Below are 72,089 nucleotides of genomic sequence, written 5' to 3' on the forward strand. Positions count from 1 at the left end.
GACCATTTTTTGTTTTGTTTTTTTAGATTCCATATATATGTGTTAGCATACGGTATTTGTTTTTCTCTTTCTGACTTACTTCACACTGTATGACAGACTCTAGGTCCATCCACCTCACTACAAATGACTCAATTTCGTTTCTTTTTATGGCTGAGTAATATTCCATTGTATACATGTGCCACATCTTCTTTATCCATTCACCTCTCGATGGACACTTAGGTTGCTTCCATGTCCTGGCTATTGTAAATAGAGCTGCAATGAGCATTGGGGTGCATGTGTCTTTTTGAATTATGGTTTTCTCAGGGTTTATGTCCAGTAGTGGGATTGCTGGGTCATATGGAAGTTCTATTTCTACTTCTCTAAGGAACCACCATACTGCTCTCCGTAGTGGCTGTATCAATTTATATTCCCACCAACAGTGCAAAGGGGTTCCCTTTTCTCCACACCCTCTCCAGCATTTATTGTTTGTAGATTTTTTGATGATAGCCATTCTAACTGGTGGGAGGTGATACCTCATTGTAGTTTTGATTTGCATTTCTCTAATGATTAATGATGTTGAGCATTCTTTCATGTGTCTGTAGGCCATCTGTATATCTTCTTTGGAGAAATGTCTATTTAGGTCTTCTGCCCATTTTTGGATTGGGTTGTTCGTTTTTTTGTTATTGAGCTGCATGAGCTTCTTGTAAATTTTGGAGATTAATCCTTTGTCAGTTGCTTTATTTGCAAATATTTTCTTCCATTCTGAGGGTTGTCTTTTTGTCTTGTTTATGGTTTCCTTTGCTGTGTAAAAGCTTTTAAGTTTCATTAGGTCCCATTTGTTTATTTTTATTTCCATTTCTCTAGGAGGTGGGTCAAAAAGGATCTTGCTGTGATTTATGTCATAGAGTGTTCTGCCTATGTTTTCCTCTAAGAGTTTGATAGTACCTGGCCTTATATTTAGGTCTTTAATCCATTTTGAGTTTATTTTTGTGTATGGTGTTAGGGAGTGTTCTAATTTCATTCTTTTACATGTAGCTGCCCAGTTTTCCCAGCACCACTTATTGAAGAGGCTGTCTTTTCTCCACTGTATATTCTTGCCTCCTTTATCAAAGATAAGCTGACCATATGTGCGTGGGTTTATCTCTGGGCTTTCTATCCTGTTCCATTGATCTATATTTCTGTTTTTGTGCCAGTACCATACTGTCTTGATTACTGTAGCTTTGTAGTATAGTCTGAAGTCAGGGAGTCTGATTCCTCCAGCTCCGTTTTTCTTTCTCAAGATTGCTTTGGCTATTCGGGGTCTTTTGTGTTTCCATACAAATTTTAAAATGTTTTGTTGTAGTTCTGTGAAAAATGCCCTTGGTAGTTTTTGGTAGGGATTGCATTGAATCTGTAGATTGCTTTGGGTATTATAGTCATTTTCACAATGTTGATTCTTCCAATCCAAGAACATGGTATATCTCTCCATCTACTGGTATCATGTTTAATTTCTTTCATCAGTGTCTTATAATTTTCTGCATACAGGTCTTTTGTCTCCTTAGGTACGTTTATTCCTAGGTATTTTATTCTTTTTGTTGCAATGGTGAATGGGATTGTTTCCTTAATTTCTCTTTCTGATCTTTCGTTGTTACTGTATAGGAATGCAAGAGATTTCTGTGCATTCATTTTGTATCCTGCTACTTTACCAAATTCATTGATTAACTCTAGTAGTTTTCTGGCAGCACCTTTAGGATTCTCTATGTATAGTATCATGTCATCTGAAAACAGTGACAGTTTTACTACTTCCTTTCCGATTTAGATTCCTTTAATTTTTTTTTCTTCTCTGATTGCTGTGGCTAAAACTTCCAAAACTATGTTGAATAATAGTGGTGAGAGTGGGCAACCTTGTCTTCTTCCTGATCTTAGTAGAAATGGTTTCAGTTTTTCACCACTGAGAACGATGTTTGCTGTGTGTTGTCATATATGGCCTTTATTATGTTGAGGTAAGTTCCCTCTATGCCTACTTTCTGGAGGGTTTTTATCATAAATGGATGTTGAATTTTGTCAAAAGCTTTCTCTGCATCTATTGAGATGATCATATGGTTTTTCTCCTTCAATTTGTTAATATGGGGTATCACATTGATTGATTTGCATATATTGAAGAATCCTTGCATTCTTGGGATAAACCCCACTTGATCATGGTGTATGATCCTTCTAACGTGCTGTTGGATTCTGTTTGCTAGTATTTTGTTGAGGATTTTTGCATCTATGTTCATCAGTGATACTGGCCTGTAGTTTTCTTTCTTTGTGACATCTTTGTCTGGTTTTGGTATCAGGGTGATGGTGGCCTCGTAGAATGAGTTTGGGAGTGCTCCTCCCTCTGCAATTTTTTGGAAGAATTTGAGAAGGATAGGTGTTAGCTCTTCTCTAAATGTTTCACAGAATTCGCCCGTGAAGCCAACTGGTCCTGGGCTTTTGTTTGTTGGGAGTTTTTTGATTACTGATTCAATTTCATTACTAGTAATTAATCTAATCAGATATTCTAGTTTTTCCTGATTCAGTCTTGAAAGATTGTATATTTCTAGGAATTATAAATAATTTGCCTTTATAATTTTTTAAAAAGACATTTTACCTGAATTTTTAATGGTTCTCTTAAAGGTTTATTTAATAATACACAACTTTCTCAAACAATACACAGAAACGACTGGTTCAATGAATTGCAGGTCTGCAATCTGTTATCCACAATCCAAAATTTAAAAAAGCTCTGAAAACTGAAAATTTTACTCATAAATCATTTGGTGGCAAAACCTGATATTACATAAACTCATCTGACCAAAAAACCTGACCTGAGCTGATGTGAGTGTGTCTAACTATGCTTTTTATGTACACCATCTGGTATAAATATTCATAAGTTTTGTTTCAGAAATATTTATGTATTTGATTATGTGGTGCTATCTCACAGCCAATGGGTGATGCTATATAAGATACATTATATGCACCTATTACTTTTCTAAAATTCACAAAATTCTAAACTATGAGAAGCATTTGTCCCCAAGAGGGATAAGCAACGGAGGACTTAAATTAAGGTTATCTTAATAAGTCCACTTGAACTCTCTACCTCTTATTTGAGTTAGAAGACACAAGTCACAGTGTGCTAGGATCTGTAAATTAACTGTGTGTCAGCCTAACTAAATTAGGCGATTCATAATGCTTTTGATATTTTATTGCATTGGACAATAAAGGGAAGGTGAGATGTGAGATAAAGGGCCAGTCTCACAACATAAAATTGAGGAAACCACCAAAAACTCAATTAAAAGATGGAATGGACAAAGGGCATGAACAGACAGTTCATAAAAAGATGTACCAATTAGCCTTAAACATACAAAAACATGGTAAACTCCACTCATAATAAGAGAAGTGCAAATCAAAGCTCTAGTGAATAACAATTCTCACTTCTTAGTTTGGCAAAAATTCAAAACATTGACAGGGTTATAGGGAAATGTTCACTCTCATATATTGCCACGGGGAATGCAAAATTGTATTAATCCTATGGTGGAAAATTCAGCACTATCTAACAAAACTGAATATGTATTTGCCCTTTGAATCAACAATCCCACTCCTAGGCATTTCTCCACTGATTAGGGGGAAAAGACATATGCACAAGTTTATTCACTGTGGCATTATTTATTATCACAACGTATTGGAAACAACTTAAATGTCCACATTTGGGAGATTATTTGAATAAAATTTGGTACATCTAAGCTATAAAATAAAGAAACTATCAATTAACTAATACTGAGTACTTTCCAGAATGTCGTTAAGTGAATAAAACAAGTTGCAAAAGATCATATAGTGTGTATTACATTTTGTGTAAGAAAGAAGGGATAATATGAAGTGTGTGTCTGCCTGTCCTTATTTTTATAAAAAGAGACACAGGAAAGATAAACCAGAAACTAATTAAATTGGCACCTACAGCCTGTGGGTAGTGATAATGTAAGAGAAAAAGAGAAGAGAATGAGACTTCTTCAAGTATCCTATTAATATGTAGTATTGGTTTCCAAGCTATGTGAATATTTTACATATTCAAAAAATAAAATTTAATTAGCAAGAGTAGAAAAAAGTTAAAATTGAATACTAAGATAAATACATGGATGTAATTATTAATCAAATTAATTACAAAACCACATAGAATTAAAACCAAGTAACATTTGAATATATTACTCTGACTATATATCTTCATTGGGATATATTCTAAAGACACAAAGAACTGAAAAGACATCACGAACTTTACTTAGTAGGTTTTTTGTTGGCAGTTGTATGCAGTAATAATTATAAAACTATTTTGTGCAAACTATAGAATTGAGCAAATGAGTGAATATATTGATATTTAGGTGGAAACAGTGTTCTAAAGGTGGAAAAGGAAAATGCAAATATGGAATACGTTATGAAGAAGAAAGATCCTCTGGTATGGGATTGGAATTAGAGTATGAACTCATGAATTAAAAGCCTTGCCCAATGAAAAGTCCTAGAAGCAATGATATCCCAGGAACAATAAGAACACCTATTGCCCAGATGTTGGTTTCTAAATGTTATTGTCCACTAAAAAGAACCATGACTCCTTAGAGAAATAGCTGATTTAAGGTCTGGGGAGGGAAAGTATGAGTTGAGGTAGTAGTATCTTTTTAAGCTACAAAAGGAGAGATATCAAAAGGATATGAGGACCAATTTGAAGAGGAATCCACCAGATCATTTTTGAAACAATTTGTCCATTAAAAATAATAATAATAGCAATGGGTTGAAACACATTGAATAAAAACAACTCATGAATATATAGTGACATTAAAAAGGGTGAGTTGGGAGAAAATTTCTTCTTTATAGAAAATTCTAATATAAAAAGATAGAATTCGAAAACCAACATTTTACAAACACCATAGTAATAATTGCTTCAGTCAGGAATATCACATCATCAATGGACAAATGCTTGAGGAACAAGACATTCACATAGTCTAAAAGTATTGCCTGAGAGATCACTTAAAATTACAAAGGAAAAAGCTACCTCTACAAGAGATATCTGTTGGACATCATGTTAACCAAGTGATCAAACTTGACATTTCCAATAATGGGACAAAATTACTTCCTGATGTGATGTAATAAGGAGGATGAAACATCGTCTATGTGGTATTTCTGTCAAAAATGTTCATACTAAATCCAATCATGAAGAAACAATCAGCAAGAGGGAAGAAATATGGGAACATATGTATATGTATAACTGATTCACTTTGTTATAAAGCAGAAACTAACACACCATTGTAAAGCAATTATACTCCAATAAAGATGTTAAAAAAATCAGACTAGTCCAAATTGATAGACAATATGCAAAACAACTGGCCTGGACTCCTCAAAAATGTCAGTCCCATGAAAAACAAATAATAAAAGAAAATGGCTAGGTTTAACTATTCTAGATTGAAGAAGCTAAAGAGGCATGTCAAAACTTCTTTGATTAGATTCTGAATCCAGAAATAAACATCTATAAAGGACAACTGAGGAGACATAGGTATGGATTGTATATTAGACAATAGTATTATATTAAAGTTTTTGAGCATTATTATTATACTCTGGTTATGTATGTCCTTGTTTTTAGAAGATACATGGTGAAGAATTTAGGAGTGAATTGTTATGAAACAGACACCATACTCTCAAAGTAAGCACCAAATACATATGGGTTTGGGGAGACACACACATATAAAGAAAGAGGGAAAAAGAGAGAAATTGCACAAATGTGAAATCATTTTATGTTAATAACTGGTAAATCTAGGTGAGGGGTATGCAGTAGTTCATTATATTATTCTTGCAACTTTTGTGTAGGTTCAATATTTTTCAAGATAAAAAGTTGTGAGGAAAATGTAGGTAGGAGTTATATGTATTCTGCTGATGATCTCACTATCAAGTGGTATATTAAAATGAAAGCAAGTATCAGGCTGAATTCTGCCACACATTAATAATCAGACAAAAAAGAGTCATACAATCTGTTCTTCTGTGCTCTTTGAAGTCCTCATCGTTTATCTCCTTACAAACTTAGACAATACTTTGCACGAAAGATGTAAGTTTTACTTTAGAAATGGATGCACCAATGTTCTGATGGCAGGATCAGCAAGTCTTCTAATTGCATCAGACAAAAGATCCCCATATTAAGTATGGAGGCTGGAGGCAGAGGATTGGTGTCGGTCCAGTGTCTTGGATCTAGTGAGTTTCACTGAAGTTGTTAGCTGGCTGAGCTGGCCAGATCCTTGTTCACAAGGGTTGGAGCTTCCTGTACAACTTTCTAGCCAACTAAAATTTTGAACTATTCTAATATCATCAATAAAAGCTTATTTCTTGTGCTAATTAAAAAACCCTATGTTGTACATTTAGATAGAAATACTTGCAAAACTTGGAGCATATCCTTCGAATGATAACTGTCTACCACAGGAATGTGGATCCCTGAAAAAGAGTACTCCAAATGTTAACTAACTCCATCTGGGTTATACATTAATGTTGACCCACACCCATATTTTTATTACATAATTTACATCAAAGTGTTTTAAATTATGGTCAAAATAATGTAAGCCCAATGCTTTACTTTGGGCAAATAATTATATTCTCTTTTTTAAGTATACTTGTTATCCTTAGTTGTTCATTTATTCATGAATTGATTTGTTGATTTATTTATGAACTTATGAATTCATGAATTCAATATTTAACACACAAAACTGATTTTTTTGTATTTGGTTTTTATGTATTAGATATTGGTTTTTATGTATTAGATATTGTGCTATGTGCTATGTGTTAGATATTAGATATACATATGGTTTTTATGCATTAGATATTGTGCTATGTGTTAAAGACACAAATAGAGATCAGACATAGTACTTGTCATCAAGCTGATGGTAGAAACTGAGATGTATAATGAGCTAAGTTCTATAAAGAAAGAGTTAGGGAATGTTTCACAGAGAAGTTGACCTTTGTTCTGGTTTTTCAAGGACAGGAAGACAGGCAACAGGTGGATAAGGTGATGAAAAGCATTGGGAATAGGAAATTGGATATGCAAAGGTATATCAACCAAAAAGTGTTGTGGAAAATTCACAGAATTGTGAATAGTAGGATGTGATTGGAACAAATGCTGCATAAAAGAAAGTAGGTTAGAAAAATAAATCGAGGTCCAATTGTGATATCCCATTTTCTGTCATTTTAAATCATTTAGATTTGATTTCTAACTCAACCAGTATTTTGCAAACTTGCTTGTTTGTAAAAATCACCTGGCACTTGCAAACAACACGGATTCCTATGCCCCGACCATGGAAATGATGCCTGAGTAAGACTGGAGTGAGTCTTTGATAAGTGTTACTTTTAACAGGCTCCCCACACACGGGGAGATTCATAATATGGTAAGTTTGGTAAATAAAATGCTGAACAAATTTTATCCCATTTTTTTTTCTGTTTGATATATTGAGCTTCCACAAGATATCTCACTTGATAAACAAACAGGAGTCTGCTGATTTATATTTTATTTCTGAAAATCACTGCTTTAGGCAGCAGAAGGGGAATACCATATTTGAATTCATGTTTTAGAAATATAATTGGCAATGGTGTGAAGGATATTATGAATCTGGAAGGACTGAGGCAGAAAGCCAACTTAAGAGCCCTCTACAATAGATCAGGTAGAACGTAATGAGGGCTTCAGTCAGGTCTCAGCAGTGGGGATGAATATGATGGAATGCACTTAGGCTGTACTTAGAAGGTACAATGCACAGAGCTAGTTTTGATTGTAAGTGAGGTGTGAGCAAGGAGATTCTGAGATGACTCCTAGGTTTTAGTTTTGGTGACTAAGTGGATGGTGAATACATTAACTGAGAAAAGAAAAACGGGGTAAAGTGGCAAGTTTGGTATGACAGTTCAATTTGAGGTGACACTAGTATACATAAACAGAATAGGCAGAGTTTTCCCATAGATAATTGAAAATAAAAGTCTGGAGCTCAAGAGAGAGGGGCTGAAAATACGAATTTACTCATCATTCATTTCTAGGGCAAGGGTTTTTAATCCAGGCTTTAGCAGTATATGAAACCTCTGAAATTGTATGTAAATAATATATATATATATACATATCTATATACATTTTTCTGGGGAGATGGACCTAGGTTTCATCTGACTTTTAAAAAGGTCCCTGACCCCCAAACAGATAAAAACTGATCTAGGTAGTAGTTCAAAGTAAGCTTGCATAAAGTCAGTGTCTTTGAGCATTGTTTGCATTTGGGTTATTTTGTCTTCATTTAGGGGGTGTGAGAGCTCCCTTGAATTTTCTCCAAGAATATAATTCCTATTTATAATACACAAATGAGAAATTTAGGTTTTGAATAATGATCTTGTGTATAAAACTCACATTATTAGTATTACAGCTACCAGTAGAATTTCACTAAGGATTTCTCTGTATGTTCCAATTGTATGTAAATAATATATATATATATACATATCTATATACATTTTTCTGGGGAGATGGACCTAGGTTTCATCTGACTTTTAAAAAGGTCCCTGACCCCCAAACAGATAAAAACTGATCTAGGTAGTAGTTCAAAGTAAGCTTGCATAAAGTCAGTGTCTTTGAGCATTGTTTGCATTTGGGTTATTTTGTCTTCATTTAGGGGGTGTGAGAGCTCCCTTGAATTTTCTCCAAGAATATAATTCCTATTTATAATACACAAATGAGAAATTTAGGTTTTGAATAATGATCTTGTGTATAAAACTCACATTATTAGTATTACAGCTACCAGTAGAATTTCACTAAGGATTTCTCTGTATGTTCCAATTGTATGTAAATAATATATATATATATACATATCTATATACATTTTTCTGGGGAGATGGACCTAGGTTTCATCTGACTTTTAAAAAGGTCCCTGACCCCCAAACAGATAAAAACTGATCTAGGTAGTAGTTCAAAGTAAGCTTGCATAAAGTCAGTGTCTTTGAGCATTGTTTGCATTTGGGTTATTTTGTCTTCATTTAGGGGGTGTGAGAGCTCCCTTGAATTTTCTCCAAGAATATAATTCCTATTTATAATACACAAATGAGAAATTTAGGTTTTGAATAATGATCTTGTGTATAAAACTCACATTATTAGTATTACAGCTACCAGTAGAATTTCACTAAGGATTTCTCTGTATGTTCCTTGAATGTCTGAGCTTACTTGGGAGAAGATTTAATGATAAGTCTTATTTGACCCATTCCTCAAGTCACAACAAACTCACTGTTCTAACGTAGTAATTACTCTGAATTTCTAAGAAGAGGTCTGTTGTGGGTAGGCTAACTCATAACTTCAAAGAGAGAATAGAAGAACTTATTACATTCCATATTTTAACATATGAATAAAAATTTGTCCCTGAAAATAAGTTTTCAATCCTCCTTTATGGAAATGGTTTTCTTTTTGGGAGATTTTTATTTTTTTAACCAGCTTTTTTTTTAATCAAGGATGCTATTTATACCATCATCGTATTATAAGTTCATCACAATTTTTTATATGATAGGCTTGAATGAACTTAAAGAATATTTATATCCAATAATAGAAATGGGAATATAATATGATTTCCAATGTTTCAATAAATAACGGAGTGTCAGTTCCTGTTAAGATGGAGTAAACACACTCCACTCTGGCTCCGCCTACTGAAAGCAACTAAAATCCCTGTACAGATTGAATGGAGCAGCTAGCTATCTGGGGCATCTGAAAAGTAAATGTTAGCAAGAAGGAGCTGGGGGAAAAAATCAGAACTAGAAGAATGAGCAATCTGGCTCTGAGTTGCCAATTTTCTTTTCACTTCTGTAGGTCCTGACTTAGACTCAAATATGGCCTTTTCCTGGAATTGCAACAAGTACAGGTAGAAGTTCAAGAGAAGTCTTCTCTTTCTGGTCTGAGTCAGGGGAAGGAGGATGCCTAATGGGCAGAAAGAGGGGCAAATAGCCTCTGTATTTTTCCCCCTCTGGCCTGGCCTGGCCTGCAAACAAGCCCCATTCCTGGTGGTACAACCTTGTGATCGTGGTGCAGCAATAGGCAAATAGGCACCTAAAACTCTGAGGACATAAAATCCTTTTCTATTATTGGAAGAACTGTGGCCCAAAGATTTTGTGGGGAAAGTCTGTTGCTTATTCTCTCTCTCTCTCTACCCTCCTGCCACTTGACCCTAGAAACACAGCCAGATACAGAAGTTTGTGACTAAGCAGAAAGAAAAAACACTCTGGCTTTCTAGTGAGATAACCAAGAGACAGGACCTTTGTGAGATGGACAATATGAGGGAGATCAGGGAGAAGAAGGAACCTGAAAATGGGATTCCATAAAGTTGCCAATGAATTCTGGACTCATATCCAAATTGTTTATGCATCAAATATGACCCTATAGAGCATACCAAAGGTCTCAGACTAGCCCCTGGGTGGTGCACACAGTGGGCAGATCCAAATAATACTGCTAAAGCTTTGGAAACTTAACTTACATTAGAACCACAGCCAAATGAAGGCAAGTTGAAACATGTGGCCTAAATCTAATTGGCTCAATTGACAAGTTAAAAAAATCTCAATAGGATTTTTTAAAGACCCAGAATCGTATAATATTAAAAATGCCCAAAAGACAATTAAAATATGTTCAATATACAAAGACCAGGAAATTCTGACAAATTCTCAAGGGCAAACACAATCAACAGACATTAACCCTGAGATGACCCAAATGTTGTAATTATCCAAAGGAAAAAAACCCAAAACACCTTATAGTAGCTATTATAACCCTGCCTTGTGAAGTAAGGGGAAGTAGTGTTGAAAGGGATAGAAAGAAAGTCTTAGAAGAGAAATATAAGAAAAATACTTACAAATCAAATGTGACTTTTAGAACTGAAAATTATAAGAGAAATTAAAATTTCACCAAACAGAATCACCAAAAATAACTACCCATGGCCCCCCAGAATGGAGAAATAGAGACTTCTGAGAAACTGCTCCTCCATAAAAGCAATGAAGATACTGGCAAAAACTGTCAAAAATCAACATTTTCAGAACCCTGAAAACTAAAGTTTTCCATCAATCCAAGGTGTGTTTATACATGAGAAATGGCTGGATCTTGACTAAAAACAGTGAATTTTGTGGTATTTTAAAATGCCCTTTTTCAACCTTCCCTGTCCTGTGGTAGCTTTGAAAACCAAAATCTTGAAATCATGGTATTTGTGAAAATTAGCAACCTAGAAGTCACCAGAGGGAGAATATCAGGTTTGGAGCTCCCCAGTAGGCCCCATTCCTAGAGAACTGTCACTACTTGACCTGTGTGTCAGCTTGCTGAGACTCCCATTCACAGGAGTCATATTTATCTTACCTGACTCAAAGATTTCTCAGTGCAAACAGCCCTTTCCCTGAGCGCGTGTGTTAAAAAATATCAAAGACAATTGTTTAACATCACAGCTGCCTGAAATGGTGACAAAATTATGTCAAATAAGAGCAGGTAAAAAAGAATTAAAAGAAAACATGGGGGAGTGAGATGACCATTGGGAGCTTTGAAAAAGTCCAAAATATTCTTGGGACTCTAGAAGGCCATGCACATATGCGGGGCTGTGCACATGCCCAAGGAAAACCTCAAAAGGCCCTAATCTCACAACTCTGGCTATGTTGAAGTTCTTCACAAGCAATTAAGTGATGGCTAAGAGAGAGGAGTAAAATGCATGCCTGGTAATTGAAAACATACCCCAACACATGCACACAGAGAGCCACAAAGCAAATGGTGAGATAGTTGTTGTTTCAAACCTTTCAAGGACATGTCTGTCCAATTATTAGATAACCATGGAGCTAAGCAGAGATTTCAGTAGCCACACATGACAAAAATACTAATTTACAGAATTAGTCTAGGAAAGTCACCCAAACTATAAATAAGTAAACAAACACAAACTGCAACAACACTGTATAAGTTTAAGGTATATAATGTGTTGATTTGATACATTTATATATCATATATATGATTGCCACTGTAACATAAGCTAACACTTCCATCACATCATATAATTATCATTTCTTATTTTGTGGTGGGAAAAATTAAGATCTAACCTCTTAGAAACTTTGAAGTTTAGAATACAGTATTGTTGACTCTAAGCACTATGCTGTGCATTGGCTTTCCAGAAATTTATCTTCTAGTTCCAAGTTTGTTCCCTTAAACAACATATTCCCAATGCCTCTACCACACCACACCCCAGCCTCTGGTAACCACCATTCTACTCTGTTTTTAGGAGTTTAGCTTATTTAGATACCACACATGGGTGAAATCATACAGTATTTGTCTTTCTCTGTCTGACTTATCTCACTTAGCTAATGTCCCCAAGGTCCATTCATGTTGTCACAGATGATACAATTTCCTTCTTACTTGTGACTGAATAATATTCCATTGTATATATACCACAACTTCTTTATCCATTCATCCGTTGGGAGACGCAGGCTGTTTTCATAGCTTGGCTATTGTGAATAATGCTGCAATAAACATGGGGATGCATATATCTCTTTAATATCCTGTCTTCACTTACTTTGGATATACACCCAGAATAGAATTACTGGATCATATGATAACTCTATTTTTAGTTTCTTAAGGAAACTCCGTACTGTCCTCCTCCTGTCTTTTTTGATAATAGCCATTTCTAACAGGTATGAAATGATGTCACATTGTAGTTTAGATTTGCATTTCCCTGCTGATTAGTGATGTTGAGCACCTTTTCATGTACATGATCACCATTTGAATACATACTTTGGAAAAATGTCTATTCAGTTATTCTGCCAATTTTTAAATCAGTTTGGTTTTTTTGTTGTTGTTATTGAGTTGTATGAGTTTTTTTTTAATATTTTGGATATCAATCCCTTATGTGACACATGGTTTGCGGATATGTTCTCCTATTCCATAGGTTGACTTTCATTTTGTTGGTTGTTCTTTTGCTGCACATAAACTTTTTAGTCTGATGTAGTCCCACTTGTTGATTTTTGCTTTTGTACTTTTGGTATCAAGTCTAAAAGATCATTGTCCAATCCCATGTCAAGGAGTTTACTCCCTACATTTACTTCAAGCAGTTTGCCAGTATCAGGCCTTACATTTATGTCTTTAATCCATTTTGAGTTAATTTTTGTGAGTAGTGTAAGATAGGGGTCCAGTTTCATTTCTCTGAATGTAGTTATCCCATATTCCCAACAACATTTGTTGAAGAGAGTATCATTTCTCCATTGGCTGTTCTTGGTTCCCTCGTCAAATGGCAGCTGGGTTTATTTCTGGGCTCTATTCTGTTCCCTTGGTCTGTGGGTCTATTTTTATGCCAGTACAGTGTTGTTTTAATTACCATTGCTTTGCAGTATAGTTTAAAATCAGGAAGCATGATGCCTCCAGCTTTCTTCTTCTTTCTTATGATTCTTTGGCTATTTAGGGCCTTTGAAGTTCCATACAAATATTAGGGTTGTTTTTTCTATTTCTGTGGGGGAAAATGCTTTTAGAATTTTGAAAGGGATTGCATTCATTGGATCTATAGATGGCTTTAGGTAGTATGAGCATCTTAACAATATTAATATGCCCAATCCATAAATCCTGGATATCTTTCCATTTGTTATGTCTTCTTCAGTTTCTTTCATCAAGGACTTTTAGATTTCTCTTTTTCTTTTCTTTTTTTAATTGAAGTATAGTTGATTTACAATACTGTGTTAGTTTCAGGTGTACATCAAAGTGATTCAGTTATTTGTCTTCAGATTATATTCTATTATAGTTTATTACAAGATAATGAATATAACTCCCTGTGCTGTACAATTATACTGAATATAACTCCCTGTGCTGTACACTCCTTGTGCTGATACTGAATATAACTCCCTCTGCTGTATAGGTTATTACAAGATACTGAATATAACTCCCTGTGTTGTTCAGATTATATTCTATTATAGGTTATTACAAGATACTGAATATAACTCCCTGTGCTTTCTTTTTTTAATTGAGGTATAGTTGATTTACAATACTGTGTTAGTTTCAGGTGTACATCAAAGTGATTCAGTTATTTGTCTTCAGATTATATTCTATTATATGTTCTTACAAGATACTGAATATAACTCCCTGTGCTGTACAGTAAATCCTTGTTGCTTATCTATTTTATATACAGTAGTTTGTGTCTGTTAATCCAATACTCCTAATTTGTCCCTCCTTCCCTCTCTCTCCCCTTTGGTAACCATAGGTTTTTCCTCTATATCTGTGAGTCTGTTTCTTTTTTGTTATATTCACTAGCTCATTGTAGTTTTTAGATTCCACATATAGTGATATCATACAGTATTTGTCTTTCTCTGACTTATTTCACTTAGCATAATACCTTCCAAGTCCATTTATGTTGTTGAAAATGACAAAATTTCATTCATTTTTATGGATGAGTAGTATTCCATTGTGTGTGTGTGTGTGTGTTACATATACCATTTACATTCCCAACAACAGTGCACTAGGGTTCCCTTTTTTCCACACCCTTTCTAGCATTTACTGTTTATAGACTTTCTGATGATAGCCATTCTGACCAGTGTGATGTGATACCTCCTTGTGGTTTTGATTTGCATTTCTCTAACAATTAGCAATGTTGAACATCTTTTCATGAGTCTCTTAGCCATCTGTATGCCTTCTTTGGGAAAAAATGTGTATTTAGGTCTTCTGCTCATTTTTTGATTGTTTTTTTTTTTATATTGAGTTGTATGAGCTGTTTGTATATTTTGGATATTAACCCCTTGTTGGTCGCATCAAAGGCAGATATTTTCTCCCATTACATAAGTTGTCTTTTCATTTTATTGATGGTTTCCTTTGCTGTGCAAAAGCTTTTAATTTTGATTAGGTCCCATTTTTTCATTTTTGCTTTTATTTCTTTTGCCTTGGGAGAATGATTTAAGAAAATATTGCCATGATTTATGTCAGAGAATGTTTTGTCTATGTTCTCTTCTAGGAGTTTTATTGTATCATGTTTATATTTAGGCCTTTAATCCATTTTGAGTTTATTTTTGTATATGGTGTGAGGGAGTGTTCTAATTTCATTGATTTACATGTAGCTGTCCAGCTTTCCCAACACAACTTGTTGAAGAGACTGTCTTTTCTCCACTGTATATACTTGCCTCCTTTGTCAGAGATTGACTGTAGGTGCATGGGTTTATTTTTGGGCTCTCTATTCTGTTCCATTGATCTCTATGTCTGTTTTTGTCTCAGTACCACACTGTTTTGATTACTGTACCTTTGTAGTATAGTCTGAAGTCTGGAAGGGTCATGCTTCCAGCTTTGCTCTTTTTCCTCAGGTGCTTTGCCAATTCTGGGCCTTTTGTGGCTCCATGTAAATTTTAGGTTTATTTGTTATAGTTCTGTGAAAAATTTCATGGGTATTTTGATAGGGATTGCATTAAATCTGCAGATTGCTTTGGGTAGTGTGGCCATTTTAAAAATATTAATTCTTCCAATCCAAGAGCATGGGATATCTCTCCATTTCGTGAATCATCTTCAATTTCCTTTATCAATGTTTTATAGTTTTCAGTGACTAGGTCTTTCACCTCCTTGGTTAATTTTATTCCCAGTTATTTTTTGATGTGATTTTTTTTTTTTTACTTTCTGATATTTCATTAACAGTGTAAAGAAATGCAACAGATTTCTGTATATTAATCTTGTATCCTGCTACCATGCTGAATTCATTTATTAGTTCTAATAGTTTTTGTATGGAGAATTTAGGGTTCTCTATGTAGAGTATCATGTCATCTGCAAATAGTTTTACCTCTTCCCTTCCAACTTGGATACATTTTATTTCTTTTTCTTGTCTGATTGCTGTGGCTAGGACTTCCAAGGACTTGTAGATTTCATTGTACAGATTTTCTACTTCCTTGGTTAAATTTATTTCTAAGTATTTTATTGTTTTTGATTCTGTTGTTTATGGCATAGTTTTCTTTCTATTTAGATGTTTTGTTGTTGTAGTATAGAAACAACTGATTCCTGTATGTCAGTTTTATATTCTGCAACTTTACTGAATTTGTTGATTTTTTTCTAACAGTTTTTTGGCTGAGTCTAGGATTTTCTATATGTAAGACTGCATCATCGGGAAATAATGACAATTTTACTTCTTCTTTTCTGATTTCAATGCTTTTTATTTCTTTGTCTTGCCTAACTGCTCTAGCTGGAACTTCCAGTATTATGTTGAATAGGAGTGTTGAGAGCGAACACCACTGTTGTGTACCTAATCTTGGTGCAAAAGCTTTCAATTTTTCTCCACTCAGTATAATGTTAGCTGTAGGTTTGTCTTATATTGCCTTTATTATATTGAGGTGTGTTCCTTCTATATCCAATTTGTTGATGGTTTTAATCATGAAAGGATGTTGTATCAAATGATTTTCTGCTTCTATTGAGATGATCATGTGATTTTTATCTTTCATTCTATTAATCTGTTTCACATTTGTTAATTTGTGTGAACATACACAAATCTTGCATCCTAGGGATAAATCTCACTTAGACATGATGTATAATCCTTTTAACATGTTGAATTTAGTTTTCTAGTATTTTGTTGAGGATTTTTGCATTGATATTCATCAGGGATATTCACCTGTAGTTTTCTTTTCTTGTAGTATCCTTATCTGGCTTTGGTATCAGGGTAATGCTGGCCCTCATAAAATAGGTTTGAAAGTGTTCCCTCCTTTCAATTTTTTGGAAGAGTTTGAGAAGGATTGACATTAATTGTTCTTTGAATGTTTGGTATAATTCACCAGTGAAACCATCTGGTCCTGGACTTTTCTGCATTGGGAAGTTTCTAATTACTGATTCGACTTCCTTACTCATTATTGGTCTTTCAGATTTTCTATTTCTTCCTGATTCAGTCTTGGTAGGTTGTATGTTTCTAGGAATTTATTCATTTCTTCTAGGTTATCCAATTTGTTGGCATATAATTATTCATGGTAGTCTCTTATGATCCTATGTATTTCTGTAGTATCAGTTGTAATGTCTCCTTCATTTCTGATTTTATTTGAGTCTTCTCTCTTTTTCTTAGTCTAGCTTAAAGTTTGTCAATTTTATTTGTATTTTGGAAAAACCAGATCTTTGAAAAACCAATTTCATTGATTTGTTCAATTGTTTATCTGGTCTCTATTTCATTTACTCTGAACTTTGTTATTTCCTTCCTTCTTCTAACTTTGGCCTTAGTTCTTCTTTATCTAGTTCCTTGAGTATAAAGTTTGGTTATTTATTTGAAATCTTTTTTTTTTTAATATATGCATTAATATCCTCTAACTAGGCTATTTCAAAATTCCTATCTTCTAACTCACTTATTCTTTCTTCCATTTGTTCTACTCTACTGCAGATGCTCTCTATTGCATATTTTATTTTATTCATTGACATGTTCAGCTCCAGAATTTCTGTTTGGTTCTTTTTTATGATTTCTATTTCTTTGTTAAAAATCTCATTTTGATCATTTTTTTGAGATTTCATTGAATTATTTTTTTTGAGTTTCCTTGTAGGTCATTGAGTGTCTTCAAAACAGCTATTTTTAATTCTTTATCAGCTGAATCACAAAATTCCATGCCTTTAAATTCAATTACTGGAGAATAATTATTTCTTCTTGTGATGGTATGTTCCCTTGATTTGTTCATGTCCCTTTTAGATTTGCCTTACTGCCTTCACATTTGAAGTAGCAGACACCTCCTTAAGTCTTTCCTATTGCCTTCAGATGAGATATTCTGTTCAACGGTGCTGTTATTATCTGGGGTTTTCTCCAACTTTGTATGGATACACTTGCTCCACTTTTCTTGCTCCCTTTTGTGGCAGAATTCTTAAGCTTTTATGTCCTCTCTGATTCTTACAATTCACCAGGCTGGCTACTGAAAACTTCTCTTTTTCCAGAAGCTTGCCCAATAGCTAAAGTTTGTGGTTTCTCCCTTGCCCACAGACCATGCCTGATTTGAGTATGCTACCTGTTCTGGAGCTGGAGTTCTCTTTCACCATGGCACACAGAGTATGTACAAGAAGCCATCCACAAAGTTGAGGGAGGTGTGGGTTTAGCACTCAGAGCTTCAGAGGTGCCCTAGTAGGGAAATCCCTGGATGTGGTACTCCCAGAGGCTCCTGGGTGGACATCCTGCTGAATGAAATCCCTTTAATGCCCTTTGAAATTCTTATCTGTTTTTTTCTCAACTCCTCTCTCCCTCCAGTCATGGAGGTCCCACCTCAGTTCTCTGGGTACTGTTGGAGAGAAAGGGTTTCTCCAGCCATGACCTACACAACTGGAGTAGCCAGGCACTTACTCACTGTTATCATTTTCCCTGTGGGATAGGTCACTGCTTCTGGATAGACTGGCCCCATGCAGTTTTCTTGGAGACAGATGTTGAGAAAGTTTCTCTTATTGTTGTCTCCACTGTGACCATATTCATATATATATTTGTTCCAGTCACATGCTGGAACCTCTCGTTGGGAAGACAGGGCTTCTGCAACTTATTTCTCCTGTGTGGGTATCTGCTCCATGATCTGGAGCACTCTCCAGATTTTTTCCCATCCATGATGAGAGGTGTCTGGGTAGATTCATTAGCTCTGCTACCTATACTGAGGTCTGCCTATTCCTGAATGCACAGATGAGCAAGACTCCTCCAGGGTCCCTTGGCATATGGTGCTAGATCCTACAACACCCACAAAGGTGCTTTTCTTCATGGATGGTTGTCTATTTAGTTGTTTAGAAAGAGGGATTAAAAAAAGAACATCTTACGTCACAATGATGCTGACATCACCTCATTCACTTTTTAATATGAATGTGAATGTTTCTTAAACTAATTTAGCAACCTTCAAATAATATACTGCAAGAGAATCAAGGTGGTGAGGGGTGTGTGTGGTGACCATATAATGCAATCCCAGGCCCTATCCCCATAGATTCTGATTTTGCAGTTCTGAGATGGGGCCCAAGATGAGGATCTAGGAAACTAGTTGTCTAAAAAAGAATCCTCATTGATTCTAATGCAAATGGTCAGCAAACCACACTTTAATAGATACATATGTAGAGTGTGGTTGCTCATTTTATAAGACCTATTTAATTGTTATTTACAGTATTTTATGAGATTTATTTAAAGAACAAACCTCCTTCTAAAATTTCAAAATAAATTGTATTTATTGCCCCTACATATAAATGCTTGTCCTCCTCAATAAAAGACCAATTTCAGTACAGTTCTTCAAAGTATATGAGTATTGTTTGTGTCCACTGAAGTTCTTAACAAGATATAAACTTCTCTACCTCATTATAAAATTTTTTTTGTTATAATTATCCCTCCTGGTCATTTTAAGTTGTGTTGTAGCATACTTCCCTCCATGTCAATTCTGTCATTGTTGTTTTCTAATTATAAATATTTTCTTATTATAATAAACCAATTTGATTAGTAATGTTGTTTGATAAAAACAATAAATTGAGAGTCAGCACGCAAGTTTAATCTTGACACTTGTCCAGCTGTGCGACATCAGGTAAGTCACATATAACTTCTGGTCCTGCTTCCATATGTTTATGAATTGGGATAGATAATTTCTGAAATATTTTCCATGTCTAAAATGCTGATTCTTTGATTTGTTTTGGAAAAAGTTAAATTGTCGCTTAAAACCTTTTATTTATAGTATTGCTGCAAAACTTTTTAAAAAGTATATTATTTAGGAAACGATTATTTTGGAATTCTCTGAAATGATAATCTACATTCTGAAATAGCCAAAGTAAAATGAGGATTCAAATCTTATAATATCTTATAAATTTTTATACACAAATTTATATAAAATTTCCATTTCCCTCATCTTGTAAAACTGACTTCTTGCTCTTAATAAATCTTTTTAAGAACTGACCAAGTGAGAAATAATACTGTATTGGTATAAGTCTGCCCCAAGGCTGAACCATTTATTAATTATCATTAAAATAAATAACAAAAAATCCTTCTGTTGTCAGCAAAACTCTTATTCAAGCACAGGATTTGAGATGTGGGTTTAGAGCTATCAATTATGCCTCCAGGAAATTATTATGATCTTGATGTTCTGATATACTGTTCCCTGAAGATATTACTCCAAAGTGTTGATATGGTTACCTAGACAAACAAAGTATTGCATATTATCAGGAAATTCTATAGAAACTAAACATATTTTTCCTTTGAGTATATCAACTCATCAAGGATATTGTTTAAAATTCTGCTCATCACAACTAACAATCTCAGCTAGGGAAGATCCAGAGAAGAACCTCTAAAATGACAGAGGGTATGGAGAGACATACATTATAGATAGACTAAAACAAATATGACTCTTCCAAGATGATAACTGAGAGCAGAAGAAAAAATCGAAATGGATAAAATGATGACTTATCTTAGAGGTGGGGAATAAATCTTGAAGCATGAAAGAAGTAAAAATTGTAGCTAACATTTATTGACTACCTTCTGTGTGCTTGGCACTTTCTAACAACTTTATATGTACTTGCTCATTGAGTCTTCATGAAAATCTTAGGGGATAGATCCTATTATTATAACTACTTTAAAGATTAGTGACCTAACACACAGAGAAATTTAAGTAAATTTTTTGAGGCCAAATAAGTAGCAAAGCCAGAGTTTAATTGAGAGAATGTTTCCAGAGCCCACGTCTTTAAATGCTATATTATATATTATTAATAGATATAAATAGATACTGTTATTCATTATTTATATATTCAATCAAGAAGAATTTTTGAGCTGACACTATGTACTAGGAACTGTGCTTGGCACTGGGGATAGAGAGGTGAACAATTTACATCTAGAGGAGGAAACAAATAAATAAATGGAAATTTTTATAATGACTTGATACATGCTATGGAGGAAAGAAACAGTATAACTTATTCCTAAAACTGAAAATTGTTAGTTCTGTAAAACTGGAACAAAATGTGCCAATGGGGAGAAGGAGGAATGGTAAAGTAAGTGGAAAGATAAAGATTAATCCTATCATGAAGATGACATGTATTATGAGAATTTAGTAAATGTGGACTTCTATCTTGATGCTTATAGGGGACCAGTGAGGTGGGTTTTAAGCAGGGAAGTTACATGATCATATTTGTACTTTACAAGGATTACTATCGCTGTTGCTTGGAGAAAATTTTGGAGAGGGACCAAAAAGAACTAGGGAAATCAGTGAAAAAGATGTGTTATCCAACAAGAGAGAAGTGGATATGAAAAGATAGAATTGAAGGACTTGGTGATTAAGTCATTGTGGTTGACATAATGCTGTGGTGGTTGGTTGGCATTAGACTTCAAAAGAAGGAGCACAGATCAAGGGGGAAGGAGTGTGTATGTCTGTGTGTTTGTGTGTGTGTGTGTGTATGTTGTGAGTCAGGTGGAGAGATAAAGAGATCCCTTTGTGACACTGCGTCTCAGTTATATGAGATAACTAGGGGTAAATATAGGTCTGGCTCTCAGAAGAGATTTTTGCTACAGATACAGCTTTTGGAGCCATTAGCATGCAAATGGGTGTTCACAACCTTTACTGAGTCTCAGAATCACCCTGGGAAATGGAAAATTCATATTCCCAGGCCCACATCTAGAGATTCTGACTTAGCCCACCTGAGACAGAATGCAGAAGTCTTCATTTTAACTGTTACCTTATGTGATTCTAACACAAGTGAATCACAAAACAATTTGAGAAACACTAAATAAAAGGCTAAACTTGTCAAAGAAATAAGGAATTATTAGGAACAATAAGTGAGAAATACTTCGCTTATTTATATTCATATTGCTCTATGTCCATTCTTTGGAAAAACAATGGAAATGCTATTATTAATGACTTCCAGTTAGTATTCTAGCTAACCCTTAAAAAGAAAAGGTAATTGATATTGATGTTGCAGACTTAATTCCTATGATCATTCTTTGATACAAGGTAATTAAATTCAGAAGTAATCTCTGTCATGACAAATAAGCTGTAGATGAGTCTGTGTGAATTTAAATTACTCTTTTTTTACACTGAAAATGTTAACAACAGCAAGAAAACTATCTTCCGCTCTACTGATAAAAATACCATATAAATCTGCTTCTAGGTAGCTCTGAATTTTTTCAAACTAAAGTCAAATTTAAACAAGGCCACCTTACAAGAATGTTTTTCAACTTTGATGCACATTGCCATTAACCAAACAAACATTATGTTACTGCTACTTTATTAACAAAATCAACTACAATATAAGAAGGTATCAAAAATATTACTGATTCAATCTAGTTTACTATCTCTTGACAGTCTTGGAAAACATGAGAAACAAGGAACATTAATTGTTATCTACACAGTAATTTATTATTGGTGTTGTAATTGAAGTTCTAAATGCATACCATGGAAAAATAGCAAGAACAAAAAAAAGTCCTAAAATTTATTTTAAGTCCAAATAATTACCTGATTGGATTATGGTATTATAGCATACACTGCAGGTAGAATTAAAAGCTCATGAAAGATATATTTTTAATGCATTTTTCCTTTTTTTCTTTATGAAGTTTTTTTTTTCTTTTGCTTTACAAATGTGAAATTGATCTAAATTAACACTTTTGGGTTTACTTCTAAATTATATTTTGTGACTAATAATTTATAATTGGAACTCTTAAAAAGAACAGAAAGCACTACTTTGAATTAAGAATATACATAGATATTTATAGATATCACATTGAAACTTCTTCTTTTTGAATGATTTGCCACACTAATAATCATTTACTGTGCTAGGTGGGGTACATAAAACATCATTAAAGTGGACATTTAGGAAAAAACATCTAGGGTAAGAAACAGCAACACGTATGTTGTAATATGCTACAAGTCATGATGCTTAGTCATTTTCCTTATAAAATTAAACAAATTATAAGCAAACTTACTTAAGAACACTTAAGAAATTCACTGAGCAAACTAAAATGTAGATAATCATGGTGCTTGAACAAGACTTAGAAAGCTAACTGAATCATTTAATTACTTTATCTCAATTAACTTACTATAAAAGAATAAATGAGCTAACGACTGGGGATCTGACTGACAGATCAGAGTGAGACAGAGTTGAAAAGGAATTGAGTCAATGGTAAATGACAGTCTTATGTTCCCACAGAAACAACCATTGTGTTCAATACAGTAGCTTCTATTGGTTTTCAGATTCTCTTACTTTCTAAGACTAAGAAAAAGAAGTACAAACAGCCATTCAACAAGATAAATAGAGACATATAACTTAGGAAACCCTAAAAAGTTTCAGTGGGGCTAGGAATCAGTTGGACAGCAATGTTGATAGGCTGGAGGAGGAAAGAACATTTATGTTCTAAGACAAAAAATACTGTATACATAGTATGCACATAGATAGGCATAGACAGACAAAAATGCATACAAATTCCTAAGACCACTTATACAACAACATCTAAATGAGTTAAGTACTTTAACAGAGCACTTCTTTAGAGGTAAAGAAGTAAAGACAAGTAGGGGTAGAAATGGCAATATATTCCAGCTTTTCTCTTGTCTTTTACAGATCAACGTCACCCAGCAAATATCCTGATTATGCATTTCCATAAAATATAAATGCAATCATATTTGCATATCTGTTGTTCCACAATATGTTTTTAAGTCAAGGTTATCCCTTTGAATCCTTTAAAATGTATGACTAATTTAAAAGACAAGAAAAAAACTCTTTAAGACTCCTTAGAAAATAATAGCATGAATGGAAAAATACTAGGAAGCTGGATTTACTGTGATTAATTACATTAGCATATCACAGAAGAAAAACCATATGATGATGTTGACAGATACTAAAAACCTACCTGATAAATTCCAAATGCATTCTTAGTTGAAAAAAATTAAATTTTTGACAAATTAGGAACGGAAGGAATAATTCTTGACATTACAAAAATATATATTCTAAACATAAAATGAACAATATCTTATTTATAAAATACTACAGTCACTCCCATTAAGTCAAAGAAAAAAAGATAATGGGATATAATAGTACCTTGATTATTATATGAAAATATATGTTGGAGATTTTTATCAATGAAGTTAAATAAATACATAAATACATAAATAAAAGGTATAACTATCAGTTAACATTAATTGCAGATAATATGACTGCCTAAAAGGAAAACACAAAAAATTCAAATAAAAGAACTTTTAAAATTAATTCAAGTACTTTATATGAATAAAATATGAAAAATCAAAAACTTTTCTTTACATCAGAAATAATTATAAAATAAAACAAATAAAACAAACTACAAACAAGACGAAAAGACAACCCTCAGAATGGGAGAAAATATTTGCAAATGAATCAGTGGAGAAAGGATTAATCTCCAAAATATATAAACAGCTCATGCAGCTCAATATTAAAGAAACAAACAACCCAATCCACAAATGGGCAGAAGACCTAAATAGACATTTCTCCAAAGAAGACATACAGATGGCCAAGAAGCACATGAAAAGATGCTCAACATCACTAATTATTAGAGAAATGCAAATCAAAACTACAGTGAGGTATCACCTCACACCAGCTAGAACGGGCATCATCAGAAAATCTACAAACAAATGCTGGAGAGGGTGTGGAGAAAAGGGAACCCTCTTGCACTGTTGGTGGGAATGTAAATTGATACAGCCACTATGGAGAACAGTATGGAGGTTTCCTAAAAAACTAAAAAGAGAATTACCATATGACCCAGCAATCCCACTACTGGGCATATACCCTGAGAAAACCATAATTCAAAAAGACACATGCACCCCAATGTTCGTTGCAGCACTATTTACAATAGCCAGGTCATGGAAGCAACCTAAATGCCCATCGACAGATGAATGTATAAAGAAGATGTGGTACATATATACAATGGAATATTACTCAGCCATAAAAAGGAACGAAACTGAGTCATTTGTTGAGACGTGTATGGATCTAGAGACTGTCATACAGAGTGAAGTAAGTCAGAAAGAGAAAAACAAATATCGTATATTAACACATGTATGTGGAACCTAGAAAAATGGTACAGATGAACCGGTTTGCAGGGCAGAAGTTGAGACACAGATGTAGAGAACAAACGTATGGACACCAAGGGGGGAAAACCTCGGTGGGGTGGGGATGGTGGTGGGCTGAATTGGGCGATTGGAATTGACATGTATACACTGATGTGTATAAAATTGATGACTAATAAGAACCTGCAGTATAAAAAAACAAACAAACAAAAAAACAACTAATACTAAACTTTCTTTGGGTTATTTGTATGGAAATATGTTAACATAAATGTTTCAGACATTACATGAAATTTCTAAAAATCTTATATGCTCTGGTATAATGTTGTAAGTCATAATTCTAGTTATTACTTTAAAATGTATATCTCAGAAATAACTAAATTTCCTTGTCAATTGCATTATTATGAACTTTCATCAAATCTTTAACCGTGGTCATTTTTAAGTCTTTTGTCATTTACAGACAGTTCTGGGTGTACTCTGATGCTTTTGCAAAAATGTTCCTATAAAAGGGTTTCATTTTCAAGGAATTCATGGAAAAGACTCTGACAAGTACAGGTTTCTGGTAACTGACTATACTGCTGAACTGAATGAATAAGCATTTTCAGAACTCTAATGGAAAACTGATGAATTCATAAAAGTGCTAACAAAAGATCAAGATGAAAAAAAAATTAATTACATGGGACTGAGTGAACTGATGAGGATTATTATAATTTTTGTGACTTTCTGTTTGAATAAAAAAAAAATCCCACAAGGACTCAGAGGCAAAAAATATACAAATCAATTATCACTGCAAAGTAAAGGAGTTGTTACAGTGGAGGATTACTGGACTGAATGTCAATATTATGACACAGTATGAGTGTGTTTCGTGTTTGGAATCATTGACAATGATTGCAATCATTGTCGTTTTTGTTGTGGTCATCCATTTACAATGCTTGGTGTCAGTGTATTTATCTCTTGTAAAAATAAAATACAGTGTGTGTGTGTGAAAAAAAAAAGAAAAAAGAAATCTCCTTCACATTAAACATACACAAACAAAGGAAAGTACCTAGACATAAAACTAAGTAAACAATGTACAAGACTCATGATAAAGATCTAACAATTTTACTAAAGGTCATAAATATTTAAAATGATTAAGTTTATTTGAAATGAAAAATGACAAGTGTGTTGAAATATTTTTAAGAATAACAAAAATTAGTGACAGACTTCCAAAACATATTATAAAAGAAAAAAAAAAAAAAACTTAAAACAAAATCTCATTGCTGCAAGAACAAAATTCTAGAATAGCATAGAAAGGCCAGGAACAGATACAATTACATGCAAGTTTTTAGTATATGCTAAAGGTAGCTTAAAATCAGTGGGGAAAACATGAATCATTTAGTAGGTGGAAAAACTAGTTAATAATTTGACAAAAACTTAAATTCCTTTTTCATATAGTGTATACAAATAAATTCCAGATATAATAAAAATATGAAGGTCTAAAATGAAAAAATTTAAAGAACCAGAAAATATTGGTGAATATTTAAATATAAAGAAGAGGACAATTGCCATTCTAAGTATGACATTAAAGGCAGAGACCATTAAGAAAAAGACTGATAGTCAGATTCACCACATTAACAAAGAAAAGAATAAAAATCTTATGATCATCTCAATAGATGCAGAAAAAGCTTTTACAAAAATTCAACATCTATTTATGATAAAAACTCTCAACAAAATGGATATAGAGGGAACATACCTCAATATAATAAAGGCCATAAAAAAACAGCCCACAGCTAACATCATACTCAATAGTGAAAAGCTGAAAGTATTTCCTCTAAGATCAGGATTAAGACAAGGATGCCCACTCTCACCACTTTTATTCAACATAGTATTGAAAGTCCTAGCCACAGCAATCAGACAAGAAAAAGAAATAGAAGGAATCCAAATTGGAAAGGAAAAAGTAAAACTGCCACTGTTTGCAGATGATATGATACTATATATAGAAAATCCTAAAGATGCCACCAAAAACCCATAGAACTAATAAATGAATTCAGAAAAGTTGCAGGATACAAAATTAATATACAGAAGTCTATTGCATTTCTATACTCTAACAACAAGCTATCAAAAAAGAAATTAGGGAAACAATTCCAATTACAATTGCATCAAAAAGAATAAAATACCTAGGAATAAATCTAACTAAGGAAGTAAAAGAAGACTCTGATGAAAGAATTTGAAGATGACACAGACAAATGGAAAGATATACCCTGTTTATGGATTTGGATGAATTAATATTGTTAAAATGACCATACTAACCAAGGAAATCTACAAATTCAATGCAATTTCTATAAAAAAACCAATAGCATTTTTCACAGAACTAGAACAAATGATTCTAAAACATGTGTGAAAACACAAAATATCCCAAATAGCCAAAGCAATCTTGAGAAAGAACAACAAATCTGGAGGTATTATGCTCACTGATTTCTACTATATTACAAAGCTACAGTAATCAAAACAGTATAGTACTGGCACAAAAACAGACATGTAGATATCAATGGAACAGAATAACAAGCCCAGAAAAAAATCCCATATTTATATGGTCAACTAATCTACAACAAAGGAGGTAAGAATATACAATGGGGAAAAGACAGCCTCTTCAATAAATGATGGTGAGAAAACTGGATAGCTACAGGCAAAAGAATCAAACTGGATTACTTTCTTATACCATATACAAAAACAAAGTGAAAATGGATTAAAGACTTAAATGTAAGACCTGAAATCATAAAGTTCCTAGAAGAAAACATAGGTAGTACCCTCCTTGGCATCGATCTTAACAATATATTTTTTTTGATCTATCTCTTCAGGCAAGGGCAGCAAAAGCAAAAATAAACAAATGGCACTATATCAAACGAAAAGGATTTTGCACAGAAAAGGAAACTATCAACAAAACTAAAAGGCCACCTACTGAATGGGAGAAGATATTTGCAAACAATATATCGGATAAAGGTTAATATCCAACACATACAAATAGTCCTAGAATACAATATCAAAAAAAATCTGACTAAAAATAAGCAGAGGACCTGAATAGACATTTTTCCAAAGAAGACTGACAAATGACCAACAGACGCATGAAAACATGCTCAACATCACTAATTATCAGGGAAATGCAAATCAAAACCACAGTGAGCTACGACCTCACACTTGTCAGAATGGCTATTACCAAAAAGACAACCAATAACAAGTGTTGGTAAGGATGTGCAGAAAAGGGAACACTTGTGCACTGTTGGTGAGAATGTAAATTGGTGCAGCCACTATGAAAAACAGTATGGAGATTCCTCAAAAAATTAAAAATAGAACTACCATACGACCCAGCAATTCTATTCCTGGGTATTTATCCGAAGAAAACAAAAACACTAATTTGAAGATATACACATGCCGATGTTCACTGCAGCATTATTCACAATTGCCAAGATATGGAAGCAACCTAAGTGCCCATCAATAGATGAATGGATAAAGAAGATGTGGTATACACATACAATGGAATACTACTCAGCTATAAAAAAGAACAAAATGTTGCCATTTTCAGCAACATGAATGGACTTCTAGGGAATTATGATAAGTGAAATAAGTCAGAGAAAGAAAAATAATGTATGATTTCACTTATATGTGGAATCTTAAAAACAAAACAAGTGAACAAACATAACAAAATGGGAACAGAGTCCTAGATACTGAGAACAAACAGGTGGTTGCCAAAGGAGTGGGGGGAGTGGAGATGAGTGAAATAGGTGAGGGAGATTAAGAGGTCCAAACTTTCAGCTACAAAACAAATGAGTCACAGGGATGAAATTTACAGAATGGGGAATATAGTCAATAACAGTCAATAATAATGTAGTATCTTTGCATGGTGACAGATGGTAACTAGACTTATCATGGTGATTATTTTGTAATGTATAGAAATGTCAAATTTCTAGGTTGTACCCCAGGAACTAAAATAGTGTTGTAGGTCAATTATACTTCAAAAACAAACAGACTCATAGAGAAAGTGATCAGATATGTGGTTACCAGAGGTAGGGGGTGGGAAATGGGGAATTGGATGAAGGTAGTCAAAAGTTACAAACTTTCAGTTATAAGATAAATAAGTACTAGGGATGTAATGTACAACATGATTAGTATAATTAACACTGCTGTATATTTTATATGAAAGTTGTCAAGAGAATAAATCCTAAGAATTATCATCACAAGGGAAAAACATTTTCTTTTTCTTTTACTTTGTATCTATATGATATGATGGATATTCACTAAACTTGTGGTAAACTGTTCATTATGTAAATAAGTCAAATAATTATGCTGTATAATTTAAACTTATACAGTCCTCTATGTCAATTATATCTCAATAAAACTGGAAGAAAAAATGAAAAAAAAGACTGCATTATATGAACATAAGCAGCTATATGCTGTGTGCCCAAAGATGAAAATAAGCAGAATTTAAATGCAAATTACTACCTGGAAAATATTTGCATATGACAAGACTATTCCATATTATATATGCAAAAATCTGCTACAGTATTATAAATCCAAGAGAGAAAAATACTTAGTAGGAAAATGTACAGAGGGCATGTACAGACAATTGTAAAAAAATAATAATAAAAAGGAAAAAAATACAAAAATTTTTTTAACATCTTTATTGGAGTATAATTGCTTTACAATGGTGTGTTAGTTTCTGCTGTATAACAAAGTGAATCAGCTATACATATACATATATCCCCATATCTCTTCCCTCTTGCGTCTCCCTCCCTCCCACCCTCCGTATCACACCCCTCTAGGTGGTCACAAAGCACCGAGCTGATTTCCCTGTGCTATGCAGCTGCTTCCCACTAGCTATCTATTAAAAAGCTATCAACTTATTTGATTTCATTACTAATCAATATGGATTCATCAATAACGTGATCATCTTTCACCCAGTATATTGGTAAAAGGATGAGGAAGTAGACAATGTCATTCGGTATTGATTAGAGTATAAATTGATTTGATGTTGCTGTAAAATATTTTGGCAATATGTATAAAAATTATATAGATTAATTGGCTGAGCAACTCTACTAGAAATTTACCATAAATAGATAATTCCATTGAAAGGACAATTTCAAAGGTATGCAAAGAAGCATGTATAAGGATATTCAAATACAGTATTGCTTATAATACAAAAATATGTAATCACTCTAAGAAATCATCTATGTAGTTCCAGTAAGTAAAGCATATACAGTACAAACCCTATGTTGCTAAACATCATTTATACACATACACATACACACACACGGAGATAACGTGTTTCTTTTTTCGGTGGGGTGGGAAGATACATATACATTTATTATTGCTGAGTTTGCAAAATTAAATAAATGGGTCTTTTTGTTTTTTTCTTCCAGTTTTATTGAGATATAATTGATATATAACAGTGTGTAAGTTTAAGGTATACAATGTAATGATTTGATAAATGTATTTCAACATGGTTAATACAATAAGGTTAGTTAATACATTCATCACCTCATAGAGTTACAAATTTTTTGGTGCGGTGAGAACTTTTAAAATTTACTCTCTTAGCATTATGTTTTTAAATTGATAATTAGTAAGAGGCTTTTATATATTTACTAGAACCTTATCATATATATAATAAAATTATTTTAAAAACAGAAACCCTAGAGTTTTAAGTACAAAAACAGAAATAAAATATAATTTACTAGAGGGACTCAACTTCAGATTTGAGCTGGTAGAATAAATAAGCAGTCAACTTGAATATAGGTTAATAAAGACTATCTAGCCTGTGGAACAGAAAAAGAAATGTTGAAAAATAAACAGAGCCTCAGAAACCTGTGGCAAATCATCAAGCCACCAACATACATATAGTTAGATTCCCAGAAGAAGAAAGAAAGAGGCAAAAAGAGTATTTGAAGAAATGATGACCAAAAAATCCCCGTTTTGGTGAATAACATTTATACATACATCCAAGAAGCTCAACAAACTCTAAATAAGATAAACTCAAAGCGACCCACAAATAGACACATTATAATCAAACTGTTGAAAGACAAAGAGAGAATCTTGAAAGCAGCGAGAGCAAAGTGACTTAACACAAGTCAGCTTCAATAAAATTAACAACCAATTATTCATCTGAAATTCAAAACCCTTTCATGATCCAAAAAAAAAGTACTCAAAAACTATGAGTAGAAGGGAACTTTCTAAACCTGATAAAGGCATCTACAGAAAATCTATAGCTAGCATCATACTAATTATGAAAGACTGAAAATTTGCCATAATATCAGGAATAAAACAGGGATGTCTGTTCTTCCCACTTCTGTTCAACAATGGATTGAAGTTCTAGCCAAAGCTAAAAACAATTTCAGCAAGGTTGAAGGATACATAACCAATATACAAAATTAGCTGTATTTCTATATACTAGCCATAAAATATCAAAAATTAAATTAAAAAAAATAATTCATTCAAAAAGCATCAAAAATAAAAATAGGAATAAGTTTAACAAAGGAAATACAAGACTTATACACTGAAAACTATAAAAAAAAAATGTTGAAAGTAGTTTAGGAAAATCTAAATAAATAGAAAGACATCATGTGTTCATAGATTGCAAGAACTAATTCTGTTAAGATGGCAATACTCCCCAAATTGATCTACAGATTCAATGAAATACTTGTCAGAATCCCAGTTGGCTTCTCTGTAGAAATTGACAAGATGATCCTAAAACTGATAGGGAAACTCAAAGGACCCAAAATAGCCAAAACATTCTTGAAAAAGAATACAGTTGGAAGTTTTATGATATCTGATTTCAAAACTTTCTACAAAGCTACAGTGATCAAGTCAGTTTAGCACTGTCATAGACATAGACAAGAAGATGAAAGGAGCGTAATGGAGAGCCCAGAAGTAAACCCTTATATTCTGGTCAGTGAATATTTGACAAGGGTGTCGAGAAAATTCAATGGCAAAGAATAGACTTTGAAAAACGGTGCTGGGACAATTGTACATCCACATGCAAAAAGATGAATTTAGATGACTACCTCATACCATATATAAATATTAACTCAAAATACATCATAGACCTAACTGTATTAGGTGAAAGTATAAAACTCTGTGGAAAAAAAGGAATAAATTTTCATGACTTTGGACTAGGCAGTAGTTTTTTAGCCCAAAGAAATGAAAGCTTATGTTCACACAAAAACCTATACATGAATGTTCACTGCAACTTTATTTGTTATAGCCCCAAACTGTAAATAGTCTGGATGTCTTCCAATGGGAGAATGGGTAAACTGTGGTTCATTCTTACTAAGGAATATATTACTCATAACTCAAAGGAATGAACTATTGATACACACAACTTGAATGAACTTGAAGGATATTATGCTGAGTGAAAAAAACCATCTCAAAAGATTACATACTACATGATTCAATTTATATAACATTCTTGAAATACCAAAATTATAGAGATGGAAAACAGATCAGTGGTTGCCAGGGATTAGGGATGGGTGGCCATAGGGAAGTTGGCATGTTATAAAAGGACAACACAAGGGGTCCTTGTGATAACAGAACTGTACTCTATCTTGACTGTGGTGGTGAATACACAAACCTACACATGTGATAAAATCGTATAGAGCTAAACACACATGCGCACAATACAGATGAGTACAAGTAAAACAGCAGTTATATGAATAAGAAAAATAACATACTTAAAGGGACATAGGCTACTTCCTCACAGGTCTATTTAACAATTTTAACTGTAGGAAATGGAATGTTCTAGGGCGTCATTGATTTTACTTAAATGTAGAATCGGGCCTCTGACTTAAATATCTATATAGAAAATTCTGAGATAGATTTATGATCTTCAAGATCTAAAGGAAATCATACAATACTTCCTGATTGATGTAAAGAATGTTGAATTAAATAAAACTGTATGTAATTGGATGATTCTAAAATCTGAGATTTTTTTATAACAATGTTATATACACTAGCATGTTGTGAAATTGATAAACCAATTTAGTTAACTTTTTATCACAAACTTGTAGTGAACAGAATATGAATCAATAGGTTAATATAAAGGAAAAATTTGATATTTCCCTTTTCAGGATATTTTGAAAAAGATGCCCAGGTAACAATTACATACATATAAGACCAGAGATTCTATGTTTTATTTTAACGTTTGTTTTATGCTAATGTCCATTTTTTAAAGTAATTGAATGAATTACCTTTACTTTCACATTTTAAAAATTACTATTAATCGTACTTGAAAGTTGATGTTAAGTAGGGAAAAAAACCCACAAGATACTTCCTAGTTTCTCAAAACCAAAGACAAAAATGACTTAAAACTTTCCATAGATCATATCCAGAATGCTTAAAGAACTTCTACTAATCAGTAAGAAAAGGAAAGACAATACTCATAAAAGAGAATATCCAAATGTCCAATAAATATATATTATAAATATATATAAATATACAAAGATGCTTAATCTAATTAGTCCTTAGGCAAATGCAAGTTAAAATTACAATAAGATAATGGTACATAGCATCCACAATGGCTTCAATTTTCAATACTGATATTACCAAGTGTTATAATACAGAGAGCAATAAGAATCCTATATATCGTTGGAGAGTAAGGAAATTGGTACAGCTACTCTTGGCAGTACCTAATAAAGCTGAACATATATCCTGTGACTAGCAAATTGATTCCTAGGTATATACTCAATGGAAACACTTATACATGTGCACCAAAAGAAATGGAATATTCATAGCCATATTCTTGGTAATAGAGTAAAACTTGAAATAATCACAATATCTCATCAATAGTAAAATAGATAAATTTGGATATTCATATCTGTGAACACTATATCACAGTGGAAAAGAATGAATTTGAAACAATGTGGATAAATTTCACAATCACTATGTGAATTAAGGAAGTAATACATGTGATAAAGTTGCATAGAACTAAACACACAAATATATACACACAAATGAGTGCAAGTAAAACTAAGGAAAGCTGAATAAGACAGGTGGATTACATGAATGTCATTGTCTTGGTTGTGATATTATACTATAGTTTTCTGACATGTTACGATTGGGGAAACTGGATAAAGGTACATGGAATCTATATTATTTTTTACAATTTCATACAAATCCACAATGAAGTCAAAATAAAAGGTTTATTTAAAAACAGGCCATACAATATGAAGCCATTGCCTTTAAAGGTAATTACGAGTCTAGAGATATATTCAATGGAGTCACTATTATGTATTTGGCTTCACTGTCCACAATTGGTAGTATCACTGGTAGATTCCCTGTCTTTGGTAAGACATTACTAGGCTACTTTAGAAATCAACAGGAGTGACTGAGAGTTTCTATTCTTGATCTAACTAGCATTCATTGTGCTTTTGGATTGCATGCTATTCTCAAAATGAATACTGATTTGAGGTCATTTAATTGGTTCCTAGTTCAGCCACTTCTGGATATATGCTACTTATAGTTTCGTTCCCAAAACAGAATTACTGTGGGGTCACAGTGCATACATAAGGAGTCTATTTTTTTCTTCAAGAGTTCTTTAAATGTGAAATCATCTACAGTAAAAGAGATTACGAGGGAGTTGTCTGAGATTAAAAATGGCAAAACATTATCCTTGCCCTAAAACATGTGTATTCATTGCTAAAAGACAGTTTGAAATCATTTAAGCACTTTGCTTAGAAAACCCACAATATTTATTTTTGAGTCCTTGAATCCTGTTTCTAACATGTCAGAAAAAACAAACAAGAATTATATTTTTTAAAATCTTAGAATTTATCTGGTTATCTCATTTATAACCACATACAAAGCAGGTGGTTTTCAGTTATTGAATGAGTGAATAATTGAATGAATTTGGATTGGCTATATAAGACTAGCCAATATTATGAGCAAAAGGAAAATATTCTAGGCATATGGTAAATTTTATATATATACATATTTTTAAATTTCAGGGGTCAATAGGAGCTTGGTTTAATTGAAGAAGAGGTTTCGTGTACAGGAAAAGTGGAAGGTAAGGCTAAAGAAGTAGGGGTCCCTGATTGTGTGTGGGCATTGAACATCATGTTGAAAAGTTTCAACTTTATCTGATAGGCACTGGAGAGGTCCTATTAGTTAAGTAAGAGTGAAATAATTTCCCACTAGGTAAAATAAACTCCTCAGATGTGAATCCAATAGGCATATGGATGAATCAGTTAATTTTCACATATACTGCTTCTCCATTTGTACCATTCACTTTCAATAACATTTTATAAATATGGGACACATTCAGGGAGAATTTTAGTTCCTGAAAATAGTGACAGTTTGGTAGAGAGGCTTCCATCTGTCTTACACTGTATATAGCTCAACCTCACCAAAAGTCAGTGATAGATATTTACTGTAGTGATCAAAAATTCTGATCTTTGGAGAAAGTTATACTCAAATTTTAAAACAATAGTGATTTTTCAAGTGAACTAAAGCATTTCTCAGCATTCATACCCATCTATATACATACATACATGTATGTAAGCTTTTGGAAAATCAGGGAGCATAAAATAACCACATATTACAAGGATACATGATACTGAGAGCCAGATTTTTTGCTAATTGAAATATAGTTAACATAAAATATTATGTTAGTTTCAGGTATACAACATAGTGACTCTACATATAAATACATAACAAAATGATCATTATGATAATACATTATGAAATGATCACCATGTGTTCCCATAGAAAGTTATTACAGTACTATTGACCATGTTCCTTATGCTGTACATTACATCCCTTTGACTATTTATTTTATAACTGTAAGTTCACACCTCTTAATTCCCTTCACCTATTTCACCCATCCCTCCATCAACAAAACAAAAAGAGAGATTTTGAATGAGCAGAAGATCAAAGGAGAAACTAAAGCAAACTCTGGTACTGTAAACAGTACAAAAAGTATAATTCTATTATTATTTTGCATAATATTGTTTTATAAAAGGATGCTGAGAAATCAAGTGACAGACCAGAGATCTGCTATATATTAACTGGTAATCACTACTAATATGTGATTCTATAGAGAGACCCAGGAGTGTAGAGAACACATGACATCTCCACATGCATATGGTGACCTTTCGCATTCAATTTCTAGAATCAATTTGGAAAGGATCATGTTTTCCTCTACCCCACCTATTGATCACTGACTTTTGCTATGGAAATTACATGGTAAATTTGGTGAGCTTTTTGCCACAAAATATAAAATTCTATTTGACATTGGTAGTAGTCAAAAGGATAGTAGATAGATAAATCCATGATGCATACTAGTTGCCAAGGATTCAATGTGAAACTTAACAATCAGGATGAGGCAGTTGATGTTCTTCGGGTGTTAAGTCTTACGATCCTTATGATTCAAGATTATTGATGACATTGGAGGTGAGGAAGTGTTCTTGTTTCTTTTTTATATTTAATATTCTTGGTGTAAAAAATGAAATTTTGATAAATTAAATATGCCACATTAGGTTTCATACAGCAGAAATTGGGGAAAATAAATTAGTTTAAAAAAAAAGCCTACTTCACAGTTACCACATAAAGAATGCCTAACTGAGTTCACTTATAACTGCAAGCAAACCAAGGATATCATGATGATCTGCAAGACGACCATGCATCAGATACGTTATTTTGCACTCTCTCTTCCTTCCCCATATCTAGTACATTACCAAAACGCATTCATTTTACCTACACATTGAAAAAATATTTTTAAAAGATATATTTTTAATCCATTTATTTTTTCTTACTCTACCAGGAGCCAAGGCACTGTCATTTCTCACTTAGACTATTGTAATAGCCTCCTAATATTTTCCCTACTTCCCCTTTTGCTCACTTTCAAGCAGTTCTTCCCAATTCAACCAGAATTATTTTTAAAACCTGTAAATCTCAACATATAAGCCTCCTGTTTAAAACCCTCCTACTGCTTCCTATCATACTTACTGAGAGATAAAGAACTCTGGTCCTAGGACCAGACCAATTGAGTTTGAATCCTGTCTGTACTACTTACTAGTGACTGTGGGCAAGTCACTTAACCTCTGTGCTCCTCACTTTTGTTATCTTTAAAATGGGAGTATTGATAGTACCTATCAAATAGAGTCTTCATGAGGATTCAAAGTGATGATACAAGTAAAATACCTACAACAATTTCTGATACTCTTATGATCTTATTACTCTAGGCAGTAAAACACTTACCATGATATATACGATCTTATATGACTTGATGGTTGTCCATCTCTCACACCTCAGGTTGTGCCACTTTTCCCCCTCACTATACTGCAGTCACACTGGCTTTTCTATTGTTTCTGTCCAAATTCATGTAGCATATTCCCACTTCAGGAAGTTTACACATGCTACTCCATCTACCTATTTTTCCCCTTATATTTCACTTGGTTGGTGCCTTATTCATATTTCTGGGGCTTTTCCTGATCATCTAACCTAAAGTACGTCACAAAATTGCTCCCCCATATTACACCTAGCTTTTTGCTTTCCTTCCTAGAATATGTTTACATTTTTATTTTCATGTTTTTCATGTCTCTCTCCCTCACTAGACTCTAATTTCTACTATGGAAAAAAATACTTTCTTTTCAATATATCTCCAGAAGTTTCAAAATTACCTTGTACAAAGTAGGTTCTCAATAAATGTTTACTGAAGTGGAAAAAAAATACTTAAATGAATATGTAAACCATAAGGAAATAAGACAGATTAGCATGGAAGGCAGGAATCCTAGAGGGAAAGCATCTTACAGTGAGAACAAAATATAAACAAAAGCATAGATAGGAAAATAGGACATATTCTAAAATATACAGTTTTTGACCAGTGTGGCTGGAACGAGGGGAATAGTAAGAACAGATATAGTAATGTCTAAGAATGGAGAGTCAGCTTGAGGTCAAATTAAGTCTTAGTTCCTATATGTATCGTACATATATTTATCATATGAAATATGTATAATCTTCAGACAAACATAATAGGATATATTGATACTACATATTGTGCTGAAATAGAATGACTGTTAACCCTTTAGACATCAACTGTTCAATCACAAATTTTATTATCATTACATCTAATGTTTATTCCACTTGCCCATTTACCTATTTATAAGCTTTTATTTTTAAGTTTTTAAATACTTATAGTGATTTATCCACTTTTGAAAATTTTACAGTGTAATGTTTTCATCATCAAAAGCTATGTAAGAGAGAAAACATGACAATTTAATGCTTTGTAAATTCCCTTGGTTAAAATGAATGGTGAGTTTTTTTCACAGCAGATTTATATGAAATTATTTTTTGGCTCCTATTGATTTCTAGGGTTGATTTTTGAAGATGATGGGAGTCTGAATGATCCTTTGGAGAGTTCTATTTTGAAAGCAAGCATGGGAAGTCTTAGCAGTTGTACATGAAGGAATGTTATCTTTCACTAAAATAATATAGAAAAATATTGAAAGTGCTTTTTGCTGACATTTCCAGGTGCACAATGTTTATTCTGTATCCCAGGAGCAAAATAAAGAGTCCTGCTGTTAAAAAGGAACTGGGGAGTTCAAATAGTCTAGCCACCAGCTCCCAGGTAAGATAGCACCTAACTAAATTTATCTATTCTATTATTAAACACTACAGGGCAAGGGGATACTTGCAATATACTATTTCTGAACTCTAGAAATAACGATGCAGATTATTCTTACTGTTCTGGAAAAGAAGGATATGGTTCTCTTTTTAGGTATTTGTTTTATTTATTTATTTATTTATTTATTTATTTATTTATTTATTTATTTATTTAAAATGGCTTAATTCACTTTATTTTTCTCATATAAAACTATGTGGTGGCTACAGCTGGATCTTGTGTCCTCTGCACGGAAACTCTGATGTGGGTCTTTAAATGATGGTAGTGAATTCCTGATACGGAGACTTGGTGAATATCCGTCTCTCCAGAGATCAGAAGTGAGATAACTGTAGGTCTTGGAAATGGCATCAAAAGTTGCCCAGGGTGGCGGTGCAGCCCCTGGCAGAGGTGTAGCAGTCGTCAATTCCGGCCATCATCAGTAGCTTCTTGGGCACAGGGGCTGAGACCATGCCAGTGCCCCTGGGAGCAGGGATGATGTGCACCAGCACAGACCCACAGTGGCCAGTCACCTTGCAAGGGATGGTATGGGGCTTGCTGATCTTGACACCCAAGTAGCCTCGCTGCACGGGGACGGTGGGGAGCTTGGCCAAAATGATGACCCCACAGATGGCAGTGGCTACCTCCTTTGAGCACTTGACACCCAAACCAACATGTCCATTGTAATCCCCAGTGGCGACAAATGCACCAGCGTCATCCGCCATTTGGTGTTTTTACGGAGAAGATCCAGGTATCTGTTTTAAATGAGCTTATTCCACTCAGAAATTTGGAAATCACATCTCTTTTCAGGATTCTCTATACCCTATCCTATTTGTTTCCACTATAGATAACCAACCCAGTACAACAGTAACCTTCTAGCTCAGTTTCAGATTTTATGATCCCAAACTTTTTCCCCTTTGGTATTTTCCCATCCATCATCCCTTTCTCCTAGAGATCTGTTGTCTGCCAACATTAAGATGGATGATAATGAGGTGACCAGACAAATGAATCCCAGCTCATGTGATGGTTAGGTGACATATTGCTTTTAATGTTTTCATTCTCTTAATGTGCAATTAAAGTCCTTAAAGAGTGACAAATGCTGACAATAATATAAAAACAGTGTTGTAAAATTCTGTGCAATAAGACCTCTGATTTCTTTTCAAATTATTCCACATACATTAGATTGAAAAACTTAGAAGTGATTTCATAAAGGGAATATTTGCATATTAAAGTATATAATAAACAAAAGCCAATACTGTTACCAGAGAAATTTTCTATTAAATATATCATAAGGGACTTCTGTAGAAATACCCAGTCAGTAGCATTCATGTAAAGAATGTTAAATTTTCCTTGGTTTGAAACAATATCAAATCTAGTCTTTTTAAAAAATTGATAATTTCAAAAGATTTTAAAAACCTGGTTATTTCCATGCCCTCATAATTTTATTGAAATGATGGCATAAGTTGGCATTCAGTAATAACAGTATTATCTATGTTTTAGGATTTTATCAATTGGGTTTTAATGATTTCATAAACGTATTTGTTTAGTATGATTTAAATCGATTTTTTAAAATGATGGCTAGTTCGGAAATATTTACCACTGCTGGCACCGTTAGTTACAATTTACCTCGGAAACATTTTATAGTAGATATATATTTGAAATATAACCTTAAATAATACTTGATATATTGGCTTTTAAAAAAATATATATTATTATTGCCACTGGAAGAGACTTGGAGTAACTAGTTCAGATAATTTTTATTCATTTTTTTATTATTGAAGTATAGTTGACTTCCAATATTTTTAGTTTAAGCTGCACAACATAGTGATGGGACAACCAAGTATATTATAAAATAATCACCATGACAAGTCCAGTAACTGTCTTTCACTATACAAAATTATTACAGTATTATTTATTATATTCCATATGTTATATGTTATATCCTGTGCCTTATATATTTTATATTTTATAACTGGAAGTTTGTATCTCTTAATTCCCTTCACCTATTTCGCACAACCCTTCACTCCCCTCCCCTCTGGAAACCACCAGTTTGCTCTCTGTATTTATAAGTCTATTTCTGTTCATTTGTTTTCTTTTTAGATTCCATATATAAGTGAGATAATACTGTGTTCTCTAACTTATTTCACTTAGCATAATACCCTCTAGGTCCATCCATGTTGTTGCAGATGGCAAGATTTCATTCTTTTTTATGGCTGAGTAATATTCCTGTGTCTGTGTTTGTGTTTGTGTGTGTGTGTAATCTTCTTTATCCATTCAAATATCAATGGCTATGTAGGTTGCTTCCTTGTTTCCAGCTATTGTAAATCATGCTGCAATGAACATAGGGATGCATATACCTTTTCAAACTAGTGGTTTTGTTTTCTTCAGGTAAATACCCAGAAGTGGAATTGCTGGATCATATGGTAGTTCCATTTTTAATTTTTTGAGGAACCTCTATACTGTGGAGGTTCCTCAAGAAATGTTCCATAATGGCTGCACCGATTTACATTCCCAGCAACAGTGTACAAGGGGTCTCTTTTCTTCACTCACCAACACTTGTTATTTTTTGTCTTTTTGATGACAGCCATTCTGATAGGTGTGAAGTTATATCTCATTTTGGTTTTTACTTGCATTTCTCTGATAGTGATGTTGAACATCTTTTCATGTGTCTGTTAACCATCTGTATGTCATCTTTTGAGAAATATCTATACAAGTCCTCTGCCTATTTTATAATCAGATTGTTTGTTTTGTTGATATTGAGTGGTGTGAATCCTTTATATAATTTGTCTATTAACCCATTATCAGATACATCATTTGCAAATATTTTCTATCATTCAGTAGGTTGCCTTTAGTTACATTGATGGTTTCCTTCACCATGCAAAATCTTTTCACTTTGGTGTAGTCCTATTTGTTTATCTTTGGTTTTGTTGCCCTGGCCTGAGAAGACAGATCCAGAAAAATATTGCTAAGATCGACATCAAGGAGTATATTGCCTATTTTTTCTTCTGGGAATATTATGGTTTTAAGTTTAACATTTAAGTCTTTAGTCTATTTTGAGTTTATTATTCTATATGGTGTAAGAAAAAGGTTGAGTTTTATTCTTTTGCATGTAGCTGTCCAATTTTCCCAACATCATTTACTAAAGATTTCTGGGCTCTCTATTCTGTTCCATTGATCTATGTGTTTGTTTTTGTGTAGTAAGAGCTATACTGTTTTGATTAGTATAGCTTTGTAGTATAGTTTGAAATCAGGGCACATGATATCTCCAGATTTGTTCTTATTTCTCAAGATTGCTTTGGCTATTTGGGATCTTTTATGATTCCATTCAAATTTTAGGATTACCTGTTCTAGTTGTTAAAAATTGTATTTTGATGAGAATTGCACTAAATCTGTAGATCGCTTTAGGTACTATGGTAATTTTAACAATATTAATTCTTCCAAGCCATGAGCATGGCATGTCTTTCCATTGATTTGTGTCATCTTCAACTTCTTTCATCAGTGTCTTATAGTTTTCAGAGTACAGTCTTTCACCTCCTTGTTTAAATTTATTCCTAGATATTTATTCTTTTTGACACAATTGTAAGTGGCACTGTTTCTTAATTTCTCTTTTTTGATAGATGGTTATTAGGGTATAGAAAGGCTACAGATTTCTGTATATTAATTTTGTACCCTGTGACTTTTCTGAATTCATTTATTAGTTCTAATTTTTTTTTTTTGCTGGTCTATAGGATTTTCTATATATAGTATCCCATCATCTGCAAACAGTGACAGTTTTACTTCTTCTTTTCCAACTTGTATGGTTTTTATTTCTTTTTATCATCTGACTTGTGTGGCTAGGATTTCCAATACTATGTCAAATAAAAGTGGCAAGAGTGGGCATCCTTGTCTTGATCCTGATCTTAGAGGAAATACTTTTCAAATTTGCATCTTTGAGCATAATGTTAGCTGCAGATTTGTGATATATGGCCTTTATTATGTTGAGGTATGTTCCCTCTGTGCCCACTTTGCTGAGAGTTTTTATCATAAATGGATGTTGAATTTTGTCAAAAGCTTTTTCTGCATCTGTTGAAATAATCATGATTTTTATCCTTTGTTTCGTTAATGTGATTTATCATATTGATTTGCAAATATGGAAACATCCTTACATCCCTGGAATAAATCCTACATGATCATGGTATATGATCCTTTTAATATTGTTGAATTCAGTTTGCCAATATTTCATTGAGGATTTTTTCATCTATATTCATCAGGGATATTGGCCTGTAATCTTCTTTTTTTTTGTAGTGTCTTTGGTTTTGTAAACAGGTAACATGACCCTTGTAGAATGAGTTTGAAAGTGCTCCTTCCTCTTCAATTGTTTGGAATAGTTTGAGAAGGATAGGTATTAAGTCTTCTTTAAATGTTTGGTAGAATTTACCCAGGAAGCCATCTGGTCCTGGACTTTTGTTTGTTGGGAATTTTTTGATTACTGATTCAATTTCATTACTAGTAATTAGTCTAATCAGATTTTCTATTTTTTCCTGATTCAGTCTTGAAAGATTGTATATTTCTAGGAATTTATCCATTTTGTTTAGGCTGTCCAATTTGATGGTGTATAATTTTTTGTAATAATCTCTTATGATGGCTTTCTTTAGTATCATGTTTATACTCCTGTCTCTTTATGTTATGTGTATCTATTATCGGTTTTTGTTTTGTGGTTACCATGAGGTTCTTATATAACAACATGTGTATATAGCAGTCTATTTTAGGTTGATGCTTACATGGTTATTTACATTTGAGTGCATTCTAAAAGCACTACATTTTTACTCCCAACACAACATTTTATGCTTTTGATGTCATTTTTTATATCTTTTTATTTTGCATATCCCTTAATTATTATAGATGTATACATTTACTAATTTTGCCTGTTAATGTTCATACTAGCGCTATAGTTGGTTGATCCACTACCTATATTTTTGCTTTTACTGGTGAGATTTTTTTTTCATAATTTTTAATATTTCTACTTACAGTCTTTTCTGTTTGAAGATGTCCTTTTAACATTTCTTGTGAGGGCAGTTTAATAGTGATAAGCTCCTTTAGCTTTTGCTTATCTGGGAAACTTTTTTTTTAATTAATTAATTTATTTATTTATTTTATTATTTATTTTTGGCTGCGTTGGGTCTTCATTGCTGCGTGCAGACTTTCTCTAGTTGCGGCGAGCAGGGGCTGCTTTCTGTTGCGGTGCATGGGCTTCTCATTGCGGTGGCTTCTCTTGTTGCGGAGCATGGGCTCTAGGCATGCAAGCTATAGCAGTTGTGGCACACCGGCTTAGTTGCTCCATGGCATGTGGGATCTCCCCGGACCAGGGCTCGAACCCTTGTCCCCTGCATTGGCAGGTGGACACTTAACCACTGCGCCACGAGGGAAGTCCCTGGGAAACTCTTTATCTCTCCTTCAATTATGAAGGATAACCTTGTCAGATAGAATATTCTTGGTTGTAAGTTTTTGGTTTTTTTTTCCTTTCAGTACTTTGAATATGCCATGCCACTCCCATCTGGCCTGTAAAGTCTGTGCTGAAAAGTCAGCTGATGGTCTTATAGGGGCTCCTCTATATGTAGCTAGTTCCTTTTTTCTTGCTGCTTTTAAGATTCTCTCTTTATCTTTAATTTTTGACATGTTAATTATAATGTGTCTACATGTTGGTCTCTTTAGGTTCATCTTGTTTGGGACTCTCTGTGCTTTCTGGACATAGATGTATGTTTCCTTCACCAGGTTAGGAAAGTTTTCAGGCATTATTTCCTCAAATAGGTTTTCTGTCCCTTTCTCTCTTCTCTTTCTGGGACTGCTGTAATATGAATATTAGTACTCTTGATATTGTCCAAGAGGTCCCTTAAACTAGCCTCATTTTTTTACTTTTTGCTGTTCCAATGCATGATTTCACTAGCCTGTCTTCCTACTGCTGATCCTTTCTTCTGCATCATCTAATCTGCTGTTGATTCCCTCTAGTGTATTTTTCACTTCTGTTATTGTATTCTTCAGCTCTGATAGATTATTTTTATACTTTCTATCTCTTTGTTGAAATTCTCTTTCTCCACTCTTTTCCTGAGTTTGGTGAGTATCTTTATGACCTTTACTTTCAACTCCTTATCTAGAAGGTTGGTTTTCTCCATTTTATTTAGTTCTTTTTCTGAGGTTTTATCTTGTTCATTCACTTGGAATATATTCCCTTGTCTTCTTATTTTGCCTAACTCTCTGTGTTTGTTCCTACATATTAGTAGATCAGCTATGTCTCCCAGTCTTGAAAGAGTTGTTTGTGTAGCAGGTGTCATGTGGGGCCCAGTAGCATGGTCTCATCTAGTCATGAGAGCCAGGTGCTCCAGGATTTCCCCTATGTGGGCTGCATCTGTCCTCCTATTGTGGCTGAGCTGCCTTGTTGCTGGTGCACTAGCATGCAGGTCTGGCCCTTGCTCTGGGTCTGGTCACAACTATCTCTGATGCTCTTGTGTACAGGGTCAGCTCCCAGGTTGGGAGCCACTTTGTGGGGATGCTGGTGGGGCCAAGGGTGTATACCAGGTCTAGCAGGGTGAGTGGCTGTTTTAGAAGGGCTCCACTGCTAGCAAAGGGTGACCACTATGACTGATGGGGCACAGGGATGCTTTGGGGGGCTCCACTGCTGGCCAAATATGGCTACTCAGTCTGGCAGGGTAAGTGGGCCACTTTGGAGGAGCGCTAGCTGTGTCAGATCTGCAGTTGAGTTTGGGGCAGGTCAAGCAGTGCTATAGGTTAGATGGTGAGAGTCAGCAATGATGCCTGCCAGTACTGGGCCAGCTAGGTAGAGTGTGAGCCACAAACAAACAACAAAAAAAACCTGATGCCCCCCACCTCTTTATCCATAGAAAGTTCCAACAGATCCCTGCCCCTCATGCACACACTCTAAAATTAGTCAGTGAATCACCACATATGATCCAGATGCTTTACAAACAGCTTTTTCTATGCTGGGACTTGGAGAAAATGAGTTTTTGCATGCACTCATTAAGAGTGGAGTCTCAGCTTCCTACAGCCCTCCAGCTCTCCCAGACATAAGCCCCACTGGTTTTCAAAGCCAAATGTTATGGGGGCTCATCTTCCCAGTGCATGTTCCCTGGGCTGGGGAGCCCAATGTGAGGTTGGAGCCCTAGGCTTCCATGGGGAACCTCCAAGGCTATGATATATCTTCCACCTATGGGTCGCAGTGATGGGTGATGGTGTAGGTCCTGGCCAGACCACATTTCATGGCTTTTCCTTTTTATCTTTAGTTGTGGAAAATCTTTCCTTCTAGTCTTCAGGTCATTCTCAGAGTTAGTTTCTCTCTATGTAGTTGTAATTTTGGCATGTCCATGGGAGGAGACAAGCCCAGGATCTTTCTACTCAGCCATTTTGTCCCTTAGTTCAGATATTATTAACCATAATTCATGATGAGATCCAATCACCACCCCCATTATGGGCTCTATGACTTCTACCCCCAAAATTATATATATCATTGTGCTTATATATGAGTTATTTATTTTTCTAAAGAGAGGAGCCATAGACCTTCAAATGCCTGAATCAAAAATGTTAAATCTGTGCTGTAATAGTTTTTTTTTTTCAAGAACACATAGAGAGTTGCTGGAAGAGCCTACACTAGAACCCAAGAAACCAGTCATTCCAGTGTTCTTTCATTAATACCTGCTGCCTCTAATTAATGTGCTTTGTATGTTGTTACTCTATTTTAAATCCATGGCTATAATTTTACTTTCAATATAAAGGTGACACTTTCATGCACTGCTGGTGGGAGTATAAATTGTTACAAACATTGGAAAACAAAGAATGCTCTACAACTACACAAAGAAACATAGATGTATCTCACAAACCTAATGTTAAGGCAATAAAAGGTCAAACAGAGAAGAGTATGTACTGATTTATAAAAAATAACCCTGAGGATTAATGAATAGAAGGGGGCATGGAGATGTCTTCTGGGGTTCCATTTATTAACCTAGGTACTGATTACCCAGGTTTGTTCACCTTGTTAAAATTCAGTAAGCTCTACACTTATGATTTATGCTCTTTATGTTATAATCTTAATAATACATAAAATATTTTTAGCAAATGGGATGATACTATCATAAACTATAATTTTTGTAGAGAATATTATCAAGGAAATGAAGATAAACTAACATTTACTGAATCCTAATGTGCATTGTGTAGTAAGCACTTCTTCACTTGTGACGTCTCAAATAATACTGATAAATAACCTTGTGAGAGAGGTATTATCCTGATTCTCAAAGAGAATATGTTCCCAAGGCTACACAGTTAATAACTCCATTTATAAAAGACCCTAGTGATAAGAGTACATTGTCCTTAAGAAAAAATAATGTAAGTCCTTTGAAAAGTTCAATAGACAGAGCAACATGAGCCTTGAGTTCTAACCCTAGCCGTATCGTTTATTCGCCCATTCATTTATCTGACAATATTTAAGTAGCCACTATGAGCCTATGTGCTGAAGAGATATGTTATCTCTCATGGGACTTTGTCTCCTTATCTGTAAAATATATGTATTGTTCTAAAAGATTTCAGAGGTCTCTTTCAACTATAATATCAAGTCTATCATTTCCTCACAACAGCTCTTCCCAAACTGGCTTATGTGCAACTCTAGTTTGCAGCATTTCTCAAACTTACTTAATTATGTAACCCTCGACATTTTTTGGAATATACTTCCTAAGGAAAAGTTCTCAGGAAAAGGAACTAAATGCAAATTTAATCCATAGGAAACTTACCTGGAAGTTAAGATATTTCGCAGTAATCATTTTTTGTAAGATGACCACAAATGTATGCTATTATCCCCTTTTACAAATCAGTTTAATTATAGCTTTCTGCACATTCATAGAACTGATATATATAATATATATCAGTTATATATATATCAGTTATATATATATAGCAGTTTTATAAAATATATATCAGTTTTATATATATAAAATACTATTACATTCTGTTCTTCTGACTACCCATGAAATATTTTGAGTTTTTAACTTCTTCACTATTTCCGAAGCTACTATTAGGACCACCACCCTATAAATCCCAAGCTACTATTAGGACCACCACCCTATAAATCCCAAGAGAAATCTAAAAAAATATCAAAGCGAGGCAACTCCCTTCATTTGTTTATCTAGAAGATATTATTAATAATTCTAGGGATATAATTTAATAATTTATATTTTAAGGCAGTTCATAATAATTAAAATACAGTTTTAAATTTATAATTGGTTAATAGTTGAGTGGGAGAGGTAGTACAGTTTTTTTTCATCAGGAAATCATGAGTAATAGGGAAGGTGTGGAGTAGGGGCAAGATGGCGGAAGAGTAAGATGCAGAGATCACCTTCCTTCCCACAGATACAGTAGAAATACATCTACACGTGGAACTGCTCCTACAGAACACCCACTGAACGCTGGCAGAAGACGTCAGACCTCCCAAAAGGCAAGAAAATCCCCACGTACTTGGGTAGGGTAAAAGAAAAAAGAAATAACAGAGACAAAAGAATAGGGACGGGACCTGCGCCAGTGGGAGGGAGCCGTGAAGGAGGAAAGGTTTCCAGGCACTAAGAAGCCCCTTTGTGGGCAGAGACCGTGGGTGGCAGAGGGGGGAAGCTTCGGAGCCGCGGAGGAGAGCGCAGCCACAGGGGTGCGGAGGGCAAAGCAGAGAGACTCCCACACAGAGGCTCGGCGCCAACCAGCACTCAGCAGCCCGAGAGGCTTGTCTGCTCACCCGCCGGGGCGGGCGGGGGCTGGGAGCTGAGGCTCGGGCTTTGGTGCTAGCCGGGAGGGAGTCCGGGAAAAAGTCTGCAGCTGCCGAAGAGGCAAGAGACTTTTTCTTGCCTCTTTGTTTCGCGGCGCGCAAGGAGAGGGGATTCAGAGCGCTGCCTAAACGAAATCCAGAGACGGGTGCGAGCCGCGGCTATCAGCGCGGATCCCACAGCAACAGGGGCGCAGAGGGAAAAACGGAGAGATTCCTGCACAGAGGCTCAATGCCGAGCAGCGCTTACCAGCCCGAGAGGCTTGTCTGCTCACCCGCTGGGGCGGGCGGGGCTGGGAGCTGAGGCGCAGGCTTCAGTCGGATCCCAGGGAGACGACTGGGGTTGGCGGCGTGAACACAGCCTGAAGGGGTTGGCGTGCCACGGCGAGCCGGGAGGGAGCCGGAGAGGAGGTCTGCAGCCGCCGAGGAGGCAAGAGACTTTTTCTTGCCTCTTTGTTTCACAGCGCGCAAGGAGAGGGGATTCAGAGCGCCGCCTAGACGAACTCCAGAGGCGGGCGTGAGCCGCGGCTAACAGCGCGGACCCCAGAGACGGGCGCGAGCCGCGGCCATCAGCGCGGACCCCAGAGACTGGTAGGAAACGCTAAGGCTGCTGCTGCTGCCACCAAGAAGCCTGTGTGCGAGTACAGGTCACTCTCCACACTGCCCCTCCCGGGAGCCGGTGCAGCTCGCCACTGCCAGGCTCCCGTGATCCGGGGACAACTTCCCCGGGAGAACACACAGCGCACCTCGGGCTGCTGCAACGTCAGGACGCCTCTGACGCCGCAGGCTCGCCCCGCCTCCTCCGTACCGCTCCCTCCCCCGGCCTGAGTGAGTCAGAGCCCCCGAAGCAGCTGCTCCTTTAACCCCGTTCTGTCTGGGCGGGGAACGGACGCCCTCAGGCGACGTACATGCAGAGGCGGGTCCAAATCCAAAGCTGAATGCTGGGAGCTGTACAAACAAAGAAGAGAAAGGGAAATCTCCCCCAGCAGCCTCAGAAGCAGCGGATTAAAGCTCCACAAACAACTTGATGTGCCTGCATCTGTTGAATACCTGAATACACAACGAATCATCCCAAATTCAAAAGGTGGACTTTAGGAGCAGGATATATTAATTTCCCCTTTTCCTTTTTTTGTGAGTGTATATGTGTATGCTTCTGGGTGAGATTTTGTCTGTATAGCTTTGCTTTCACCATCAGTCCTAGGGTTAGGTCCGTCCATTTTTTTTTTTTTTTTACTTAAAAAAATTTTTTTTTCCTAATATATGTTTTCTTAATAATTTTTTCCGTATTTTCTATTTTTAGAAATTAAAAAAAATTTTAATAAGTTTTTCCATATTTTTTATTTTAAAAAATTAAAATTTTTTTTAATAAATTTTTTTCTTAAAAATTTTTTTCTTATTTTTTACTATAAAAAATTAATAAATCTATTTTTAAAAAATTAAAAAAAATTTTTTTCTGAATACATTTACTCAATAATTTTTTTTCTTATTTTTTATTATAATAGCTTTATTTTATTTTATTTTATCCTCTTTTTTTCTTTCTATTTTTTTCTCCCTTATATTCTGAGCTGTGTGGATGAAAGGCTCTTGGTGCTCCAGCCAGGTATCAGGGCTGTGCCTCTGAGCTGGGAGAGCCAACTTCAGGACACTGGTCCACAAGAGACCTACCAGCTCCACGTAATACCAAACGGCAAAAATCTCTCAGAGATCTCCATCTCAACATCAAGACCCAGCTTCACTCAACGACCAGCAAGCTACAGTGCTGGACACCCTATGCCAAACAACTAGCAAGACAGGAACACAGCCCCATCCATTAGCAGGGAGGCTGCCTAAAATCATAAGGCCACAGACACCCCAAAACACACCACCAGACGTGGACGTGCCCACCAGAAAGACAAGATTCAACCTCATCCACCAGAACACAGGCACTAGTCCCCTCCACCAGGAAGCCTACACAACCCACTGAACCAACCTTACCCACTGGGGACAGATACCAAAAACAACGGGAACTACGAACCTGCAGCCTGTGTAAAGGAGACCCCAAACACAGTAAGATAAGCAAAATGAGATGACAGAAAAACACACAGCAGATGAAGGAACAGGGTCAAAACACACCAGACCTAAGAAATGAAGAGGAAATAGGTAGTCTACCTGAAAAAGAATTCAGAATAATGATAGTAAGGATGATCCAAAATCTTGGAAATAGAATAGACAAAATGCAAGAAACATTTAACAAGGACGTAGAAGAACTAAAGAGGAACCAAGCAACGATGAAAAACACAATAAATAAAATTAAAAATACTCTAGATGGGATCAATAGCAGAATAACTGAGGCAGAAGAAAGGATAAGTGACCTGGAAGATAAAATGGTGGAAATAACTACTGCAGAGCAGGATAAAGAAAAAAGAATGAAAAGAACTGAGGACAGTCTCAGAGACCTCTGGGACAACATTAAACGCACCAACATTCGAATTATAGGGGTCCCAGAAGAAGAAGAGAAAAAGAAAGGGACTGAGAAAATATTTGAAGAGATTATAGTTGAAAACTTCCCTAATATGGGAAAGGAAATAGTTAATCAAGTCCTGGAAGCACAGAGAGTCCCATACAGGATAAACCCAAGGAGAAACACGCCAAGACACATATTAATCAAACTGTCAAAAATTAAATATAAAGAAAACATATTAAAAGCAGCAAGGGAAAAACAACAAATAACACACAAGGGAATCCCCATAAGGTTAACATCTGATCTTTCAGCAGAAACTCTGCAAGCCAGAAGGGAGTGGCAGGATATACTTAAAGTGATGAAGGAGAAAAACCTACAACCAAGATTACTCTACCCAGCAAGGATCTCATTCAGATGTAATGGAGAAATTAAAACCTTTACAGACAAGCAAAAGCTGAGAGAGTTCAGCACCACCAAACCAGCTTTACAACACATGCTAAAGGAACGTCTCTAGGCAAGAAACACAAGAGAAGGAAAACACCTACAATAACAAACCCAAAACATTTAAGAAAATGGGAATAGGAACATACATATCGATAATTACCTTGAATGTAAATGGATTAAATGCTCCCACCAAAAGACACAGACTGGCTGAATGGATACAAAAACAAGACCCATATATATGCTGTCTACAAGAGACCCACTTCAGACCTAGAGACACATACAGACTGAAAGTGAGGGGAAGGAAAAAGATATTCCATGCAAATGGAAATCAAAAGAAAGCTGGAGTAGCAATTCTCATATCAGACAAAATAGACTTTAAAATAAAGAATATTATAAGAGACAAAGAAGGACACTATATAATGATCAAGGGATCGATCCAAGAGGAAGGTATAACAATTGTAAATATTTATGCACCCAACATAGGAGCACCTCAATACATAAGGCAAATACTAACAGCCATAAAAGGGGAAATCGACAGTAAACACAATCATAGTAGGGGACTTTAACACCCCACTTTCACCAATGGACAGATCATCCAAAATGAAAATAAATAAGGAAACACAAGCTTTAAATGATACATTAAACAAGATGGACTTAATTGATATTTATAGGACATTCCACCCAAAAACAACAGAATACACATTTTTCTCAAGTGCGCATGGAACATTCTCCAGGATAGATCATATCTTGGGTCACAAATCAAGCCTTGGTAAATTTAAGAAAATTGAAATCGTATCAAGTATCTTTTCCGACCACAATGCTATGAGACTAGATATCAATTACAGGAAAATATGTGTAAAAAATACAAACACATGGAGGCTACACAATACACTACTTAATAACGAAGTGATCACTGAAGAAATCAAAGGGGAAATCAAAAAATACCTAGAAACAAATGACAATGGAGATACGACGACCCAAAACCTATGGGACGCAGCAAAAGCAGTGCTAAGAGGGAAGTTTATAGCAATACAAGCCTACCTCAAGAAACAGGAAACATCTCGAATAAACAACCTAACCTTGCACCTAAAGCAATTAGAGAAAGAAGAACAAAAAAACCCCAAAGCTAGCAGAAGGAAAGAAATCATAAAGATCAGGTCAAAAATAAATGAAAAAGAAATGAAGGAAACAATAGCAAAAATCAATAAAACTAAAAGTTGGTTCTTTGAGAAGATAAACAAAATTGATAAACCATTAGCCAGACACATCAAGAGAAAAAGGGAGAAGACTCAAATCAATAGAATTAGAAATGAAAAAGGAGAAGTAACCACTGACACTGCAGAAATACAAAAGATCATGAGAGACTACTACAAGCAACTCTACGCCAATAAAATGGACAACCTGGAAGAAATGGACAGATTCTTAGAAATGCACAAACTGCCGAGACTGAACCAGGAAGAAATAGAAAATATGAACAGACCAATCACAAGCACTGAAATTGAAACTGTGATTAAAAACCTTCCAACAAACAAAAGCCCAGGACCAGATGGCTTCACAGGTGAATTCTATGAAACATTTAGAGAAGAGCTAACACCTATCCTTCTCAAACTCTTCCAAAATATTGCAGAGGGAGGAACACTCCCAAACTCATTCTACGAGGCCACCATCACCCTGATACCAAAACCAGACAAAGATGTCACAAAGAAAGAAAACTACAGGCCAATATCACTGATGAACATAGATGCAAAAATCCTCAACAAAATACTCGCAAACAGAATCCAACAGCACATTAAAAGGATCATACACCATGATCAAGTGGGGTTTATCCCAGGAATGCAAGGATTCTTCAATATACGTAAATCAATCAATGTGATACACCATATTAACAAATTGAAGGAGAAAAACCATATGATCATCTCAATAGATGCAGAGAAAGCTTTCAACAAAATTCAACACCCATTTATGATAAAAGCCCTGCAGAAAGTAGGCACAGAGGGAACTTTCCTCAACATAATAAAGGCCATATATGACAAACCCACAGCCAACATTGTCCTCAATGGTGAAAAACTGAAACCATTTCCACTAAGATCAGGAACAAGACAAGGTTGCCCACTCTCACCACTATTATTCAACATAGTTTTGGAAGTGTTAGCCACAGCAATCAGAGAAGACAAAGAAATAAAAGGAATCCAAATCGGAAAAGAAGAAGTAAAGCTGTCACTGTTTGCAGATGACATGATACTATACATAAAGAATCCTAAAGATGCTACCAGAAAACTCCTAGAGCTAATCAATGAATTTGGTAAAGTAGCAGGATACAAAATTAATGCACAGAAATCTCTTGCATTTCTATACACTAATGACGAAAAATCTGAAAGTGAAATTAAGAAAACACTCCCGTTTACCATTGCAACAAAAAGAATAAAATATCTAGGAATAAACCTACCTAAGGAGACAAAAGACCTGTATGCAGAAAATTATAAGACACTGATGAAAGAAATTAAAGATGATACAAATAGATGGAGAGATATACCATGTTCCTGGATTGGATGAATCAACATTGTGAAAATGACTCTACTACCCAAAGCAATCTACAGATTCAATGCAATCCCTATCAAACTACCACTGGCATTTTTCACAGAACTAGAACAAAAAATTTCACAATTTGTATGGAAACACAAAAGACCCCGAATAGCCAAAGCAATCTTGAGAACGAAAAATGGAGCTGGGGGAATCAGGCTCCCTGACTTCAGACTATATTACAAAGCTACAGTAATCAAGACAGTTTGGTACTGGCACAAAAACAGAAATATTGATCAATGGAACAGGATAGAAAGCCCAGAGATAAACCCACGCACATATGGTCACCTTATCTTTGATAAAGGAGGCAAGCATATACAGTGGAGAAAAGACAGCCTCTTCAATAAGTGGTGCTGGGAAAATTGGACAGGTACATGTAAAAGTATGAAATTAGAACACTGCCTGACACCATGCACAAAAATAAACTCAAAATGGATTAAAGACCTAAGTGTAAGACCAGACACTATCAAACTCTTAGAGGAAAACATAGGCAGAACACTCTATGACATACATCACAGCAAGATTCTTTTTGACCCAGCTCCCAGAGAAGTGGAAATAAGAACACAAATAAACAAATGGGACCTAATGTAACTTAAAAGCTTTTGCACAGCAAAGGAAACCATAAACAAGACCAAAAGACAACCATCAGAATGGGAGAAAATATTTGCAAATGAAGCAACTGACAAAGGATTAATCTCCAAGATTTACAAGCAGCTCATGCAGCTCAATAACAAAAAAACAAACAACCCAATGCAAAAATGGGCAGAAGACCTAAATAGACATTTCTCCAAAGAAGATATACAGATGGCCTACAGACACATGAAAGAATGCTCAACATCATTAATCATTAGAGAAATGCAAATCAAAACTACAATGAGATATCATCTCACACCGGTCAGAATGGCCATCATCAAAAAATCTAGAAACAATAAATGCTGGAGAGGGTGTGGAGTAAAGGGAACCCTCTTGCACTGTTGGTGGGAATGTAAATTGATACAGCCACTATGGAGAACAGTATGGAGGTTCCTTAAAAAACTACAAATAGAACTACCATACGATCCAGCAATCCCACTACTGGGCATATACCCTGAGAAAACCATAATTCAAAAAGAGTCATGTACCAAAATGTTCATTGCAGCTCTATTTACAATAGCCAGGACATGGAAGCAATCTAAATGTCCATCGACAGATGAATGGATAAAGAAGATGTGGCACATATATACAATGGAATATTACTCAGCCATAAAAAGAAATGAAATGGAGGTATTTGTAATGAGGTGGATGGAGTTAGAGTCTGTCATACAGAGTGAAGTAAGTCAGAAAGAGAAAAACAAATACAGTATGCTAACACATATATACGGAATCTAATGGAAAAAAAAAAAAAAAAAGGCCATGAAGAACCTAGTGGCAAGACGGGAATAAAGACACAGACCTACTAGAGAATGGACTTGAGGATATGGGGAGGGGGTGGGGTGAGATGTGACAGGGTGAGAGAGTGTCATGGACATATATACACTACCAAATGTAAAATAGATAGCTAGTGGGAAGCAGCCGCATAGCACAGGGAGATCAGCTCGGTGCTTTGTGACCACCTAGAGGGGTGGGATGGGGAGGGTGGGAGGGAGGGAGATGCAAGAGGGAAGAGATATGGGAACATATTGTATATGTATAACTGATTCACTTTGTTATAAAGCAGAAGCTAACACACCATTGTAAGGCAATTATACTTCAATAAAGATGTTTAAAAAAAAAAATAGGGAAGGTGTATAGATTTCAATTAAAATATTCATGTTATGACATTTTAGTTTTTGAATGAAATATTAAAAAATACATTAAAGCCTGAAGCTCTTTATACTAAAATAATTGAATTACCATTCATTTATCTTTTAATAGTTTATACTCAGATAAAGATTATTAATAAGAATAAATTTTATTTCAGATAGTAGAAGAAAATAAGGATCATATTATGAAGATAAAAACAAGTAAGAGCTACTTCACCTCTTGATCATCATGTAAATTCCCCTGGTCAAAGTGACCAGAAATAATTACAATAGGCTTTGTGATTACAAAATTAAAGCCCAAATGTAGATTTCAATGGACTGAAAGTTGTGTCTCCCCAAAATTCATAGGTTGAAACGTTAATCTCAAAGTGATAGTATTTGGAGCTTCAGGGAGTAATTAACTCATGAGAGTGGAGCCCTGATGAATGGGATTAGTGCCTTTGTAAGAAGATGCCAGAGATCCAGTCAGCTCTATTTTCACCATGTGAGGATACAAGAAGTCAGTCTGCAACCCAGAAGAGTGTTCTCACCAGAACCCAACCAAGCTGGCCTCCTGATCCCAGTCTCCAGAACTGTGAGAAATACATTTCTGTTGTTTATAAGCCACCTATTCTGTTGTACTTTATTATAGCATCCTGAACTGACTAAGCCATGGACTGTGACTCACCATATTAGAAGGCCAAGTTACACCATCTTCAAATTGTTATATCATTTCTTCCTTCTCATTGGCCACTCCAAGGAAGTTTGCTTAGTGTATCAACCTGAATTTGCAGAGAGCTTTCCCTTACAGTTATATACCAATTCAATGATTCAGAGGTCAGATTATTAAGATAAAATTTTTTGTTTACTGTGAATTTTTCCTTATTTAATTTGGTATGCCATCTTTTAGAGAAACTTTATTACCATATTACTGATTACTATGCAAAGATTTAGTCCAAATATTTCTAATTTTTATTTATCTTTTTATCTCCAAGGCTTTTGTGCAGCTAGAAAAAAAGGCTTAAGCAATCCTGCAGAGTTATGTATCAGCTTATCATGTGGTACTTACTAAATCCTTTTGCTAGAAATTATTAAAAATCCATTTTATTCCTCACTTCCAATTTCATCACTAACTTTACAACATTTAATTATCTCATCCAAATATTCCCTGGTTGGAACTACAATTGAAATTCTCTCTTCTGGTGGTGAGGATAATAAGTGTTGTTTAGATGCCTTGAAGTTTCATAGATAGTCTGATCTGATTATAAAATGCAGAGTGCTTTTATTTCCTTTATGATCATAATGGAAACATTTTGAAAATTGGAAAAGATATAATTAAAATTTATCACTTACGATATAATTGGATTCAAAGAACACTAGGAAAGCCCACTTATTGTTAATATAACATCAAGAAATTCCCCCAACTGCTAAGGAAACATTTTGTATCCTTGGAGCTAAAGTGATTTACTGCATAATTGGAAAGCAGTACTTTGTTTTGTTTTTGTTTCAACCAATATTCTTTTACCCAAATCCACATTCATCCTATTAGATGAGTCATATAACAATTTACTTACGTCAACTGGAAGAACATAGAATTAATACTCTATCTGAAGGTCACTGACTTAAGAGAATATGTATCCCTTGCTTTTGGGGATCTGGAGCAATAATCTCAACAATTAATTAAAAAGAACTCCCTATAGAAATGAAGAATTTTTTTAGAAGCCAAGAAAATGAAGAAATCTGAAATTACTATGGGTTTCAAAAAATTAAATTTTAATCAGTTGCTTAGAAATGCTTTTAGGTTTATTCTTCATTTCTTTATTTCTCCTATGTCTAAGGTAGTTAGATAACTGCCTATGAGACACTGCACTGAGACAATATAAGTTGAGGATGGAAATAGTTGGAGATAACTTGAAAACTCTAGATGGTATTTAAATCAGCAGGTCCTAATGATCAGTGACAAAGAATTCTAAAGGCAATGGTGCATGTATTGCAAAGCTCTTTGCTGCTATTTTGAGGAAGTTGCTCAGAAGTGCCAGAAGACTGAAATAGAGTTCAATGCACAATTTTACTAAAAGGATGATCTTGGAAAATTGTAGACCTGTTAGCTTAAATTCAGTACCTGGGATGATAATGGGGAAAGTCATTACGCTATCAGTGTGAAAATGCCTGCAGGGGCACAAAATGCTGAATAATGAGCAACATGGGTTCACAAAGAACAAATAACATCAGGCACATTTTATTTCCCTCTATACCAAATTGATATTATTTATAGAAAGGGGAAAAGGGATCATTATATGGCTGCAAACACCATTTTAATGTTTCCATATTACCGAGTCTTAATCTTTCCCATATTTTTATCTCTGGCTAGTCATTAGAGTAGGTAGTTATGGTATTATTTCAGAGATTCTGGGAAGATTTCGCTGCCCTCCAAAACAAGCTACCAATATTTAGTACTTTATTTCTTTGGCTTAAGGCTCTTTGACACTACTAAAAAGCTGTGTGACTTTGAGAAAGTTAATAAACTTTCTGAGTTTGTTTCCCTATCTGTAAAAGTTGAAGCTCTCTTCCAGCCCTCTGGATCTATTACTGAAATGAGGTGCAGATTCGAGATAACATTTCAAACTGATTCATTAAACACAAGAAATTTCTTAAAGTGTAAGGTCATACAAACACTGTGACACAAACACAAATAAATGGAAGTAAAAATTACATTAGAAAATGGCTTGAGAGGAAGATGATGATGAGATGAATAATAATGGCTAACATGATACAGTAGTCACTAGACATTAATCAGAATTTTTCCATATTAGAATTAAAAAGAGACAAGAAAATGACTCAAGAGTATGGAATGTAGGGGGAGATCAGCCAAGATGGTGAAGTAGAAAGACCATAAGCTTGCCCCCTCTCACAAACAAACCAAAATAACAACTATCTGCAAAACAACCATCCATGGGAAAGACAAGAATCTACCAGAAAAGATCTTCTACAACTAAAGACATAAAGAAGGAACCAAAGTGAGATGAGTAGGAAGGGCAGACTTGCAATATAGTCAAGTCCCATATCCCCAGGTGGGCAACTAACGAACTGGAGAATAATTACATTGCAGAGGTTCTCCCATAGGAGAAACAAAGGAGTGAGAGATCTGAGCCCCACATTAGGCTCCCCAGCACAGGGGTCCTGTATCAGGAAGACAAGCCCCCAGAACATTTGGATTTGAAGGTCAGCAGGACTTACTTTCGAGGGTCCCAGGGGGCTGGGGGAAATAGAGACTTCACTCTTAAAGGGCACACTCAAAATCTCACATACTCTGGGACCCAGGGCAGAAGCAGTAATTTGATAGGAACCTGGGTCAAACCTACCTGTTAATCTTGGAGAGTTGCCCAGACAGGCAGGAGGCAACTGCAACTCACCATGGGGACACAGATACAGGTGGCAGCCATTCTTGGAATCTCCTTCTACCACATGGACACTGGCACTGGCAAGTACTATTGTGGAATCCACCCTCTAGCTTAGCCCAAGGACCGAGCCCTGCCCTGGCCCAAAAACCTGTAGGCACCAGTGCTGGGATGGCTCAGACCAAGCAACTAGCTGGGCAGGGACACAGCACCACCCATCAGCAGACAGACTGCCTTAAGACCCTCTGAGCCCACAGCTGCCACCTCTGGACATGGCCCTGCCCACCAGAGGGCCCAGGATCCAGCTCCACCCAACAGCTGCATACACCAGCTCCAGAATCACCTGGGCCCTGGCCCTGCCCTCCAGGAAGCCTTCTGTAGCCTCTGGAGCAGCTCCAACCACCAGGGGGCAGATACCAGATGCAAGAAAGCCATAATCCCACAGCCTGTGGGCCCAGCCTGCCCACCAGTAGGCCAGACCCTGCTCTGGGACCAACTGGGCCCTGGCCCTGCCTACTAGCAGGTCAACACAAGCTTTAGGGCACCCTAGGCCCAAATGTGTTAGAAACCACGCCCCCACCAGCAATTTGACACCAGCTCTGGGAAGCCTGAATGCTGAAACCAGACTCTGGGACCCAGCTCTGTCTGCCAGTAGGCTGGCACTAACGCAGGACCTGGCATCACCCACGAGTGGGATGGCAACAGCCTCAGAGACTTCTGGACCCTGATTTCACCCACCAGTGAGCCACCACTAGCTCTGGGGCCCCCTGGGGTTCTATATTCAGTTGTCTTGTGACCTGACCACACCACCCAGCAGCTGGCAGCCTCCACACAAAGCAGGGCTGGGAAACCAACCAGACTGGGGGCCAACCAAGTCTACCAGATTGCCCACATGGTCAGACCACAATAACAGAAGGACCCATGTAGTCCTTATAGGGGGAAACCCTAGAGCACATAGATTAAGTAATGAGAGGGGAATGCATTGCTGGGATATATAGGATATCTCCACTTTTCCAAGGCTGGGAAGTGTAACTAACACACCAGATACATACAAACAGTGACATAGGCAAAATGAGATAACAGAGGAACATGTTCCGGATGAAGGAACAAGATAAAACCTGAAGTGGAGATAGGCAGTCTACCTGAGAAAGGGTTCAGGGTAGTGATCATAAAGATGATCAAAGAAATCAGGAAAAGAATGGATGCACAGAGCAAGAAGTTAGAAGTTTTTAACAGAGTTAGATAATATAAACAACACCCAAACAGAGATGAATACAGTAAATGAAATGAAAAATACACCAGAAGGAATCAACAGTACATGAAATGATACAGAGAAATGAAAGAACAGGCTGGAAGAGTAGTGGAAATCACTGATGCTGAACAGAAAAAAGAAAAAAGAATGAAAAGAAATGAAGACAGTTTAAGAGACCACTGGGACAATATCAAGAACAATAATATTCACATTATAGCACTCCCAGAAGGAGAAGAGAGAGGGAAAGTGGCAGAGAACATATTTAAAGACATAATACCTGAAAATGTCCCCAACCTGGGAAAGGAAACAGATATCCAAGTCCAGGAAGCCCAGAGAGTCCCATAAAGGATTAACTTAAAGAGGAAAATGCCAAGACACACTGTAACTAAAATGGCAAAAATTAAAGATAAAGAGAGAACATTAAAAGCAGAAAGGGAAAAGCAACAAATAACATACAAGGAAACTCCCATAAGGCTATCAGCTGAGTTTTCAACAAAAACTCAGCAGGCCAGAATGGAGTGGCACAATATATTTAAAATGATGAAAGGGAAAAACCTATAACCAAGAATACTCTACCCAGAATGGCTCTCATTCAGATTTGATGGAGAGATCAAACGCTTCACAGACAAGCAAAAGCTAAAAGAATGCAGCGCCAGCAAACCAGCTTTACAAGAAAGGTTAAAGGAACTTCTCTAAGTGAAAAAGAAAAGGCCAAAGCTAGAAACATAAATTATGAAAGGAAAAAGCTCATTAGTAAAGGCAAACATACTGTAAAGGTAGGAAATCATCTCACACACAAGCTAGAAGGAGGGTTAAAAGACAAAAGTAGTAAAATCATCTATATCCACAATAAGCAGTTAAGGGATATACAAAACAACTAGATGTAAAATATGATATGAAAAACAGTAGTTGTGAGGGGAGGAGAGTACAAATACAGGGTTGTTAAAATGCATTTGACTTATATGTGGAATCTACCTAATGTATAGCACAGGGAACTCTACTCAATACTCTGTAATGACCTATATGGAAAAAGAATCTAAAAAACAGTGGATATATGTATACGTATAACTGATTCATTTTTCTGTACACCTGAAACTAATACAGCATTTTTTTTGTTCTTTTTTTTAACAACTTTATTGGAGTATAATTGCTTTACAATGCTGTGTTAGTTTCTGCTGTATAACAAAGTGAATCAGCTATATGTATACATATATCCCCATATCCCCTCCCTCTTGCATCTCCCTCCCACCCTCTCTATCCCACCCTTCTAGGTGGTCACAAAGCACCGAGCTGATCTCCCTGTGCTATGTAGCTGCTTCCCACTAGCTATCTGTTTTACATTTGGTAGTGTATATATGTCAGTGCTACTCTCTCACTTCGTCCCAGCTTACCCTTCCCCATCCCCGTGTCCTCAAGTCCATTCTCTACAACTGCGTCTTTATTCCTGTCCTGCCCCTAGTTTCATCAGAACCATTTTTTTAAATTCCATATATATGTAACACAACATTTTAAATCAACTACACTCCAATAAAAAATTTTAAAAAACGGATTTGAAATTGAGAGATCAGCAACTTAAAACAATCATATATATATGTATGTATATGTATATATATATATTTATATATATACACACTCACACACATATATATGTAAACCTCATGGTAACAACAAAGCAAAAACCTATACTAGATACACACACACACACACACACACACACGCAAAAGGAATCCAAACATAGCACTAAAGATAATTACCAAATCACAAGAAAAGAGAACAGAGGAAGAAAAAAGGAACAAAAAACATCTACATAAACAACCGCCAAACAATTAACAAAAGTGGCAATAAGAACATATACATCAATAATTACGTTAAATGTAAATGGATTAAATGCTCCAATCAAAACACACTGAGAGGCTAAATGGATACAAAAACAAGACCTGTATATAGGCTGCAAACAAGAGACTTAAACATCAGATTTAAAGACACACACAGACTGAAAGTTAGAGGATGTAAAAAGGTATTCCATGCAAATGGAAATCAAAAGAAAGCCAGGGTAGCAATACTTATATCAGAAAAAAAGAGACTTTAAAATAAAGACTGTTACAAGAGACAAATAAGGACACTACATAATGATCAAAGGATCAATCCAAGAAGAAGGTATAACAATTGTAAATGTATATGCACACAGCATAGGAGCACCTAAAGACATAAAGTACATATTAATGAACATAAAGGGAGAAATAGACAGTAACACAATAATAGTAGGGGATTTTTAACACCCCACTTACACTAATGGACAGATAATCCAGACAGAAATTTAAAAAGGAGACACTGGCCTTAAAGGACACATTAGACGAGATGAAATTAATAGATATCTATATACCTATATCGATAGCTATATGTGTGTGTGTGTGTGTGTGTGTGTGTGTGTGTGTGTGTGTGTGTATACACACACTACATTCCAGCCCAAGGCAAAATATACATTCTCTTCAACTGCACATGGAACATCCTCTACTATAGGTCACATGCTAGGCCACAAAACAAGTCTCAGTAAATTTAAGAAAATTGAAATCATATCACGCATCTTTACCAACCACAACGCTATGAGACTAGAAATCAACTACAAGAAAAAAATGCAAAAAACACAAACACATGAAGGCTAAACAATATGCTACTAAATAACCAATGGGTCACTGAAGAAATTAAAAGGAAATCAAAAAATACTTGGAGACAAATGAAAACAAAAACAAAATGATGTAAAACTATGGGACACAGCAAAAGCAGTTCTAGGAGTTAAGTTTACAGTGATAAAAGTTTACCTCAGGGAACAAGAAAAATCTCAAAAAAAATGACCTAACTTTACACCTAAAGGAACTAGAAAAAGAAGAACAAAACAAAACCCAACGTTAGAAGAAGGAAAGAAATCATAAATATCAGAGGAGAAATAAATGAAATAGAGCCTAAAAAAACAATAGGAAACATCAATGAAAATAAAAGCTGGTTCTTTGTAAAGGTAAACCTTTAGAAAGATTATTCAAGAAAAAAAGAGAGAGGTCCCAAATCAATGAAATCAGAAATGAAAAAGAAGTTACAACCAACACCACAGAAATACAAAGGACCATAAGAGACTACTATGAGCAACTGTACACCAATAAAATGGACAACCAAGAAGAAATGGAAAAATTCTTAGAAACGTACAAACTCCCAAAGCTGAACCAGGAATAAATAGAAAATAAGAACAGACCAATTACCAGCAATAAAATTTCACCAGTTTAAAAAAACAAAAAATCTGAACAAACAAAAGTCCTGGACCATATGGCTTTACAGGTGAATTCTACCAAGCATTTAGAGAAGAGTTAATACCTACCTTCTCAAACTATTCCAAAAAATTGCAGAAGAAGGAATGCTTCCAATCTCATTCTACAAGACCAGGATCTCCTAGATGCCCAAACCAGACAAAGATATCACAAAAAGCGAAAATTACAGGCCAATATCACTGGTGAACATACATGCAAAAATCCTCAACAAAATACTAGCAAACCAAATCCAACAACATATTAAAAGGATCATACGCTATGAACACGTGGGATTTACCCATGGATGCGACAATTTTTCAATATCTGCAATCAATATGATACACCACATTAACAAATTGAAGAATAAATATCATATGATCATCTCAATAGATGCAGAAAAAGCTTTTGACAAAATTCAACATCGATTTATGATGAAAACTCTCAGCAAAGTGGGCACAGAGGGAACATACCTCAACATAATAGAGGCCATATATGACAAACCCACAGCTAACATCATACTCAATGATGAAAAGCTGAAAGCATTTCCTCTAATGTCAGAAATAAGACAAGGATGTCCACTCTTGCCACTTTTATTCAACTTAGTTTTGGAAGTCCTAGCCATAGCAATCAGACAGGAAAAAGAAATAAAAAGAATCCAAATTGGAAAAGAAGTAAAACTGTTACTGTTTGCAGATGATATGATACTATACATAGAAAATCCTAAAGACACCACCAGAAAACTACTATATCTCATCAATGAATTCAGTAAAGTTGTATAATACAAAATTATTATACAGAAATCTGTTGCATTTCTGTACACTAACAAGGAACTATCAGAAAGAGAAATCAAGGAAACAATCCCATTTACCACTGCATCAAAAAGAATGAAATAATTGGGAGTAAACTTACTGAAGGAGGCAAAGACCTATACTTGGAAAGACACTGATGAAAGAAATTGAAGATGACACAAATAGATAGCAAGATAGACTGTGTTCGTGGACTGGAATAATTAATACTGTTAAAATGACCACACTACCCAAGGGAATCTACGGATTCAATGTAATCCTTATCAAAATACCCATGGCATTTTTCACAGAACTATAACAAAAACTTTTTAAATTTGTATACAAATTAAAGACCCCAAATAACCAAAACATCCTTGAGAAAGAAATACAGAGTTGGAGGAATCACGCTCCCTGACTTCAGACTGTACTACAAAGCTACAGTAATCAAAACAGTATGGTACTGGCAAAAAAATAGACACGTAGATCAATGGAACAGAATAGAAAGTCCAGAAATAAATCCACAAACTTATGGCCAATTAATACAAGACAAAGTAGGCAAGAATATACAATGGAGAAAAGACAGTCTCTTCAATAAGTGGTGTTGGGAAAACTGGACAGCTGCCTGTAAAAGAATGACATCAGAACATTCTCTAACACCATATACAAAAGTAAACTCAAAATGGATTGAGGGCCTAAATGTAAGACCAGAAACAATAAAACTCCTAGAGGAAAACATAGGCAGAACACTCTGACATAAATCATAGCAATACTTTTTTGGATCTGTCTCCAAAGCAAAGAAAATAAAAGGTAAAATAAACAAATGGGACCTAATTAAACCTAAATGCTTTCACACAGCAAAGGAAACCACTGACAAATTAAAAAACAACTTACTGAATGTGAAAAAATATTTGCAAATAATATGACTGATAAGGGGTTAATATCCAAAATATATAAACAGTTCATACAACTCAACATCAACAAAACAAACAACCCAACTAAGAAATGGGCATAAGACCTGAGTAGAAATTTTTCCAAAGAGGACATTCAAATGGCCAACAGGCACATGAAAAGATGCTCAGCATCATTAATCATCAGAGAAATGCAACTTAAAACCACATGAGATATCGCCTCACACCTGTCAGAATGACTATCATCAAAAAGAACACAAATAACAAATGTTGGTGAGGATGTGGAGAAAAGGGAACCCTCATACACTGTTGGTGGGAATGTAAATTGATGCAGCCACTGTGGAAAACAGTATGGAGGTTTCTCTAAAAACTAAAAATAGAACTACCATATGACCCAGCAATTTCACTTCTGGGTATATACCTGAAAAAAATAAAAACACTAATTCAGAAAGATACACGCACCCCAATGTTCACAGCAGCCTTATTTACAATTGCTGTGATATGGAAGCAACCTAAGTGTCCATCAACAGATTAATGGATAAAGAAGACGTGGTGTACACACACAAACACACACACACATACACACACAGGAATAGTACTCACTCATGAAAAAGAATGAAATTTTGCCATTTGCAACAACACGGATGGACTTGGAGGATATTATGCTAAGTGAAATAAGTCAGAGAGACAAATACTGTATGATAGCACTTATATGCTATCATATAAAAAATAAAATTAGTGAATATAAACAACAGACAGATACAGAGAACTAGTGGTTATGAGTTGGGGAGGGAAAGGGGTAGGGACAAGATAGAGGTATGGGATTAAGAGATATAAACCACCTTGTATAAAATAAATAAGCTACAAGGATATATTGTACAATATAGGGAATATAGCCAATTTTATAATAACTATAAATGGAGTATAAGCTTTTAAAATTGTGAATTGCTATGTTGTACACCTATAACTTATGTAATATTGTACACCAACTATAGTTCAATAAATTCCCCCAAAAAGAGTATGGAATGTACAACTTACAGAATTTAACAATATACAAATGGTAAATAACGATAGAAACAAGCAATATGTAAAACCCAGTAAGTAATATTCTCTTTGTACTTGGCATTGATTAAAACCTTACTATGGAACATGGAACAACATTTACTTTAGGATTCTGTATTTGGAAAAGAATGTAGGTGTTATACAGTTGTTTTAGAAGAGTGCAAATAAAAAAGCTTAAAGAAATATAAAAGACTGAAAAGTTTAAAGCACCTTTTTTCTTTGGTGTGTGTGAGAGAGGGAGAGAAAGGGAGGAGAGAGGAGGAGAGAGAGAGGGAGCAGGCAAGGGGGAGGGAGAGGGGAATTGTGTATTTGCTTTAGAAAATAACGTATGGCTGACTAAAGAGGGAGAATATTGACCAACTAATTCAGTAAATTAATGGAGTAATTTTTTTTTCCTATCCAATGCTGCTTGCTATCATAATCGGGAAAACTACAGGACATTATCTCTGATTACAAGATGTTTATACTTTCACTAGAAAGACAAAATTAATATAGTCATCCTAAACAAAATAAGGCTATATAAAATAAATTATGATTCAATCCCAAAATGAGTAGCTCAGACAATAAACAAGATCAGTATCTAGAGAAGAGAGAGTTGAAGATGGGCCAGCCTACACATATTTTTCTCAGAGCTTGGATTTCCCTTACTTTCCCTGCTCTCTTCACCTGGCTTATGTCAGGTCTCTGCATTGTTGGAATCTCTGTAAAGCTGTTTCTGAACTATTCCTCTCCAGCCTCTACAACAATGCACTTATACAACTGAGTTCTGTACCCATTCTGTGCTTCCTCAGCTCCTGGCACTTGCCTGTGCCTCAGTTCTTCTCACTCTTTATTATAATTGCCTGTTTGCTTGTCTGTGCACCCCAGTAAAATGTGAGTTCCTTGAAAGCAGGGATCGGGCCTTATTTATTGCTGTATATCTTACCTACTATGTGGCTTAGCATATACTAGGAATTTTACTATTATTTGAGGAAAAGAGAAAAAGATGAATACTGTGTCAGTGCAAAGGGCATATCTTCCACCTCAACAACTTGATAGCAATAAGTTGCTTATAGATTTCTCTCAAAATGCTCCAACTGACAAGTAAGACTAATGGGTTAAGGATCCTGTCATGACAAGTTTATGAGATCATTTATGATCATTTATGTACCTTCCAGTCTCTTCAAGTTTGTCTCTTACCTCTCTTTTCTTCCCACTATATGCCACAGTCACAAAGAACTACTTGTAGTTTTTTCTTTAGCAATTCTTTTTAACAAATTTTTTCTTAACAATTCACTTTCTGACTATTCCTCTGAGTTGACTTTGGTGCACGTACTCCATGGTTCAGAGGATCCTGTGCTTATCTCTTAATCAATTCTTTTAAACAAAGAAAAAAGAAAAAAAAAGAACAAAACACACATATACAATAAGGGGAATATGTCAAAGTGACACAGAGCCTACTGAAACAAATTGAATAAAGCTAGAACAATTTGAGAAACAAAACAAATGATGTTAGTGTATTATAACTCAATGTATAAAATAAATACCCATGAGTCCACACTAATATACATAAATTTTTGAATAAATATATAGTGGGAAGGAGACAAATTTCCCATGTAGAAGAAAACCGAATAGTTTATGCAGATATTCTGCCCTCAAGATGGTGAAGCATATTGTACCAGTCCTTAAATGTGGGGTAAGCATAGTGACTTCTTTCCAAATAGTCCTGTATGAACAGGATGAAGAAAGAGTGGATTTACAGTGGAGAGACCTGAAAAACACAGCCTCAGCCAGACGATCAAGGTTTATATCAACAGTGATAAATCATGCTGATAACCCTTGATATGATGTACAGTTGTCCCTTGGTATCCACAAGGGATTGGTTCCAGGAACCCCCGAGGATACCACAATCTGAGGATGCTCAAGTCCCTTAATAAAATAGTGTAGTATTTACATATAACCTATGCACATCCTCCAGTATACTTCGAATCATCTCTAGATTACTTATAATACCTAATGCAATGTAAATGCTATGTAAATAGTTGTAAATACAATGTAAATGCTATGTAACTAGTTGCTATTTTGTGCCACATTCAAGCTTTTTGGAATTTTCTGGAATTTTTTTTTCCAAATATTTTCAATCCGTGGTTGGTTGAATCCACATATGCAGAACCTGCGGATACAGAGGGCCAATTATAATGAAAACGGCCCTTTACGTCTTTGGTTGTCTTTCTAAAAACACATAACCTCTTTTTAATCATTAGAAAAACCTCAAATAAATCTCAATTGAGGGACACTTTAAAGAATACCCTTTGGTTGTAATCTACTATTTTCATACTGGGATCCTCTTGGTGTGGTGGTTAAATGTGAGAGAGGGGAAGCATTGTATATAATTATGATTAAATCTCAGTCTTTTGATGGGCCTGTTTCTTGACTGTGACCTTCACAGGTGATTCTCCAGTGGTACAGCTTTTTAAAATTTTATCCTTTAGGTGAAACAATAAGGTTAAAGAGACTAGGTTGTCTGGAATTTTCTTCCCCCTCCATGTAGAAAAGGCTTTGTTAAAGTCTTTTCCCTTGGACTGTAGGACTTTTTATGGAGAGTGCTCTGGAAGTATTTCACAGTGATTAATACTTACCTCCCCTGCCATAGCCATGAGGAGTTCTTTCTCAGATTTTCACTGTGATAGCCTGGTAGGGTATTTGGAGGTAAAACCAATGAAAGCTGAGAAATTCCATAAGACTGAGGTCCCCAGGATTTTCTTACTCTCATACTCTTCCATACTTAACTTCCAGTAATTCATCAAAATTGCCATTTACTGTTCCTATCAGTTATGGCTCTAGAGACTTCTGCTTCAGGTAAACTGATCTCAGTTGTGATTCTTTGTATTTACCTGTCTCTTCATATTTCAGAGTGATTTGCTATTGCAAGCCCAGTTCTTTGATGAATACAAGTAATGTTGATGTTCAGTTTCCTCATCTTTTTCTTCTTGAAGGATGGGTATGACAACTTCCAAGTTGTTTACATATTGGTAACCAAACTGGTAAAACCAAAGTTCTATCATTTTCTTATTTTTTTTTTTATAAATCTGAAAAACTTCCTTTAAATTATTATAATTGAACATCTACCTTTGATTAATTCTCTAAACATTTGTTTTTTTCTGAAACCATCTTTATTTCACTTCAATTTTGAAAGATATTTTTGCAGTATATAGCATTTTAGTTTTACGTTAATATTTGTTCTTTTGTACTTTAATGGTGCTCCACTTTCATGCCTCTTTAATTTCTGGATTTTTTCTATTTATGTCTCTTTATGCTGGCTTCCTTTCAGAATTTTCTTTCTCACTGGTGTTCAGCAATTGGATTTCGATATGCAGTTTTCTTTTTTTGTTATCCTGCTTGGGTTTTGGGGGTTTTGCTGATGTTCTTGGATGTGTAGGTCTACAATTTTCCTCAAATATGGAAAATTTGTGAGAGTTTTTCAAAAATTGTTTTCTGTCCACATTTCTCTCCTTTTCTTACTCCAATTACATGTATGTTAAGTGGCGGAATATTGTCCCACAGGCCATTAAGATTGCTGTTCTTTTTTTCTCAGTATTTTTCTCTGTGTGCTTCCACATATTGATAGTTTCTATTGCTATATCTTCATGGTTACTGACCTTTTATTCTGTAATATGTAACCTACTCTTAAGTCACCTGGTAATTTTTTATTTTATTTGAGATGTTATATTTTTTCAGTCTAAAACTTCCAAAACTTCCTTTTATATCTTTTCTAAGTTATTTTTTCCTTTAAAATTTTGAGGTATAATAGCTGCTTTAAAGTCCTTGCCTACTAATTCTATCATCTCTGACATTGTTCAGTTTGTTTCTAATGGTTGATTTTCTCCTGGTTTTGGTTAATGAAGTCTTCTATGAGTTCCTTGAGGTAAGAGACAGTGCCTTATTCACTGCTTTACAGGCAATGTTTAGTGAAGGGTTCGGCACAAAATAAGCTCACATAAATATTGAGAGATGGAATAAATGAATGGGCTTGGAAGGTTTCATAGAGGAGTTAAATGTAGCTTAAAAATATTGATGTCTTACTATATACCAGACCCTATCCTATGAACTTATATATTAACTCAAGAGATCATCTCAAAGACATTATATGTTACTATTATTATCTCAATTTTGAAAATAAAGAAATGGAGGCACAGAAATCTAAGTAATTTATCCAAGGTTATACATATCTGGCAAGTTACAGAAAATTGTTATTAAGTACTACACCATATTATCTCTGTACTTAGGATCTACGCTGGTTCTGTGAAAAAGAATCAAGGCAGAAAAGCATTCTCACATAGTCCTTACTATGAGGCATGACATGAGCTGAAGAACATAACATAATGTACAAAAACAAGACAATTAAGAGAATGATGTATTTGATATTGTTTTGAAAGTTTTGATTGGGAAGTAGTGGCAGACAGACTTGGCTAGGTAAATTATAAGATTATAGATAGAACTGAATGCCAAAGTGTAGAGTTTAGACTAAACAAGAAAGATATGAACACAGTAGATTTTTGAGTAAGTGAGTAACATGATAAAATAACTTTTGGGAAGACTGATGTAAAGGAAAGTGCACAATCAACAAGAGTGCAGAGAACTGCCAACCTGCTGGGGTTTTTAGGCCAATATTACTTTGGTAATTTCACTAACATCCAAGATTCACCACTTGCACCTAAACGTTTAGAAAATCTCTGGGCCCCAAAGTTTATAAGATTCTTGTGTGCCTGATTCAAACAAAATAATCAGCAAATATTTTTTAGCACCTCCTCTCTATCAGGCATTGTATTAGACATTGGAGAATGGTGGCGAAGTAAAGACATGGTTGTTATCTCCATGGAGTACAGTAGGTTAGACATAACCTGAATAAAGTGCTGTGTCTTACAAAAGTGAAAGAAGTGGTGGCGAAAATAATAGAAAGTGGGGTCCCTTACTGGTCTAAAAGGCCAAGGAAAAATTCCTGGATAAGGTTACAAATAAGTAGAGAACTAAAAGATGACTAGAATGAAGGGTGAAAAGAGAAGGGCTCCAAGTAGAAAAAAGTAACATGTCAAAAGGACTTGAGATGGGAGAGCTAGTACCATGTTCAAAGAACGGAAAGATCTTTATTACTGGAACAGAGAGGGAAAATGACACGAGATGATATCAGAGAGAAAAGCTAAAGCTAGATCTCACAAGATCCTAAAACACATTAAAATATTTTTATTCTAAATGTTATCAGAAATTATTGGAGGATTTTAACAGTTCAGTGATCAGTTCATGTGATTTGATTTACTATTTTTTAAAACTCTTCTCAGATATACTCTTCCAATAGACTGGTGGACTGTATAAGTTTACTTGCTCATCATACCAATTAAAAATGCTGAATTAATTTTTTCCATATGTACTGGTGAGGAATTAAGGAATACACAGTAAAAAAGTAAGTCAAAAAATTAAGGGGAATTCCCTGGTGGTCCAGAGGTTAGGGCTCCACGCATGCCATTTACAGCAACATGGATGGACCTAGAGATTGTGATACTGAGTGAAGTAAGTCAGACAGAGAAAGACAAATATCATATGATACCGCTTATATGTGGAATATAAAAAAAAATGGTACAAATGAACTTATTTTCAAAACAGAAATAGACTCACACAGACTTAGAAAACAAACTTATGGTTACCAAGAGTGAAAGGTGGGGGAGGGATAAACTGGGAGATTGGGACCGACATATACACACTACTACATATAAAAAAGATAACCAACAATGGCTTACTGTATAGCACAGGAAACTCTACTCAATACTCTGTAATGGCCTATATGGGAAA

At 35.1% G+C, this 72,089-nt stretch overlaps 1 pseudogene across 1 annotated transcript; it reads right to left on the bottom strand.

Annotated features, from left to right (window-relative positions):
- Positions 1-15,916: 15,916 nt before the first annotated feature.
- On the bottom strand, positions 15,917-47,628 carry LOC309620724 (small ribosomal subunit protein uS5 pseudogene; annotated as a pseudogene). Its single transcript has one exon. The product of its transcript is annotated as a small ribosomal subunit protein uS5 pseudogene (transcript).
- Between the last annotated feature and the right edge of the window lie 24,461 nt (positions 47,629-72,089).

The sequence above is a fragment of the Balaenoptera borealis genome (genome assembly GCF_965194805.1).
Source record: "Balaenoptera borealis genome assembly, chromosome: X".
Lineage (NCBI taxonomy): Eukaryota > Metazoa > Chordata > Mammalia > Artiodactyla > Balaenopteridae > Balaenoptera > Balaenoptera borealis.